General features: G+C 37.5%; 3 protein-coding genes across 4 annotated transcripts; 1 reads left to right on the forward strand and 2 right to left on the reverse strand.

Moving 5' to 3' along the window:
* Positions 1-11,931: 11,931 nt before the first annotated feature.
* LOC145765403 (exocyst complex component 4-like) lies at positions 11,932-14,865 on the forward strand. Its single transcript, XM_082577220.1, has one exon. The coding sequence runs from the start codon at positions 11,932-11,934 to the stop codon at positions 14,770-14,772; it is 2,841 nt and encodes a 946-aa protein (XP_082433346.1). The 3' UTR covers positions 14,773-14,865.
* An 8,807-nt stretch (positions 14,866-23,672) lies between these two features.
* LOC145764569 (ATP-dependent RNA helicase DDX19A-like) lies at positions 23,673-33,302 on the reverse strand. The gene is made up of 5 exons (XM_082576194.1): positions 32,621-33,302; positions 30,409-30,485; positions 25,775-25,975; positions 25,066-25,310; positions 23,673-24,786 (listed from the first exon to the last, which is right to left on the reverse strand). The coding sequence occupies exons 1-5, from the start codon at positions 33,240-33,242 to the stop codon at positions 24,474-24,476; spliced, it is 1,458 nt and encodes a 485-aa protein (XP_082432320.1). The 5' UTR covers positions 33,243-33,302; the 3' UTR covers positions 23,673-24,473.
* Positions 33,303-38,856: 5,554 nt separating this feature from the next.
* On the reverse strand, positions 38,857-46,462 carry LOC145764775 (testis-expressed protein 36-like). Of its 2 annotated transcripts, none has more exons than XM_082576447.1 (7): positions 46,357-46,462; positions 44,906-45,040; positions 42,920-43,003; positions 42,371-42,500; positions 41,911-42,068; positions 40,945-41,072; positions 38,857-39,286 (listed from the first exon to the last, which is right to left on the reverse strand). In XM_082576447.1, the coding sequence occupies exons 1-6, from the start codon at positions 46,405-46,407 to the stop codon at positions 40,977-40,979; spliced, it is 654 nt and encodes a 217-aa protein (XP_082432573.1). In that variant the 5' UTR covers positions 46,408-46,462; the 3' UTR covers positions 38,857-39,286; positions 40,945-40,976. The 2 variants fall into 2 exon arrangements, with proteins under 2 accessions (XP_082432573.1, XP_082432574.1); XM_082576448.1 differs by having other exon boundaries at positions 40,938-41,072.
* Between the last annotated feature and the right edge of the window lie 14,570 nt (positions 46,463-61,032).

Below are 61,032 nucleotides of genomic sequence, written 5' to 3' on the forward strand. Positions count from 1 at the left end.
TATGCAGCCGACTACTAGGCTTCTAGACCGCTATAGACTACACTCTACATTATACAGGCTTATGGGTAATTCGACGTTACTTCTATGTAATTCAATGCTACTTATGGTGCCTATGGGTAATTCCATCGCGACTTATGGGGCTTATGGGTAATTCGACGCGACTTACGGGGCTTATGGGTAATTCGACGCGACTTATGGGGCTTATGGGTAATTCGACGCGACTTATGGGGCTTATGGGTAATTCGACGCTACTTATGGGGCTTATGGGTAATTCGACGCGACTTATGGGCTTATGGGTAATTCGACGCGACTTATGGGTAATTCGACGCGACTTATGGTGCTTATGGGTACTTATGGGTACTTATGGGGCTTATGGGTAATTCGTGGGACCCACGCGCTAAGCTCTACATTACAACTAGACAACAATATACATTTATTGAAGCATTAATAATCAGTGTTGCCAGAGTCCAGTTTGCTCATGACCCCATTTCAACCTCCAAATTACAAGATTTCACCTAGAACTACACCAATAGTCTGAGTGTAAAATGCGAAAATATAAGGCCGCCTGGAATAAATTTCGACCTTAACAAATTTGGTATCGTTGGAAAGCTTAATTCTTCTAGATTAGGATTATCACTCTCCTCTAACCAGGGACCCTTGGTAAAAAAAGTTATGGCCGCTTTTTAAGCAGCACCTTGCGCCGCTAGTGGCGCAGCAATCTAGCTATGCTTTCAGCAGAAACATGGTTGAAATTGTACGTACTTTGTGGCAGAATGATTAGGCTAACGGCCAGCAAGCCGTGTAAAATTCTGGCAGTCGAAGTTGCTCCGGTGACCACTGACCAGCTTCTCTGCACTGGCTGCAGGTTACTAGCCTAAATATCACAGAACTGAGTAGCCTACCAGGCAAGCATATAGCCTAGTTTAATTTGTTTTGGGAACTGTTTGCAAGAACATCATTATCGGGAAGTTATGTCAGGTTATTCATTTAATTTGGTTTGCAACAGAAGTCAAAACGTTAGGTATGGTACCTGGCAGCAGGAGATACACAGGTGCACTAGGCCTATAACAGTGTAATTGTATGCTAGGCTATGATGAAAGTTAAAGGAAACAGGTCTAAATGTTCTTTACATGCAGCATGTCTAATTGTCTAGCTTATATTAAATTTTTGTGTTTTCTGTTGTTCTTTTCGAAGCTGAGTTCTCTTTCATTTAACATCTTTATTTTAAATAGCATTGCATGCATGTGTGAAGTATTTGTACCAATGAATGCAATATGGTACCGTAGTAGTAGTAGGCCACTGTTATAGGCTACCAGTGCACTCGTGCACAAACTGACAAATAAAGGGTGTCTATTGAGACGTGGTAGCTGGGTCATTCCATTATATTTCAGGTCAAAATTAGAGGAAATGCCACCCACACTCTCCGATTTGGTTGATTTTGTCATATGTGAAAGATGGCAACTCACTGAGCTCAACAAAAAAAATTTTTTCGAAATTGGTTGATCGCCTATTAAGGAAATTTTGAAGGATTTCCGACTGAGAAAAAAGGGATTTTTCAGGACAAAAAAAGGAAACTAAATAGGATTTATCAATTGTTAGAAGTGGAGGCACTGCCTAAATGTTCAATATCATTCGGACAGTTGCACTCGCAACAATAAGTCCCGTCGAATTTGTACCAAAAGCACCTTAAGTCTCGTCAAATTACACATAAGCACCATAAGTTATGTGCTACTGGCAGTTAAACATTTACGACACGTAGTTTTACATCTTCTTAGCGTTTTAGCCAACAGTATGTTGCATGTCACAGTGCTTTTGTATAGCCTATTGTGATTACACTCGCAAGTTGTGTTATACTCTTGCAGTTGATTTCAACTCGACATCAAGGTCTCGTATGGTTTATTGAACACAAAATCCAGTTTAAGTTCATAAGGAAGGTTTGAAGGTAAACGTAATGTAGTTTTGCAAACAGTAGATGTTCTTCAAAAATTTACTTTTTGGTGATCTTTTCTTTTATGACAGTTGACAGCCTTTGTCTGGCTTTACCAAAGACCAAATGTGATCTCCCTTTTTTACAGTATTGCATTGTACCAGTGGCCTTTATATCGTTTTTACATTGGTTCAATAATCTCTCACCATGCTCCTCACTGAAGTCACCAAGATTTTCCTTAAAAACATCCAGATGAGAACATAAAAATAGTTTTTTAGACATGAGACAACCCATGTTTTAGTAACATTTGATTAGTTTTTCTACCAACTCTTTGTTATTTCAGTCCTTTTTATTTATCAAAACTCAATGAACCACGCTTCAAGATACTTGCCACTCTTCCATTTCTGTTCAGGCTTGCCAGATTGGCCCTTTTTAGAGGTAGTTGGCCCCTTGGCCCTTAGTTTTCAATATTTGGCTCTTTTTGGAAGCAGTTGTCACATACTATCAAACTAGCTATTTAAATAAATATCTTTCGGAAATTGAGACTGAAAAGTGTTATTACGATTTTTTTAGACAGTGTTTAGCTGACAATATTTATGCCAATGCTAAAGATTCGAGTGGAAACACTGTAGAAGATGAAGATTTGGAATTGTTTTTGTACTAGAATGTAGACCAACGGTGGGCAAACTGCGGCTCGCGAGCCGCATGCGGCTCTTCAACCTATTTTTTGTGGTTCTTGTATTGAATCGTAATATTTCCAAAAAAATTAAGATTATACTTTATAAATATATTATCTCGGACTGTCAACCAAGCAGTGGCGTACCTAGGGTATAGCAGGTATGGCTCGAGCCATGGGCGCCACATTGATAGGGGTGCAAAAATCGGTTGGTATAAATTAAAATTTGTGACTTAGCCTACATTGTCTTCAAAATCTAATTTGCGGCCAATACAACACAAACATAAAAAAGAGCCTCTCTTTTACTGTAGCCATTGTTAAACAATAGAATTGTGACTTTGCAAAGCAACATTGTGCTTCTCCTGGCTCATTTTGCGTTCAGTCAGCAACAATTGGAAGTTTAGTAAAGTCGCTATAAGCAGCGATTAGTTGAAGCTTAGAAGTAGTACCAGAACTTACTTATTCATTTTTACAAGAATTTATAACTTTGTAAAATCAAAACATCGTGCAACCTTGACAAATGAACAGTTGGAAGAATTAATTCGCACAGCATTAACAACTTATCGTCCAAATTTTCAGAGATTAGTGAGTCAAGTACAAAACTCATACGGATAAACAATCATTGTGTTTTTATTGCTGTTATGTTATGTCAACTGATTTTGCGGCTCGCTGGTGTTTATGGTTTATCCGCGAGCGGCTCTTTCTTTGAACAACTTTGCCCACCCCTGATGTAGACTGTGTTGTTGCAATGTTGTAACGTTATTGACGTTGTTAACGTTATTATGTTTTATTAGCAACGTTATTAACATTATTGAACAATTTGGCTCTTTTTTACCCAGTTTGGCCCTTTTTTCGACATTGTTTGGCTTTTTTTCTCAAAAGCTGTTTGACAACCCTGTTTCTGTTTCATTCTTTCAAGCTTTAGCATTGTGCTTATTTGGGGACCCACAAATATTCCTCCTCTTGCTTTGCCAATTGATTATCTGGGAAACATTGAGCAATTTTTTTGAAAAACTTGTCTTTGGAAATCCAAAGCTTTTACAAACTGTTTTACCAGACCTCAGTTCATATGAAGTGATTGCAGTGAATGTTTTCCCCTGCTTAGATTTTCCCCTGTTAAGTTACTTTAAGGCAGTGGCTATTTGACCGGCGCCGGTCTTTGAATCTGAAACACTATTTGACCGGTCATGACGTCACTATATAGGCATTTTTTTCTTTTTCTCTTTCAAAGCAAAAGACGAGAAGAGTGCCTATATAAGTTCTAAATTCGGCAGTTATGTTCAATTGATTCGGTGGCGCGTACAGGCCCGTAGCCAGCCGGGGGCCAGGGGGGCCTCGCCCCCCCTGAAAAAAATTTCGCCCCCCCTGGCAAAATCCCAACATTCTTGAGCAACAGCTGCAATTATAATGATTTTGCCCATTTTCCCGTTGCACAGCTCCAACTGGCCCAATTAACTACAATTGTTTTGTTTAGTTAACAGCTATGATGATTAAACAATTTTGCCCCCCCCCCCCCCCTAACTCCTCCTTTGGCAACCTCAACAGGTTCAATTCAACCAAGGCCAACACGTGTTAGGTTGGTAAAAAAATTGTCAGAAACTGTGTAAAATAAAAATGTTTTGGGAAAGAATGATAACCTAACAAAGAGGGAATGGATTTCCAGCAGGCCTACAAACCGGTGCAAATTAGGCTATACTTAATTCTTACCATTCTTAAATACTTACCATACTTAATTCATACTTAATTCATACCCATTACTTACCATACTTAATTCTAAGGGTCAGTGATAACCAATCTGTGCAGTGATAAACCAAATTTGTGCAGTTAAGCTGTGTTTATTTTTTTTCTTCAATCCAATCAGTGTAAATAATTTTTTTTTCTAGTTTTCTGATCTGTGAAGTGTTCAACCTTGCAGCAGATATTGCTACATTTGAATCTAGCACTGCCGTTTGTGAGTGTGGATTCTCAGTGTTAACAAGGGCTGACGCTCCCACTAGACGGAGCATGTTACAACCAAGACAGGCAAACTTAGTGCTTATGGCCTTTGAACATTCTGTATCGAAATCTATCGATTTAGACTTGTTTGTGAGACGGCTTGCATCCAAACATCCGCGACTGCAATTGCAATAGACTAGCTCACGGTTGTATAGGCGGAATGTAATCATATATATCAAAATCCTCGGCAGTAGCTTCTTCGAGCCAGTTAAAGTTTTTGCTCGTAACAAGTACCGCTATTTATACAACAAGTCAACAATTGCTTTGTTATGTTGGTCATTGTAATATGGTTGCCGTGATAAGAGACCAGTGTTGGTCTTAACCAGTGGCGTAGCCAAAGGGGGGGGGGTTACAACCCCCCCCCTTTGGCTCGCGTGTGACGTCACGATATTGAGAATGATGCTTTCAGTCTATTTATGCTTGAGCATGATGTTTTCAGTCTAAAAAAATTTGCCTAATTTTAAACAAAACTGCATTAAAAGAGCGAGTTGTGCCAATACCTAACATTCAAACATCTCAGCCAGGAATTAGCAACAAGAAAACATAGATACTTAGCTTTATTTCCGAAAAATGCTGAAGAAAACATGATCTTATCCTTTTGCTATGCCACCTGTGACCTGACAGCACCATTTTACAGGAATATTCATACCCACATTTTTGTTGAAAATGCTCTCAGAATGCACCAAATTCAAAGTAATTTTTCAAAATTTTCTGGGAGAGGCCCCCCAGACCCCCCATAGCTGGGTGTCGTCTTAGGCGAACACGCCCTCGGGCTTCCACCGCCGGTCGTCAAAACCTCTCCTTTCAAAATTCCTGGCTACGCTACTGGTCTTAACACTAAACTGACATATTACAATTTTTGTGGATACCGGTGTTTAAGAGGTTAAAATGCCAAAATCATTCAAATTTATTCGGCCCCCCCTAACGAAAAGTTGGCCCCCCCCTTGCTCTGCGGTCTGGCTACGGCCCTGGGCGTGTAGGATAAGTCTCCGGCTGGTGCTCCAGAGGGAATTTCGATACTACGCGGAAGCGTTTTTTTATTTTTAATTTTTAAATAAATTTTGACCCGAAGTGACTCAATCGTTAGGCTGCTGCATTGTTGTGGTTAATTTTTAATTTGAGTAGCCTACAGCCCAATTTTTTATGTCTTTTCAAATAAGAGTAATAAAGTTAGAGTTTTTTAATTTTCTTGAATTTAAGAATTTCTCTGGATAATTTTCCGTTCGTCATAAGAGGATGTGACCGTGTTTGCCGAACGACGCAAAAATGTAATGACGAACGGAAAATTATCCAGAGAAATTCTTAAATTCAAGAAAATTAAATAAAGTTAGAGTTTTTAATTTTCTGGAATCCACAGAATCAGTTGAACATAGGTGTTGATTTTAGAACTTATATAGGCACTCTTCTCGTCTTTTGCTTTGAAAGAGAAAAAAAAATGCTTATATAGTGACGTCATGACCGGTCAAATAATGTTTCAGATTCAAAGACCGGCGCTGGTCAAATAGCCACTGCCTTACTTTAAACGATGAAGATTGTAGCCTATATTGCTATTAGTGGTGGGAGTATCGCTTTCGACTCTACCTTTTTCTAGACCTCTGATATGTTTGCCATATGATAGTCAGAAATAGAAACAAACTGGACTGAAGCATTTTTATATTATTTTCACTTTTTTTTTATTCTATCATTTTTGAAGTTGTGTAGTTGTCTGTATTTAATGAAGTCTATAACCGCTATTTTTGTTTGTTTGTTTATCTTTATCCTGCATTGCGGGAAAGCGGACTTGAGCGCTATGCATCGGTGTACGCCTTCCGACATACACCTGACCCACGCTGCAGCCGACGGCAATGTCTGTTTCCGGTTGTCTACTCTACTACTGACTTAAATTTGGTACTACCCATTACTCGAAATCGATCACTAGGTAGAGGCAATTATCGTAAAGTTTCTTGCTATCATTACATAGGTAACGTTACATCAGACATTGAATCGTAAAAACTTTGTGAATAGCACTAATTTTTGTGAACTGTGTAATGCTACAAATTTATGATTACGAGTTTAGCACTTAGAAGTGAACAGTGTCCAAGGTTGATCGGTTTAAACCGCCCGGTTAAAACCTGGTTTAAACCGGGCAGTTTTGACCACCTATTACTGGTCAAAACCCCTTTAGTGTATGAATCAAGTTGCTTTTCAATTGAATTAAAAATATTACCCTCCATGTTTAGTAATGATGTTCAACTATATTTCGTTTTAATCAACAATAACCTAAATGCTGGATTTGGAACAAAAAATATTCAATTTCTCTGTTTATTTTTGATATTTCAATCAGTTGGTTATTTTAATTATTGAGACAATTCAAATTCTAAAAATAAGTTTCTGATGAACCAAAAAATTCTTGGTACAACGATGAACCATTTGCACAGCCAACTGAAGTACAAGAATTTATTCCAACAACTTTTTTTTATGAAAAACATTTGCCATCAATTTTGCCATAAAATTTGCGCAACATTTGCCCTCCCGTTGCGTAGCACATGAGATGTAGCACGACATGTAATTAAGGTAGAAGTCTTAACGCTGTTTGATGTCTTGTTTTTGGCGGCGCTAAAACAAGAAAAAAATCCAAGATAAATATAATCTTCCGTACGAATTTTACAGGCAGCCATCTGTGGCTGCCTGACAGGTCGGTATTGGCGGCCATTAATGAAAGTTCAGGCGGCCATGGCCGCCAGCTATTTTGAGGCCTGCATATCAAAATGGTCACAACTCACAACTGCTTTTATATTTCCAGGCAGCCGACCATTCACTACATAAAAGTATTTTTCTGGGTTTTGACCGGTTTAAACCTAGTTTTCACCAGTTAAAACCAGGTTTAAACCGCTTAGTGGTGAAAACCAGTTTTGACCACTTAGAGATCAACCCTGACAGTGTTGCCAACCTTGCGGTTTTCCAGTAAACTTGGGCTTATATTTTTAGATTAATTGGGCTTAATTTTGAGATTGAAATTGAAAATGTTGTACTGATCAATATTTAGCCATTTTTCTTGCTTTCAAAATAATGGCTGCATAAAAACCGGAGCCATAGTGAGTTGAGTATGCTAGGTGAGAAAACCTTCTCTGACAGTGAAGCCCTACACCTCTTTTGTTTGTGTAGATTACCTTACAACAGTTCATACACGTAAAAATGACTTTAGTGAAATCTGGTTTTTAGAGATCACTTTTAACTATGTGAAAAACCACCAATTTCTGTTGACCTGCGTATTTTGAGCTTATTTTTACGCAATAACCTACTTTCGTTTCATTAGAAAAAGGTACTAGATTTTTTTCTAATAAGTTGATGCGGCTCGCATTATTATTTAAAGTTTCATATTTGGCCCGTGAATAAAAACGCTGCACATGGATGCCTTACATCACTATTTTTTTGTGGTGTTAAGGTTTGAGATCAACTGCAACAATCAAAGAATGTTATATTATAAGAATCATTTACAGAAAAAAAAATTGCCCACTTAAAACAGCTCTTTTTTGCTAACTGACTTGTAAGCTCACACTATGTTCCAAACTACAGGGCAATTCCAAATGTGACTAACGGGACATTTTGACTGCTTTTGGATGTAATTAAGAAATATAAGATGATGTAAAAACATGAAACCTATGAGATTAGTTATCAGTGACTTGGACCTAAACTTTGCACTATTTGAGAAATTCATGAACTTTTTACTTTTTTCAAAAATGTAAAAGTTTGTTGTCAGTAACGGGACAAGGGACAAATCTTAAAAATTGGTGCTGTGAATGCAAATTCAAAAGTCTGCTCATTGACAGCATGAATTCTATTGAAATGCCAGTATTGTGTAGTGTAAATATCAAGGCAATGTCAGCATGGTTTAGTTTGGAAATATCTTAAAGTGTATGTTAGTAGTTGCATCATAAATGAAGTGTGTCATTGTGACTAACGGGACATAGCCTTTGTGACTAACGGGACATCCATGTTATTTTCATTATTTTTTTGTTGTTTTCTTGTATTAATCAGTGAACTGAGTAACAATTTTGTAAAACTAAAATGAGTCTTGCACCCCAGGTGAATCACAGAAACATTTCAATGGGTGCCAGTACTTTGGGGCACCATTGCTAAGCTACTTCAATGAAATAATGTACAATATAAATGATTTCTCTTTTTTTCTCTTAAATACTATTTCTCCATTAATTACAACATTGATGCAGTCTTTCACTTCTGGTGACTGTCTTGAGATATCATCACGCTGATAGAAATTACTTATACATATCCATTTTGTCTATTTCTGTTAGTTTTCTCTTCTTTGGGTTGGTTATTTTGACTGCAAAGGTTTTTTTGGTCATTTCTTCCCAGGCAAGTTTTCGAACAACTGCACGCCTTTTGCTTGGGCTATATGGTAGATTTCTTTTCGCATGTGTTACAGCTTTACTGTAGCTTGATCTGCTCCTGAAGGCAGAGTCTGAGAGAGACACTGTAACAGTTTGGGAGGAAGAAGGAGCAACTGAGTCAGAAATCTTCTTCTGTGCTTCTCGGTATGGAGATTTTCTCCGTCGCTCATACATTCTTTTTGCTTCAACAACCTTATTTTTTTCAATGTTTGACCTTTTTTGTATAACTTCATGTTGTTTTGCCCTAAACTTTTTCATTTTTTCTTTCTGTTGCTTCAAGTAATTTTCATAGGTTCCCTTATCTTTCATTTTTTGAATCCGTTTCCTTTTTCTTTTAGCAGCAGATTTGGTCATCTTTATTACTGCTCCTGTCTTTTCCATGTTTTTAGATGCCTCTAAAGCTTTTGATAAAATTAATCATCACACTTTGTTTAAAAAAATGATTGAAAGAAGAGTGCCTATGCAATTTGTCCGTTTGTTACAGCATTGGGTACAGTCATCAAACTATGTGTGTAAAATGGGGTGGTCACCTCTCTCAGCCTTTTCATGTTTCAAATGGGGTGAGGCAGGGTGGGGTTTTGAGTCCATACCTCTTTGCCCTTTATGTTGATGATCTATCCAAAAAGCTTAACATGTCTAAAGTGGGTTGCTATGTAGGGAATGCATTGGTAAATCACATTATGTTTGCTGATGACCTTTGCTGCTTTTGTCCCAGCCTTGTTGGTTTACGTAAATTGATTGAAATCTGCCAAGACTTTGCTAAGCAACATGACATTACATTTAACTGTAGAAAATCCTTTGGGGTGTTATTTAAGCCCAAACATTTCGATCTGTTTGCTTCCCCAAAGATTATTGTTGATCAAGAACCGATCGAGTTTGTAGAAAATATTAAGTTTTTAGGTGTTTATATCATGTCCTCATTATCAGATGACAAGGACATACTGCGACAAGTTAAATCTCTTTATTGTACTGTAAACAAATTAAAAAATAAATATAGCAAATGTTCACAAAGAGTAAAAAATGTGTTGTTTCGCTCTTACTGTACATCTCTTTATGCTTGTCAACTTTGGCACAATTATCGCTGTTCTACGATCAATCGGATTAGAATTGCCTATCATGACTCATTTTGTATTCTACACAATATGCCTCGCTTTACTAGTGCACGTGAATGTCAAGTTAATGCAAATGTTATAACTTTTGATGCTCTATTGCGGAAAACAGTTTATGCCTTTGTGAAACGTTGTTACTAATCTCTCAATTCTCTCATCATAGCATTAATGTCCTCAGACGCTTTCTATAAAACGACATTTTTTAAGCACTACAATGATTTGTTGCACATGTCATCCAAGTGACTCCTCACGTTTTGTCTTTTTGTGTTTTGGTTTTAATATGGACAACCTTGTCTGATACAAATAAATAATAATCACAAATTATTTATCATTAACAACAGATCAGGCTTTTTGAATAGTTATTAGTGTCACTGAAAAGACAATATCTAAAAAACAATTTTTCACCACAACCAAACTTTTAGTTTATTGATAATAATCATACAAAAGATTGTTGTGGTTGTCTACTTTCAAGCTCTACCAGTGCATGATTAATTATCTAGCACACTCCCCAAGCCCTTAAAAGGTGTATTGTAGTATCTATTTAAAATGCTACCCACAATGCCTCTCTTTATGAGCATGTGGTAGACTTGAGGAAGTATTAGAGGATGAAATAGTGTGTCTGTTTGCCACTTGGACAGCCAGAGCAATTATAATTCAATATGTATATACAATACATTATACAAGTAATTTAGTATTATCTGTATAAACAAGCTATGTATACATTCGTTTTTGTGTTGTTAAAGAACTAGCATGAACCATAACTTGCATTTCATATTACATATCTTCCTTAAATCAAAAAAAAAAATTGGTAGTACCAATTACCAATTTGGTACCATTGGACCAGCACCCGCTAAATTCCATATACAGTAGGTAAGCAGCTCTATGCTTCATAACCATACAGAAAATGAGATAAAACATCAACATTGTCATGAAATAAAAGTGTCTTTCAACATCATATAAATATATACCTAAATTGTATTAAAATATATACTTTCTTATGGCATGAGATTTTGTGACTAACGGGACATATTGTGACTAACGGGACAGCGTGATTAACGGGACAAAACGTTTTTTACTAAAATATAGATACACAGTTAATTTTCTTTAAATTGTGAAAGATGTCTGTACAGTACTGTTGGAGTCTTTAATTAACCTGGAGTATGGCATTTGAGGGATTAGACAATTTGGTGAGAAAAAATGTTTTGTGAAAATATGTGACTAACGGGACATTGTCCTCCAGTCTGCTTTAAATTGTCAAAAACAAACCATAAAACTATTTTTACATAATTTCACATAATGTTAATCTTTAGAAGAACATTAATTTTGTTCAGAAAACTCATCAGATCACAAATATATGTTGTTCTATGCCAATTGGGGGTTATTTGAAAATTTACTTAAAGTATAAACTTTTTTTGTTTCTTCAAGGTACCTCAGTAGATGCACCAAAAACACATATTTTCCAAGGTTAAAACTTGTAAAAACTTTTTTTCATGAAAGTTCAAGGTGTCCACTACAAGTTAAAACCTTTCAGCGTTCTATTTTTTTATTTTTATTTTTTTACCACTGGAGTACATTTAACGTGGAATTGCCCTACAGTTATTTTATCTCGTGAGCTTTGCATATGCAATATGCATTGCATATTGCAAAGCTGAGCTTTGTCTAATAAGTGCATAAAGTTTAGAATTGACAAGAAGGTATTAAATTTGAATATGTCATTTCAATCACGGCAAATAAACGTGTTCGCAATTGTTAGTTTGGCAATTGCCGATGCCATTTCACAATTCGTAATTTTACAAATAGTTATATTCTTTTTCAGATTTGCTTGAAAATATAGGTATGTCGAATCCTTTTGTTACATCACCCAATAATGCTGCAACCTGGAATAATAGTGCAGGCTCTCATTCAATGGCAGGTGTTGGAAGAGCTGGCTTCATAAGAGATCCATCTGGGTTGTTGATGTCTATTATTAGGACACTTGCAGCTAGTGAAGATGACCATCAACGAGAATTGGAAAAAGAAAGACTGGAAGAAGCATTCTCTGAAAATGATTCCAAATTGGATGGCTTAGTTTCAGACAATTATGAAGAGGTTGCTGTGTCTATAAAACAGTTTGGAAAAATTGGAGATCGCATATCAGAGTCATGCACAAGGATAAAAAAAGTTAAAGAAAATTTACAGCAGTGCAAATCCCTTCTTCATTGTAGACAAGATGAACTGAGGAAGTTGTGGATAGAAGGAGTGGAACACAAGAAGGTACTATTTTTGTTGGATCAAATTGAACGAGTAAAAGATGCTCCTCAGTCTATTGAGAGTTACTTGACCAAAAAACATTATCTACATGCAACCGAATTATTGCAGCAAACCCTAAAGGCTTTAGGAGCAGAACTGATTCAAGTGGAAGCTCTTCATGACATCAGAAATGAACTGATTGCAAAAAAGATGTCTATGCATGAAGTGTTTATCACAGAACTTCATCGTCAAATTTATGTGAACTCACTCAGAATTTGCAAGAACAAGAATTTGAAAAGCAGTGATAAATCTAAAGGATTCTTAAACAATGAAAGAAGGAACTCCAGTGAAGATGGTCAAATTGGGAAATTTGATTCAAAGCTTGAAGAATTAGAAGATTTGAGTTTAGATCCAGAAGATGACCCTTATAATCTCATGTCAGTGCTCATAGAATCCCTTGCTCGCTTGAACAAGATTCATGAAGTTGTTGAAGCCACAAAGACAAGAATGGATCGACATATCAATATGCTTGTGACACATACCACTGTGGAAGTGGCGGACAGTGCTTTTGAAAGTGAAAGCAAGGGTGAAGATAATCCGAAGCGGTTACTACAACTTTTGAACTCTCTTTTTGAAAAATTTCACTGCATTGTCTCTGCACATATGCATGTATTATCAAGATTTAAATTGGTCATTTTTGATCAGGGCTTGGATGTTCCACTGTATGATATTGAAGATGTGTGGGCAAAAGTGCAGTCTGTTTTGCAAATACTGCTGAATGATTACTTGGATGCTGATAATGCATCAGCTGCATCACAGCAAATATCAGCCTTAGGATTTGCAGAAGGAGGGAGTCTTTCATCACATTTTTTGCGCAAAAAGGTCAATACTCCAAGGGTTGCAAAGTTGTTTCGGTTTGATGGCTCATCTCATGCAATTTCCATGAACAACTACCTTCGTGAACAACGAGCTCAGAAGAGAACTCACTCCATTGAAAGTGGAACTTCTCCCATGATGGATGTTGCTCTTTCTACACAGAAAGTTTGCAAACCAAATCCAAGGAACATCATCGTATTGTTTGGACCTCTTACCAAATTCATCAAACAGATAGAAGATTCCCAAAATTACACTGGAACAAAGAAATGCTCTTTGAATGATTACATCACTGATTATGTCCAGGATGTTTTTCTACGACAAATACATTATGAGTTGAAAAAAGATTTCGATGCTGCTATGAAGGTAACAGACCCTTTAAAAGTTTTAGCAGATCCCATTACTCAAAAAAAGCTTGGCGACTACAGCAGCTTGTTGCAGAATACTGTTGTCACTGACCAGTGCATGTGGTTTTTGTATGATTTAACATGCAGTTTAGAACCGTACCAAGATCACTTTCTTACAATGGCATGTTCGCTATTGCAAGAGTACAAAGAGATGGCAATACAGTCCTATAGAGGAGTTACACAGCCAGATTCTGAAGATCAGCGAATCTTGAGTGCTACATGGGTTCGTGAGACAGATGTGAATGAAGTTTTGAGAAGTATGGACAATTGGAAGACAGCTTATGGAAAACTGTCCAAAAACGCACCAAATGATGAAAGCTATAAAGAGGCACAATTCTTTATTGATAAACTTGAAGGTGAAGCATTGCCAAAGAGTGCTCTACTGGCAGATGCAACAGATTTGAAAGCGATTGCAAGCTTGCATGAGAGCTTAGAGTGGATGACTTCAAGACTGCAAAAATTCATCACCAAAATCACTGACCAGGCTCCAAAAGATACATTGAAGCGACTTAATGACCTTGCCCAAGATTATGGACGTATGTCTGAAATCTGTTTACTCTGTATACATATTGAGCTTCGGCTGACATGTTTCTACCATCTCGTTCCGATGTTTCAAAACACGTCATATGACATCAGAGGCATAGATAGCATGGAACAGGATGAAAGCATCACTGCTTTAACAAAAGACATTATTGCTGCCGAAGAAAACTTAAGTTGTTCAATGCAAAACATCAAGTATCGATACCTTTTTGAAGGCCTTGGTAATCAAGCTGCTGCTATTCTGATCAATGGTGCTAAACATATTAAAAGAATTTCAACATCAGGCATCAAGAAGATGTGTCGTAACGTCTTTGCACTTCAACAGTCATTTACAAATATAACTCAGTCGAGGGAGTCAAATCTTGATATGGCCCGACAGTATTATGAAATGCTGTACCTCATGCCAGATGACCTACAGGCTCAAGTTGTGGAAAAGGGTGTCCGTTATAATGAGGAGGAATATGTTGAGGCACTTAGTTTGCTCCATCGAAGTAAGCCTGGTTCAGGAAATGAAGGTCAACAGCAAGCGAGAGTGCAACGGCTCAGAGCAATTTTTCGAGAACAGACTTACAAGAAAGAACATGCTGACCAAATGCAACAACTGAAATTAAATGGGAGTGAACATTGATAACGTTTTTTGACATTATACTTTAAGTGGAGCTCTTCATGACATGTGTTAAAAGTGTGGTCACAATAATATGGTAATGATGAGTCCCACCAGGCCACCAATCACCAGGAAGAAAAAGTTGCTGTCACTTGATTCTTTTCACGGTCATCTGCTGGTATTTATGTTACCCCAGTAACTTTCTACAGTGTGCGCAATTTTTCATTACATTTTATCAAAAGTCATATTTTCTTCAAAGATGCTATTTTTTGCAAAACGTTGGTTGGTAATGCATGCCATCTTACTTCAGACCAACGTAAAGTTTATCGTATGTAGCCGGTAGTTGTGATCGTTCTATTCTGCATATGTGCATATGCTACGCTCGTGCAGTTACACTAAGAAATTCTTGATGTTTTTCAAAACATTGATCTGGTATATACTCTATCACTTTGTTTGATCCTGGTCATCATTAACATTGAAGGTCATCCTTTAATGATTGTGTTAAAAGTATGTTGAAACGGCTTCACGACATCCTGTTGTGGCCAACCTGTCGCTGTACAACTGACGACGGCCGACCTGTCGCCAGGACATCTCACCACAGGGTTACACCTCACCAGCAAACGACTTGACGCGAATTCCTTAGGGGAAGGTATGGACTGATGAGCCACTTTTTCACATTAAAAGCTATATATAATTTTTTAACTAATTATTCTATGATGACGAAATTTCAGCACAGCATAGTGTGATCACTTCAGTATATTGTGTAAAAAATTCAACCACATATAAGTATAGGATCAACAAAAATATTTGGAAACATTGACGGTGATCAGAGTGGTTCAAGGGTACAAATGCGTTTGGACCCTTGAACCACTCTGATAAGTTAGACCTTAAAGATGTTTAGAGCAAACTTTTAAGATACAATAAATATACTGTCAAATGCACACACTACTAACAGTTTGCAGAAATAGATTAAGCAATGTTAAACTGCGAAAAGTCGGTTCAAAAATCTTTAATGTTGACTGTTTGTTTTGTGGTTACTGCAAGTGGTGGGGGGAGGACAAAAACAATTGCTGAGGCATCACCAGCTTCGCTAGTCATTTTATAATATTTTACACTCCACTTACAGTACACAATAATTTCTAAAATAAATGAAACATGTTTATTGTCCCTCAATTAGGCATATGCTACCCCATGAACTATGGTTCAAAGGACAACATTTTTGGTGGATCATGGGTCAGAACTGTTGATGACAGAGTTCCATCTTAGCTTTACTTAATTAGAATGAAGTAAAGTCTAAAAGAACTGTACTAAATCCTGCACTATATAGCCCATTACAATTTCTGAATTTTGTATCTCGATGCTAGCTGTATTTAAGTTTCTGTAAAGCTCCAAACGCAAATGAGCAATTTTACTAAAACACCTCAAAATCACACCCCACCCTCTAACTTGCAAAATTTTAAAAGATTTAATCCAAAACTTTCCAAGACATACTATTGAACTAAATGCAACTTATTTAGTCATAATAAAAAATCTACTATAAGGATTTATTCGAATTTGGAAGGGGGTGGTTCATGGGTCAGGTATGGTCATGGGTCCATACCTTCCCCTACTAATCCGATTAACGCTTCCCTGTCATGCCCCTTTGGTTGTTTGATTTGAACCTTGGATATCAGTTGAACTGTTTTAGAGACAGCAACAGAGTAATCTATAATGATGCGCTATAATGATTGATTTCTACTTCAACCATTTATTTTATCGTGATGACAATTCTGTTTTTTTTTTCGCTGAGACTTTTCGGTCATTTGTCCGAAATGACTTGAAAAAATTCGGTCATTTTTTTTGATGAAAATATTTCCTTTCAAGTAGCTGATACAAACCAAAATTTGCACTTTCTGACTAGCTACAACATTAAGTTTCGCTGAGAAACGTTGTTTTTTTTTTGTACATTTTGACCGAATTGACTATCTATGTTTTCGGACATTTTGACCGAATTGGCTATATTTTTTTGGACATTTTGCTAAAAAATCGGTCAATGACTGAAAAAAAACAAAAACAGGATGACATACACTGCAATACTCCAGTCTTTCATACGCCCCACATCAAATGGAATGTAAAATTTACGTTCTTTGCGATATAGGCTACTCAAGCTTGTCATATCACCTTGTCGGCTGCATAGCCGAGTGGTGAGAGCCTGGAACGACAATCGAAAGGGCGCCGGTTCGACACCGCTCAAGAGCATGCGGCTGTGTCTTTGGCAGGAAACTTAAAGGCATGCCTGAAGGTGGACATGAAGATTGGCTTCCTTGCCTTCCCGTCCACTTAATGTAAATCTTCAACCACCAGATGTAAGCCTGGATACGACAAACAAACAAAACAAACCTTACACCGGATATAACCAGTTATCAATTATTATAGGTCATGATTTCACTATGGCGAAAACCAAAAGCATTATCCAGGGTTGTAAAAATTACTATTTTGCGGTTGTCCGCCAGTAAAAAGGTTTTTGTATGGCTGGTTTAGACTTGCGATTTCAAGTTTCGTTTGTTTTCCACATTTTTTGTTTTAGCAGAATAGCTTATTAAGAAAGCCGAAGCAGATTGTAGATTGTACCTTATAGTCAGGGTTGCCATCGACATAGACCTCAGAATAAGGACAACTGAAAAATTAAATTTTCATATAAAACAAACGTTTTTGAACAAATCTTTGCACTTATACGAGCTATGATAAATGAAAGGCGAGAAACGACCTGTTTCATCAACTCCTTGTTCGTATAAAATACTTCCTGCATCTCATGACAGCTCAAGCCTAAGCTTACGTTTACATGTCGCAGAGATTTAACTGTCATTTCACTAAATCTGTTTCTTTTCTTGGTTCACTGAGCCGAAACAAGAGAGAACACCTGCTCCACAAACGCATTACTGACCGGAAGAGAGACGATGACACTAACCAGCTTGTAGAGCAACAGAAAAAAACTTTACTAGATCTTCATCCACTTGTCCTCAGGTTCATCTTTGCGGAACACAACATGTGGAATCTTCTTGAGCAGAGCAATGACAGCCGAGACCTCATCGAATAACTCATGCTTCATTGTCATTGAAGGACCAGTTTGTTTCGCTAATCCCTTAACTTTCTAATACTCAATTGTTTGATCTCTTAGCAGGGTCCAGTTAATGTGTGTTATAATGTTGGATGCTTCTCAAATGGATACCACTCATTGATATATTCTCAAAAAAAGATAGAAGATTTGTAATTGTTAAAAATAAGACAAAATAAGGACTCAAGTCAAAAACAAGGACGTTTCTCAGAAAGAAGGACAATTAATTTTTCTAAGATATTGCCCTTTAAAATAAGGACAAATCTTAGAAATAAGGACGGTATGGCTACTCTGCTTATAGTTATAACGTTTTTATTTCTCATCATTAGTACAATATTAAAAACATCAGCAATCAAACGGTACCGGTATTGGAATTACAAGTTTTAAGATTACTCTGTTGTTGTTAAAATAGAGCAACAGATGTTCAAGGTTCGAGTCAAGCAAGCCATAGCATGCTATGATAAAGAAGCGTTAATCGGATTGGTAAAGAATTCGCGTCAAGATCTAGTGGTGAGATGTCATGGCGACACCATTTCATGTTTTTTATTACCCATACTCACAATGTGGCAGTTCTGACACTCTCCAAGACATCAATGATATTTGAACAGCCCCTAAATTAATAAGCAGTTCATTTGAAAGCAGACACATATTGTAGTTATAGTATTTTCTGTAAATAACACTTAGGGAACGATCAAATATTACGTAATGCCTTCGAGGGGGAGGGGGGTTTATGCAAAGCGTTACGTTAGCGTCACATTGGGGGGGAGGGGGTTCAAGCAAAACGTTACGTAACGCTTTCGAGTACGGAATGGTAGTTTTTTGTGCTGAATTCGTAGTGAAAAAGCGTTACATGGGGGAGGGGGGGATTGAAAAAAGCGTTACGTTGGCGTTACATGGGGGAGGGGGGGGTCAAAAATTCGGAAAAAAAGCGTTACGTAATATTTGAACGTTCCCATAACGTTTTAGATCCATATATCGCTTTTTATCAATTTATGTGGCAATAACTTGTCATTTTTGGTTGTACTGTGTTTTTGAAGTTGTGATATAGATATTCACCGTGCTATAAAGGAATACTGTGAAGAGAGGGGCGTTCTTCCCGGCTATCAGCACAAGGCTGAGCACTCGCTAGTACAGCGAGCAGCTGCGATTCGCTAACCATAACGGTGTAGCTTCCACGCAAGCCATTCAGACTTTCCAATCAACGATATGTTTCTCGGCAGCCGATTTGTAGCAAGAATTGACAGCGATAGACACCGTGTTTCGCCCATGAGGCTGGGCTCGTCAGTATCGCACCACTAGTGTTAAACTGTTTTATTTGCATCAACAGCGCACGGGTACGAATAATTGACACGGCGAGAGAGCACAAACAAACATAGCCAGGTCGAAGACTTTCAGAAACCGGCCTGCCACACCCCGCGGCGGCGGGGAGCGGCGTGATTTAGGGGTGACGATGCACCCGGAGGGGTAAGTCCACCAGCTTAGGTCGCGGGGGCCAGCAAAACCAGCAGGCGCCAGGGCAGAGGACATGTGAAGAGAGGGGCGTTCTTCAAGAACGCCCCTCTCTTCACATGTCCTCTGCCCTGGCGCCTGCTGGTTTTGTTGGCTCTTTCTTTGTTTCCACAAAGATAAGAGTTAAACTGACTGGTAAAGCGGTGGTCGAATATCATTGTGGCAGAACGGGTCGCCCGGCCCGTCGCAGGCCATCTTTCTGGGCAATGCAGAAAGAGCCTGTCTCCCTGGCCCGCTCCGCCATTCTAAATTTGCGGACGGGTCATGTAACGTTTTCGATCCACACTCTCCCTCCACAGGTACCTCGACTCCCCAGCCTGGCCCCCGCGACCTAAGCTGGTGGACTTACCCCTCCGGGTGCATCGTCACCCCTAAATCACGCCGCTCCCCGCCGCCGCGGGGTGTGGCAGGCCGGTTTTCTAAAGTCTTCGACCTGGCTATGTTTGTTTGTGCTCTCTCGCCGTGTCAATTATTTGTACCCGTGCGCTGTTGATGCAAATAAAACAGTTTAACACTAGTGGTGCGATACTGACGAGCCCAGCCTCATGGGCGAAACACGGTGTCTATCGCTGTCAATTCTTGCTACAAATCGGCTGCCGAGAAACAAAGGAATACTGTATTACAATTATAAATTACTGTATTCTGCAAACAATCGAGCAATAGGGTTTACGGTTTGGAAAAGCTTGATTTTTTCTGCTGATGATCACTAGGCTACTTTATACAAAAATCGATATTTAAATGAGCATCTGTTTATCTGGTATTATGGTTTGTATCGGGAGCCCTTTTGTTTTGAAAGGAAGTAATATTGTCTTGTATTAATAAAAAAATGTGTTTATTTAGAACTGCATCTATTGCAAACATGCGTTGCTTTCAACACCATTTTCGTTTCAATCTTTCTTCTGTGCTACTCGAAGGAGCTCTGCTTTTTACTACTTTTGAGCAGTGGTGGTGACTCGGGCTAGATATTTGGGCAGGTGTCGAGCATCCAATGAATTAATTCGGCAATCAGGTTCACGCACACCATTTGGCCCATGATAGATGGCCCAGTTTTAGATGGTGCCATTTGCAGTATGTTTCTCCTTTCCACACTCATAGATCGTGCACCATGATACAGCGAACAATTTGAAGTCTACTTTAATACTAAAATTAGGAATGAGCCCACATTATTCTTATTGAAACGTTCCAACTCAACTGCTCTTGAAGGTATATCTCTCTTAAATTTATTAACAGCGATGTTGTAAATTGTGCAGTATGATAATCTGCTGATATTGTTTATTTCCTGCATGCAAATATATACTTGTATTCGTAGTATTGATCTATAGCCTCGTATTGTGGATGTCATAATAATTTTACAAGTTTTACAACTTATCAAAAATTGTCTTGTCTCTTGTAAAATCAGTGCTCACTTTTGGTGCCTGTGTTGGATGTGAAACAGCTGAATTGATTTGCACAAATCAATTTTTTGAAATTACACCTGATGGTTGCATTTGAGACATGAGTATTGTTACGCTACTCATTATTACGTCTGTTTTAAAACTGGAATTTAGCCACATTAAAAGATTGCCTTTTGTAAATAACAGTTGTACAGATACCATATTATATGTGTGCAGTCTGTACCTAATTTAAGTCTCATCATCAGTACCTACTATGGTTTCAAAGCTTGTAGACCGACATTATTTACACTTACTCTTCCCCGCACCTTCTTCAACTCAGCCGTGCCCATCCCGGTGCCTTCCATCTACCTATTGAGCCATCTGGTTTTGGATTTCCTTGGTTTGAGACATGAGTATTGTTACGCTACTCATCATTACGTCTGTTTTAAAACTGGAAGTCTCATCATCAGTAGCTACTATAGTTTCAAACCGGGTTTCAAAGCTTGTAGACCGACATTATTTGCACTTACTCTTCCCCGCACCTCCTTCAGCCGTGCCCATCCCGGTGCCTTCCATCTACCTATTGAACCATCACGTTTTCGGGTGTCCTTGGTAGAGCAGCTTTCGAAAAACAAACACTTGAACTGTTTTCGTGATCGAAACTCATTAATTCTTGAAAAATTCAATAGATTCCCGAAGCTATTTTTGATGGACACAGGATTTAGCTCACTCACCTTGAAACTAATACAATCAAATATTGGATTACGCTTGTATTTTTTCACTCATTTTCTCCTACTTTTCTATAAGCCACCCATGTCATGACTACTTCAATGAATGAAATCAAGCTTTGATTGGTTCATCTTTATACTGATGTTTATGTGTGAACCTATGTGCAATGTAATCTAATGATACTATTGATTATCGTAAATACATAATACAGTATTACATGAAAACTGCTGGTAGGCTACAATTTGTAGGTATCTTCAATGTGAAGTACGCAGTGGTGGGTATACGCTACTTTAAAAGTAGCGCGCTACTCAGGCTAAAGTAGAGCGCTACCCGCTTCCAATCGATAAAAGTAGCATTATCGTATCTTTCAAAGACACGAGCATTTCGAAATGCAAGTCGCTGAGTCTTGCTCGCTTTGGCTTCAGCACGTACTCTTTTCCAACGGAGAAAAATCTCTCCACCGTAGAACTAGAAGGAATGACCGTGTTGTATTTAAAAAAGAGATGTTATGAATCTACACTGGGAAAGCTCAAGAACTTGCTTCTGTTTGAAAACAAGTTCACCACAATTGGCTTTTTTCGTACCGTTTCATGCGATGCCCCTAACACACTAAAAAATCCATACTCGGAGTCGTATCTGGTGTTGGTGTCACTCTTATTGATGTTTCCCGCAATAGTCGAATGATTTCTGCTTTGATGTTTTCACGCACCGTGGCCATGAAAAATCTCCAAAAACGAGTCATGTATTCACTTATTGGAAAGTAGCGAGAGTGCGACTAAAACTAATGTGTCTTTCCGCTACATTGAAAAAAAGTAGCGCCGTTACTCTAGCATAAATGTAGCGGTGCCACAAACGCAGCGTAGGCTATAGGGAACGTTCAAATATTACGTAACGCTTTTTTTCCGAATTTTTGACCCCCCCTTCCCCCATGTAACGCCAACGTAACGCTTTTTTCAATTCCCCCCTCCCCCATGTAACGCTTTTTCACTACGAATTCAGCACAAAAAACTACTATTCCGTACTGTAAAGCGTTACGTCACGTTTTGCTTGAACCCCCTCCCCCCCGATGTGACGCTAACGTAACGCTTTGCATAACCCCCCCCCTCCCCCTCGAAGGCGTTACGTAATATTTGAACGTTCCCTAACTGCGGTAGCTGCAATTGACTAGGTAGACGCTGTTCCGGTTTCTCGATGTTATTGAGAATAAATGAACATTGGCTTAGCGGAATGTTCATCTTCTAAGCCAGTGCTTCTCAACCTTTTTGTCTTGGCCGACCCCTTTTGGTGTCCTCGAAGCGGTCGCGGACCCCTAATTTTTTTTTATCTGAAATGTTAGTAGCCTATATCACGTCTCCGAACAGAAACAAAATATTAGTTTCGAAGCGACACACTTAAAAGAATTTGCTGAACTCGTGACACATAGACGAAGTTATACATGAGCTATAGCCTATTGGCATTCAGGATTAAAAATCAGCAATCCATAGGCTATGCTGATTTAGTGTTTTTCTATGTTAGCCTACCAAAAATTAAAACAATTTTTGCGACCTTTACAAAACATTTCTCCCTTACTTCATTTGTAACTAATCGGCCTATTTTGTTGTAATCACAGTCATGGCAAAACTATGAGTGCTAATTTGCAAACTAAGCATTGTTGAACAACCCGCTATCTCAAATACATTATGCTGAACATACACAGGCTTAAAAAAGCTTTAACTCTTTAATATGAAAGTTGTATGCCGTAGTTTATCAATCCTTCTGCATATTCGGAAACATTTACGGACTCCCGGAAAACGCTTCTCGGATCCCCGGTTGAGAACCACTGTTCTAAGCAGTGCAGATCTTTGGGGTAGTTCAAATATGCGACACCATTTTCATGTTTTTCTTCATCCCGTCTAATTTCTATGACATGAAGTATCGCGCTTTTCGATATCTCACATCATAGTTCTGATACACCAACCCCACGAGGCGTCGTATGATAACTAAGCAGCACCAAATAAAACTTTTAATAGACTTTTCTAGCAGACGTTCGAATGCGGTATCGCAGACCTTGTCTACTGGAATTGTAAGGTAGCGTTTTCAGAATTGGGGTTCAATCAAATTCAACAAACTGCAGCTGGCCAACTCCAACGATCGAAGTTCACGGCAGTGGCCTGGTGGTTGTTCCTGCGCTGTGGGATTATACTCCTTGAGCTATCAGGCATATAACACTAGAATTTGAGGTGTAGCGATTGTTGTATTGAGTCAAACGATGGCGAGCTTTCAGTGAAAAGTCGGTTGTGCAGTTCAAATACAAAAAGTGCACAATAACAGGCAGTTTAAAGAAAAGACCAAAGTCGGCCTATCACAAAACAACGAGTGAATCAATAAGGACTTCACATTACTTGTATGTGTAAAGTGTTAGATTGAAAATATTCTACAATTATCTCTGCCCGTGTCTTATGAAGTTCATTTAAAGGAAGTTTTTTCACCCGAGTAGTTGCTGACCTTGGAACTGAACTTATATTCGTGGAGAGATAAAACCAAATGACAAAATATTGTTCGTTTAGAAATTTATATCAACAACTTTTAAAAATATTTCAAAGTCATGGTGACTGTATAAAAGCTAAAAGTGGTGACGTTCACTAACCAAGATTGGAATTCATCTATGCTCGGCTGCTGTGACGCGAAGATCTTCAAACCTTTCGGTTACTTTAATTTGGTTTACTCACAGTCACATTAAGTACCACAACTATGCAGGGATGCAACAATAGTAATTGTACGGTTTCCAGCTATTGTTGAACGAGATATTTTTCCCAGCTTTGTTGAGCCAACGTTCAGAGTATAGAAAGTTTCGTTCAATCTGTCACTTTTTGCATGGAAAGGTAGGCCGTATTTGTACATTTAAGACTTCTAATTGGAAGAGTTGCAAACATAACTTTAACTTCATTTCATCATCAATCGCATGTACAAAAAGTCATACATGTAAAGCTACGGCGACAATTTGAACGGGTTTACGCAAAAAGCAGCATTCGTAGCGATGATCAATCGTCGCCTAGCTTCTTCTCCATGTCCCCATAATCATCAGTATCGAGAGGACTGATCTTGATTCCAAAATGCTTCTCAATGTCCCTCAAGACATACATATCATTTTCATTTGAAACGAAATTGATTGCGACACCTGATTTCCCAAACCGCCCTGTCCTCCCAATTCGATGCAGATAGGTTTCACAATCAGCTCTTCTTGACATGTCGACCGGAAGATCAAAATTAACTACGAGAGTAACTTGTTCAACGTCGATTCCTCGTGAACAGACGTTGGTTGTCACAAGCACTCTTTCCTTTGCTTCTTTAAACCTGAAAGAAAGGGGTCTTAAGCTTGATCAGACATGAAACAATCCCAACAAACAGTAGGCTATATATATGAGCATTGAGCATAGTTATTATTGCAAATCTTGTAATATTGTTTGTAACAATGCGTTCCAGACGAAGAAATATCAGCTGCAATATGAGATATTTTAGCAAGCTAATGAAAAGGTGAAAATATTGTAAGATTTAAAACATGCGGGCATGAGCAGTTATTTGTGCAGCAACTAAAAAACAATGCAGGATTGCATTTGAAGCACGATGCTTTACCTTCGCAAAATCGATGCTCTCTGTGAGACATCCAACTCTCCACTGAGCAACGCCACTACAAATTTTTCTTCACACATTTTCTTTGCAAGCCAGGATGCAGTCTTCCTGGTATGGCAGAAAATAATGGCTTGGCCGACGGATAAGACACCGTAGAGATTGGTTAGAGATTCGTATTTTTTCTCCATGTTGTGGCATTTCACGTAGTATTGTTTGATATTGTTCAACGTCTCTTCATCTCTTCTCAACTAAAAGCAGAAGTCAGTTTGGGACTTTTGTTTCTACATTTTGTAACGTGACGTCATTTAAGTGAAGCAATAAAAGTAAAATAATATAGAAAAAATTAAGGATTTTCTTTTCATAGAGGACTTTTTTATTTCAGTTTGGTGGTTGATTACAGCAGCCTACAGAATTACACATTATATAATACAGTGTAAAAAAAGTAAAACGGGAGTTTTGCATGCTGCACTTTTTACACAAGAATACAATTAGTAGTGCAACATCGACATTACTTTAGTCACATACACACAGCAACCAAGTAGCCTAATCACAATTTGTAAAAGAAGTTTGTGCATGACTGTATCATGGTATCGCTCACTGAACTAGTAGGCTACGAGGCCGTTAATAGGCATAAAAATTCCATAATCAAACAAGGTATAGGAAATTTAAAAAAATTATATTTCATAATCTTCATATTAAACAAAATTCTTACTCTGATGGTGTTGGGTTCTCTAACAATTTCTTGAGCAAATCTCATCACTGCTTCATCATAAGTTGCGCTAAACAACAAAAGTTGACAGGTCCGGGACAACTGTCGTTGTAATCGAATAGACTGGTCTTTAAAACCTTGCGTGTCAATCATGACATCAGCTTCATCCAAAACAAAGACTTGAATTTTAGGCAAGTCGAATGCCTGTAAAAATACACAATAAGTTTCCAAACAATTGGAGTATCGCATGTAAATATACCTATAGTTTTGCGGCAGTCAGCGGTATCAAATCAAGTTCATATACCCTTGACCTCATAATGTGAAGATTACATGACTTTTATTCTCATGCACATATACAAACACGACAATTTAATTTCCACTATGCATTCAGTACAAAGTTCTAAAGTCATTAGTTCATTCACTTTGCATGAGGCCTGGCCTGTTCACTTTGCATGCGGGAAAAAGAAGGCCGGCGCTGTCTTTCTAGATCTTACAGCTGCCTATGACACCGTATGGCATCGCGGCCTTACTTGCAAGCTGCTTTGCCTGCTTCCTGACTGACATATGATTCATATGATTATGGAACTTGTCAGGAATCGAAGCTTCACCCTCACCACCGGTAGCTCACGGCGAAGCAGACCGAGACACCTGAAAAAGGCGTCCCACAGGGATCGGTCCTGGCTCCACTTCTTTTCAACATCTACACCCACGTCCTGCCAACTACGGTCTCCGCAAAATATGCTTATGCGGACGACCTGGCAATTCTCCACTCCACAAAGTCGTGGGAAAATCTAGAAGACACCTTGAGCCAGGACATGAAAACTCTCTCAGCCTATCTCCGGAACTGGCGACTGAAACTCAGCAAAACCAAAACTGTGGCAGCAGCTTTCCACCTCCATAATCGGGAAGCTGATCGTGAGCTACACGTCCAGAACAACGGAAAATGTCTGTCCTTCTGCCCCGAACCAAGATATCTTGGGGTGACACTGGACAGATCGCTCACATACCACCACCATTTGGTGTCACTGCGCAAGAAACTCACATCCCGCGCTGCGCTACTCAAGCGCCTGGCAGGCTCTAGCTGGGGGGCGAGGGCTGACACTTTGCATATAGCAGCCTTAGCCCTTGTCTACTCTTCAGCAGAGTACTGTGCACCTGTTTGGTGCCGCAGTGCTCACTGCCACAACATCGACACTGCCATAAATAGCGCCCTGCGCACAGTGACCGGATGCCTGCGTCCCACACCATTGGACAATCTCCCCATTCTCGCTGGCATCCAACCCGCTGAGCTTCGTCGCGAAGAAGCCACTCTGTCCCTCGGTCGACAGGCACTGGAGCCTAACCACCTTCTCCACCACAAGATCTCTGCTCTCCCAAACGAGCACCCCCGTCGACTGAAATCAAGACACCCATTCGTGCCAGCCGCTTAACTTCTTATCAACAAAGCTGATGTACAAGACATCTCTGCGGCTGCTTGGGCGGACCATAAATGGAGTTCTGAATGGAAGTCAACCGCCACTAGACTCTATTCGTTCATCCCTGACGCCGACACACGCCCCATCGGTCTAACACTACCAAGACAGGCATGGGTGCGCCTCAACCGTCTCCGTACGGGCGTCAGGCTTTTCCGCTCAACCATGCACCAATGGGGAATGGCCTCTTCCTCCTCCTGTGAATGTGGTGCCGAGGAACAGACCGCAGACCACATCATCAATGACTGCTCCATCTTCATTTTAGGGTGTTCCATTTTGACAAAAAATTTTGAAATTGCACTTGTAATAGTGATTATGAGATGGGATTTTTGGTCAAACGAAGTATCCTTTTGAAATTTTTCACCAACTCCAACTTTTTGAGGTCCCACGACCCCCTTGAAAATTAGAGAAATACCCCCTCGGTAGACATAAAATTCAAATGTTTGAATGATCATAACTTCTGGTTAGAATGTAGTAGAACCATCATCTTTACATTAATTCTGCATGGTTTTTCATGCTGAACAAGATTACATGGTTTTTAAGGTCTTACAGGAATTAAAAAAAAATTTTTTTTTTTGCAAATTTTCAAAAAAAATTGCAATACCGTATTTCGCGACGTATTGACTTTACAAGCAAAAATCTGTCATTTAAGGTATGTTCTTATAGAGCCACGGTAATCAGTAGTGTTAATAAGCTTCAAACTAAAAAGATTCAGAAGCGAGCATTGAAACTTCCACTTCCTGTTGATCAACATGATCACGATGGAACAGCAGAACAACTCCAATTAAGTTCAGAATCTGATGGTTTTAGTAGTGCTGATGACAATTTTTGTGCCAATAATGATCAGCAACAAGAGCAGGAGAAGAAAAATGTGCAACGTTCCACTCATACCAAGCGTAAAACGTTTTTTACTGAGAAATCAGTAATAGCTGCTAAAAAGCTGGTATCAATTTAGAGCAGCTGGTTCGTTGCTTATCTGTGCTGCTGATACTTTGGGCTCACCGTCAGCAATGACAAGTCATTCAACATGGTATCGCAATGCCATTGCATATTATAGTAAGAAGATCACTGATGATGGTTTGTTGAAATTAAGGAATGCTGTTTTCCATTAGCTTTGTTTCGATGAAAAAAAGCTATTCAATCGGGAAAGACTGGCTGTTATTCCAATTTTATATATGGTTGCTTTTTCATTGCCCTCAAAACGTTCAAAGAAAAGGTAAGCGCTAGCGGGGAGGCATGTTTTACAGCTATAAAAAGCTTGTTGCAGACGATGACATGCAAAATATCTTGTGTGTAATTTCTGACAGTAATGCAGTTAACACAGGCTCAAAAAAGGAATAGTGGCAAAAATCGTGAAATATTGCAATCCTGAAATAGGGCCATGATGTAATATTGCTTGAATGTTTATATCATTGCATTGAGCTGCTGTTAGGAGATGTCATAACAGCTATTGATGGCTATACAAAATCACCGGATCTTTTACGTGATGGAGCTGTGTTTAATTTCATTAGCCAACTAACAAAAAATCATTTAATGGTTGATAAACTACAAAATTACAGATATAATATACTTTAACTAAGCTATTAGAGAAAAGCAAAAAAACTCTTATCCAATCTTTGGGAAAGATAGCAACATCAACTCCAGGAAACAAATCCATAAGAGCTGACCAAGCTTCACTCTTAGTCCTAAGTTGTGCAACATCCCAGGACATTCCTGGTGAGTTGAAACAATACTTGTTCGTTGCACAGGAGGCATTCCATCATGCTCGCTGGTTGACCAAGGCCAATGACTATCTTCATATTCTACTTTTTAAGCCATTTGCAGTTTGCACTTAATGCCACTCAACTTGCTGGATTAAGGTCTATCAGCCAATTTATAGTTGATGTGTAATTTGTATGCTCCAATGTTTATTTCATTTTTTTGCACCCCAGTGCTGTAAACGGACCAGCCATCACACTTTTCAATAGAGATTTGATGGCAGCGTCTGATCATGTTATTCAGTATGCGATGCCAAGTTTTATCAGGCATGGAAGCTTGTGAGCTTCCCCAAAAAATGTCAACATGGCATCTTATTGATAAACCACCGATTTTGCCAGAAAACGTCAGCAAGATTGCAAGAAAATCAATAAAGGCCAAAAAAACTGAGTCAATGCTTGCGCTATCAAGTAAAAAGATACTCATTTCATTTTATGATGTCACCAGTCAGTGTTCTCCATGTCTTTCATTGGGCACACCAGATGCATGGAGATCGTTCAAAAACAATCAGATGAACAATCAAAGAGTCATTGGACTGCTGAAACGATGTGTCATCGAAAAACGAGTCACAATTAGCACAGATGCCAATGATGATGATAAATTAGAAAAGACTGACAATGATATTCGCCAATATGTGATTGCAATGATGCAATAAGAATGCATGTTTAGTTATGGTTTAGCATGTTACAAGTTTAATATGAAAATTTAGTACGTTATCGTGAATGTTTTACATTAACTTTGGTTAGTCTTTTGTGTTTTCTTATCGTGTATTTTCTAAGTTGCCTGTGGAGTGTATTGAAATTCTTTGTATTGCTTTCTAAGTAGTGAATGCCATTACCAAGTTTCGTTTCGAAAAAAATATCAAAATCTACTTTTTTGCAATTTTTAAAAAATTACTTTTTTTTTCTTTTTATTTTAGGACTTTAAAAACCATGTAATCTTGTTTATGACCATTCAAACATTTGACTTTTATGTCTACCGAGGGGGTATTTCTCAATATTCCAAGGGGGGTGTGGGACCTCAAAAAATTGGAGTTGGTCAAAAATTTCAAAAGGATACTTCGTTTGACCAAAAATCCCATCTCATAATCACTATTACAAAAAAACTTTTTCGAAATGGAACACCCTAATCTTCAAGCCACCTAACGGAGTGGAAGGTCTGCGTGTCATGGATGATGAAACTAAAGACTGGCTGCTCTCTAGTAGCTTTCCAGTGTAGTCCGGGAACATCGTGAATCTGGGGTGGTAAAAGGATAGACCCTCGGCCCCAGAGGCTCACACGACGACGACGAGGCCTGGCCTGATAGAAGACGAAGCACATTCATTTTGAAAAGCGCAAAAATACTTTAAAAACATTCTTAACCTAATGAGAAAAGATATTGTCCTAAAAAATATTGTTGTGAGAACTTACGTGCTTGCGAGTCCAATCGAGAGTTGTTCCAGGTGTACCAATAACAATCTGAGCTGATATTCGCGCATTTCTTTCAACTGTAATTAGGAAGATGTTATGCTGTTGATAGAGCTGGGCGATATTGGTAAAATAATTTCGATACGATATTACCAAAAATAAAACGATATTATCTAAGTTTCGATATTTTACAGCAAATCGCAAGGCACGGCTTTCTACAACTGCATGAAAAACATACTGAGCACTGGTACTGAAATGAACAACATTTATTGCAAACAATGCTGCGATTTAACTGTCGCAAACTAAAGATTTTTGGACAAAAATGTCAGCATGTTGACATTGCAGGGTTTTAGGCACGATCTCTTCTTGGAAACAATTGAGCCACTAAGTGAAAACACCCTTTCACTACTAATAAAATCATCCAGCAAAAACAATATAAATTATCTACCTAGCTGTAGCTACCCTAGGCTACGGCCGCTACACTATGCTACGGCCGCTACGCTATGCTACGTAAATTCAGTCAGCTTGCAAGTTTCCTATCGCGTTTACCGGACTTCATCCTTCGCAAATCGCAACAACGCAACACATGGGAATCAATAAGCAGGATTGCGTAATCACAAAGACTGCTTGCAATGCGTAAATAATGCACACACGCTTGAGGGTTGTCTGCGCATGCGATGTCAGATTGCTCGCAATGCGTAAACAATGCACACATACTTGTGGGTTGTCTGCGCATGCGATGTCTGTGTCACTGCGCATGCGAAAATGTTGCTATAATTTCAGTACATTTATAAACGATAAAATCGGAGCTTTGTGAATAAATTAAATATCGCTGCCGAAAAAATATCGTATTGTATTGCAATATCGCCCAGCTCTAGCTGTTGATCAACATGCGACTATCAAAGAATATCTGTTGTTTTACAAATTAAGAAATTGTTTTTGCTTTTAACTGGTTCAAAGCAAATTAGGGTGGTCCCGTAATGTATGAGAAATTTTTTTACAGATTATCTGGCCTAGTCACATGATTCACCCTTTGTTTTGCAATTTTACTTATAGAATCAATTACCCTTGACCTAACAGTCACAGACGGGTAAGAAGCATAAATCAATACAATGCACTGTGTGATTTTGATCCCCTCGATTTAGCATAAAAAGCGTTTTTTTTACTTAGTTTGTATTGCAACTAAGAGAAAAACAGCTCATTAGGACAGATAGAAACTTTGTGTTTCTGCTTCTTTTGAGCTTTTTAACCCTTCCAGCTTAAGTAGTTTTTGATATGGTAATTTAACCCTTTCGGCTAGGTGGAAAGACCATTTGAGGGTCCAACCCCCAAAACTTTTGAGAAATAATTTATAAAGCACAATGTCAACAATGTAGCTTATTAACTGTTAGGGTGGACTGAAAAACACTTATTTGAATTTGAAAAAATGTGTTTTTCAGTCCACCCTAACAGTCAATAAGCTACATTGTGGGTGCAAGTATAGAATCCGCCACCCTGATCAACATGACGTCACAAAACGGACGCAACTACTACATAAAGGGTGAAAAAAAGGATGCTGAAAAGCGGCGGAATGAAGGTGATAAAGCGGAATGGATATGGATTTTTTGACAATTTTACTGTGTTTTTACAATAAAAACATTAAACCAACGTCGAGTGTTGAATACAACTACATAAAATGACAAAAAAATTACCAAATTGCATCAATTCAACTATAGTAGTTGCGTCCGTTTTGTGACGTCATGTTGACCAGGGTGGCGGATTCTATACTTGCACCACATTGTGTTTGTTAGAGAGTACTTCAACGATTATGTGGCACCTCTAAACATTTTTCAATCTTTGCAAAAATTTATGCAGTATATATATAATATATTTTAGACAATGTAAAGAAGGTAAAGTAATTGTAAAAACATTCTAAAAAAAATTTTGGGACTACCCTAAATTGCATATTATACGGTATATTCTCACAAAAAAATGCTACTAATATATAAGCAAAGAAATAAAATAGTTTCTCCATGCATTTTCATACAAACTATTTATTTGCTAGCAACATAACTGCAATGAATGCAGCTCTAACAAAGGGCAAAAAATAAAGCTTGTTAGAATAAAACTATGACTGTCATATGTTAGAGAGTTGTATCATACTTGTTTCACTACTGGATCATCACTAATATATAAAACAGCCACATGTGGTTTACACTTAGTGTTTAAAACCTACCCCTGTTTCCCCTCACAGCATACCCAACCTGTAAGTTTGGCAAAAACTTTCCCATGGACTCCACAACTTTTCCAGTTTGCAAAGCTAATTCATATGTAGGAGAAAGACAAAGACATTGTGGATAGTGTTTATCTGTGTCAATTCGACTTAACATTGTGAGTACAAATGCAGCTGTTTTTCCTGTCCCGGATTGAGACTGCGCAATCATGTTTTCTGGAGGATTTGCAAGCAGAATTGGAAGAGCAGTTTCTTGAATTCTGGAAGGTCGATTGAAACCCATACCATAAATTCCATCCAGAAGTTCTTTCCTCAAGCGGAGCTCCTCAAATGACTTAACCGAGTAAAGGGGTGATTTTGGATCTCTTTGTTGTACTTGCAGTTCCTGATTGTTTTGAACAAGTTTATCTCGCAGCATTTTTTTAAGAAGAGAGCTCTCTTCATGTGTCAACGGTTTTTCATAATTTGCATCATTCTCAGCCAACTTTGGAGCAACACTTTCTGATGAAACTGGTACTTTTTGCGCAACTTTGTTGCCCACTTCCTTTTCTATGTTTAGGGATTCAATCTTTTTAGCAAGACCTTCTTGTTTGTTGGCTTCTTCAGCCCAATTTTCATCGTCCATTGTTACCGTATATTAAGATAAAATGGATAGGCCTAATGACTAAGCAAAATTCGTTTTCAAAATACTACCTACAAAAAAGAAAACATCACAAAATGTATATATATATACGGTGTTATATATATTGAATTGTAAATGGTGCACTGCACTATGTCAGCAAAACGGAAGTTTCTTGATAGGGTAACTAATCTTACACTTAAAGAAAAGAAGGTGCTCCCAAAGAATCGGCCACGGTCACCCTACGCTCAAAGTCAAAAGTCAGGATGCATTTCAGACTGAGAAACAGCCGAACATGCTAGTCGCATGCTTTTATAAGTAGTTTTTTGCATATCTGTTCGATTTCGGAAGACAACTGGTTAAAATGACCACCATCATTCTGGCAGAATAATTTTGCACGATCCGCCCAAAAAAATGATATTTACCAACAGCATTTAAACAAAGCAAACGTAGCAAACCTCGCAAACCTAGCAAACGTAGCAAACTTTGTTACTCAATTGCTAAATGCAACTCTGTTGTGTATTTTTCAGTGAAATTGATCTGACATGTCTGACAACTTTTGGGATCTAATTTGTGTTTTGTTTGCTTTCTCTGTTTTTGTTTTGTTTTTTTATGTTATGTTCATATACAATCTTCTCATGTTTTGGCTTGCATTTACTAACCCCCACATTGCGATTGTAACCTTATTCAACGTTTCATTATTTTCTCTAAGTGTTTTCAGTATAATTTTCATTGGTAGTATTTTTTTGTAAAATACGGTACTGCCGCCGGGGTGGAAGCTGACTTGGTGATCTCATAAGGTCTTTCGCTTCCTTCCTCTCTCACTTCTATGTAATGTACCAATCAGAGTTGCCAGATTTTGAAAAAAAAAGTAGCCAAAAAAGTAGCAAATTTGCTCCCAAAGTAGCCCAATTTATAGCAGGAGCGCGAGAACTATGTTTTCCAACTTCTGGGGAGCTTCGCCCCCCAGACCCCCCGTGAGGCGTTCTCACACTGGCTGCAGCTTAACAAACCCAGTGAAATTGCACAAATTACTCTGCTAAATAGCAACAGAGTTACCGGTACATTAAGGCACGTTCACATCAGGCTCTATCGGGTACAGATTAGATTCTCACTACTTTTTCAGCACACTACTTTTCAAGCACTTCTGCGTTCTGACTTCTACAGTAAGAGTAAACTGTAAAGACATAGAACGGAGATATCGTAACGCTAGAATAGTCTAGAAACTCACTCAACCATGTCCCTTGCTACGTCTTGGAAACATGAGAATGTGCTGTAAAATTTGTAAACTACAAATAAACTGTCAGTAGACTGCAAGCGAAACTTACTTTAGTAAGAAATTTCCGATGTAAAAAAGTCGCAATCTTGTTATGTTGTCGCCAATCTAAATTTAAAAGTAGCCCAAAAAGTCGCAAGTCGCCAAGCTCAATTTTTTGTCGCAAATCACATATGGAAAGTAGCCCAATTTGCGATAAGTAGCCCAATCTGGCAACACAGGTACCAATGTATTTGTCGTGATAATTTGAGAAAAAAATAAACCAGTGATTGATTGATTGATTGAAACCTCGCAAACCACAGAGTTGCCAGATGGTATTTTTTATTGTATTCTTTTAAATTTCTTGGCGCTTTATTTATCGGGTGCATGTTTTTTAAAACCCTTTTGAACATGTTAATTGTTTAGTGCTGATGTTGCAGATGTTCTATTCTCATCTATAAAAAGATATCATTATCTCTGCTTTGTTGGTTATGGTTAGTTTTGATATAAATACATTTAAAGCAATGCCTTTGCGATCAACATTTGTGAGATAGCCTATTGCAAGTTAATATTAACGCAATATTTGGTAGTCAGACATTCGGGAATCAGTACTCCATTCCTTAGTTAGACCATGGCTGAGTGCGAGTTCACTAATCACTGGTTTTCTAAAAACCGGGCTGCAGACGAAAAATAAAACTTAACTTTTGCAGACGACCATAGTTCCAGCCCTGGGTTACGCCGTGTGACACAAAACGAAGAAGTTCTTAATGACAAGTTTTGTGTGTGTTTAGAAAGTAAGGGATATTTTGTGAACGAAACCGGTTTTTCCAAGGTTTGGTCATTTGAAGTGTGTTTAAAATACCTAGGCCTATATGCTTTGGCTCTTTTTTGGGCAACTTGCAAAAAAATGGTTTGTTTTTGGGATTGGTTTGAAACGTATTTTTGGCTGGGTAATTTTGTGGAATCTGGCAACACTACAAGGTTTGCTTCTTTAAATGTAGCAAACCTCACAAGGTTTGTACCAGTGATGCCACTCTTGATGTAATTACATCAAATTTGATGTTTTTGGGTAACCTTTTGATGTTTGATGTTTTTGCCCAAAAATCTGATGTTAAGCGATTTGGTGTTAACTAGCGCAGACTAAATAAAATATAATCAATTTGGTGAATTCAATAACTTTAAAAGGACAGCTTCTAGCTCGCCAACTTGTATCCCAAAGTAGTTGAAGCTGCACCAGCTGGCAACCATCAAATAGGCTAGTGGAAGTTATGAGCAATGGTGGTCCACGTAAAAGATACATGAGCATGATGAGCCGTTGTGAAGAAAACTGGATAGGCTGGTTGTAGTATCTAAAATGAAGACATTAAGGGCCATATTTTAAAACCTTACTTGAGCTCAAGACGGCCTTGACTAAAAATTCGACCCCACGAAGTAGGCTAAAGTGTAATACCAAAATGATACTTTAACTTGATGTTTCGTAACTAGCCAATTGCTGGACTTCATTCATCATAAATGATGCATTTTGTAAAATCAGTTTTGCATTACATCTGAAGTGAGTCAAACTTGAAGTCGAGTAGGGTTTTAAAATACAGGCCTAAGTTGTCTATACTGTAGGTAAGCTTATTGCAAATATCAGCCGCCAAAATTAAAAAGGTACCGCATTGAAAGCGTACTCACTGGTCTACACGATTTTTGCTCTAGGCCTATGAACTTTGAAAACTGATTTAGAGCAATTTTGGGGTGCTGAATCCGACTCTTACCTCAAATTTATTCTATCATGTCAGGTTTGTGAGATAGCCTAACAGCAAATTGTTACTTTTGTCAAAAGTGGAAGATTTGATGTTGCGTTTGTTGCACGTATACACATTGTGCTATATCCAGAAATCCAGGCCATGTGGTGCATAAGTAGCAGAAATACACCCACCGACTATAATTATGATACCAATTTGTTGTCTAAGCAACATTATTAACAAGGCAGTAATAACAAACTAAAAGGGAAGCTAAAAGTATAACTGAACCCCTCCTCCGTCAATGTTTTGCATGAAACCACAAAGATTTAAGCAGGCCTATGTCAATGCTTGTCCAGTAACCTTATTTAGGCTGTTTTGGCCTGTCTAACACTAACCTTTCGTTATAGCACTGCATATGTTGGTAGTAAACGCAACGCCAAATCTTCCACTTTCGATAAAAGTAACAATTTGTTGTTATTATATCTTACAAACCTGACATGATAGGATAAATCTGAGGTCAGATTCGGATTCAGCACCCCAAAATTACTCTAAATCAGTCTTCAAAGTTTTGGAGCAAAAAAAAATCTTTTTTCGTAGACCAGTGTTATTTTAGTTGCATATAAAATTCAGTTAGCCAAGTAGTGATTCTTGAAAACATGTTTTTTAAATAAACCTTTAATTAAATTTTACGAAGAAAGTCTAGATTTAATGTAATTGTTATCTTTTGTTATCATTTTATTGGCAAAACGCACCCGAGCTTTCAATTTGATGTTTTAATCTTGAATTTGATGTTTTTTATGAAAAAATTTGATGTTTTATTACTTGATGTGAGTGGCAACACTGGTTTGTACATTTACCTAGTGATGGTAACTACTATCTAGGCTATGACTTTTAATAAGGTCTGTGCGTTTGTCAATTGATAGTTATGAGGTTTTCTCAGTGGGCGTCTTTCAATGTCGCGAACTCCGATTTTCTCGCAAAGCTTGAGAAGGTTTCTGCATTTGAAAGCCTACCGCAATAGGTTTTCATAGTCTCCCTAAAGAAGATAGATTTAGACTAGCAGCAAGTAATGGTAAGGTTGTCTGTAGTCTAGGCCTATCTATTTTATGCAAACTATAAACAGTTGAAAACCTCATCGGCCATCAATTGTAGAAACCTTTCTCAAGATTTGCAAACCTTGTAGAGTTGCCAGATACCACAAAATTACCCAGCCAAAAACACGTTTCAAACTATTTTTTTGCAAGTAGCCCAAAAAGGAGCCAAAGCATATAGGTATTTTGAACACACTTCAAATGACCAAAACTTTTGGAAAAACCGGTTTCATTTACAAAATATTCCTTACATTCTAAACACACACAAAAACTTGTCATTAGGAACTTCTTCCTTTTGTGTCACACGGCGTAGCCCAGGAACTACGGTCATCTGCAAAAGTTAAGTTTTATTTATCGTTTGTAGCCCGGTTTTTAGAGAACCACTGATTAGTGAACTCACTCTACCATGGTCTAAGGGATTAAGTACTGATTCACGAATGTCTGACTACCAAATATTGCGTTAATATTACTTTTCAACATCTCACAAATGTTGATCGCAAAGGCATTGCTTTAAACGTATTTATATCAAAACTAACCATAACCAACAAAGCAGAAATTTTGATATCTTCTTACTGATAAAAATAAGACATCAACACTAAACAAGTAACATATTCAAAAAGATTTTAAAAAACATGCACCCGATAAATAAAGCGCCAAGAAATCAAAAAAATACAATTAAAAAAAATACCATCTGGCAGCCTTGTGGTTTGCGAGGTTTGCTACATTTAAAGACAGCCCATTTTTACCACAGGCATGATGAAATTTCCACATTTGCGGTAATCACCAAAGTGGAAGTACACCGTCATTCTGGCAGAATAATTTTTCAGCTTTCCGCCTAAAAAAGTTATCCGTGAATAAGTGCGAGGCATACAATGCGACCTGACAACAACAACATTTTTGCATAATTGACACCTCTTCAAACATCTTCGAATAAAACTATAATCCGCAACACGTGCCACTTAAATTTTACATGCATTAGATTCAGTATTAAATTACCTTTCCAGGGATGTGCACCAATAGGTGGGCATTTGGAAGGAACTCCCAGCAGAACGCTTCAAAGATGGAGGATATATTTACGATAAACATTAAAATAATAAGATTTTTGCATAATTGATAGCCTACCTCTTTTAAATATACGTCGTAACATCTCAAATTTTGAAGCCCTCAGCTTCAGAGTCTAATGGTAAATCCGGCACTGCTGATGGTAATAGCGCAATGCAAGTTATCATAACAAGGTTTATTAAATTACTATCGGTGCGAATTGTTATTTTACGATAAACATGCGTCCTTCTACTGTCAAACGTAATAAAAGCCTTCGTATCCCCTTTATTAGATATCCCTGGATTAAATGTAATCCCTTGTCATTCCTGAACGTTGGTGACAATGAGTTGACTCACATTATAACTTAATAAAAGACCGACCCTGAAGGTTAGCTAACAAAGTCTTCTCCTCTGATCTGAGGCCACCTACAACACTAAACGGAATCTAGAGTCGTGTCTGTTTCTTTGGCGTTTAGTTTCACTCACACTATAATGTGCTTACTGTACTGCAAAATAGAAATTTATTGTAATTTAAGTGCAAAGCAGTAAAAAACAACACCTCACATCAAAAGTTAAGAATATAGCCTAGTGCTTAAACAATGGCAATGTCAGCAACAAAATAAAAAGGCTGGGTATGCAAACCAAAACAGCGCATGCTTCTTTTAAACAGATGGATTGGGTTATAAATTGTACAGTACATAGGTTAGTTAAACAATATACAATTACTGTTTGAGTAGTTTGCGAATATTATGTTCAATTGTATTTGAAAAAGTATGTTTCTTAAAGATATTCCTATAACTTTCTCCACATTAACATCAGTTGAGCAAGGAAAGCAATGGCATGGAATGGAGATTGCTACGTCACATTAGAGTCTCGCCACGGAAAACGGTAATGAGGCTATACACTTGAAATATATTTGTATCGGAGGCGAAGCCTGAAAAAAGTGAGGTCCAGTAAATTCCTACTTCGTTGACGAAAATAAAAATGAAAATAACGTATGCCGCAGTTGCGTGGAAACATGCTACAGCATTTAGAATAGTCACTTTAATTTTAAAAATTAAAATCGCTTCCAGTGAAAAGAAGTTAACAATGCCCCGGATTAACTTCATGCAAACAAAATAACAGCGTTCAACGTTTTTATGAAACACTTCCAACACCAACAAAAACTCGTTTAACAAAACTTAAACGTCATGATTTAGCTCAAATTGTCCAAAGAAACATAAAAATAAAGCTATTTTAACTACTACTGGCATAGGCTACTGACAACTTTTAAATATTAAAGTTTGTGTAAGTTAAACTAGAGGCAGTTCAAATATCATAAGACGCAATTTCATTTGAACGCAATTTGGCATCATTTGACAAATTTTTACTATTGATTTAGGATGGGGAGGCTCCCACGGGGTCCTTCTCTTTTGGCGACTGACTCGTTGCCTGGCTGATTGACATGTGCAAAAATGTTAATTTCCCCCCTCGAAATTTTGTGCTGGCTACGCCTCTGGTTCTGATGATCTCTTTTCGCGACGACGTCATGTATGATATTTGAAAAGCTTTCAGTCTCAGCCAAGTGTTTCGAAAACAAAAAAGTAGTGTAGGTTATAAAATCTAAGTGTCCAAAAAACTGTTTTTCGGTAACATGTAAAGACCCACGTGACTAAATAACGAAGTGTTATACTTATGTAGACAAGCTAAAAATATACAATGTTTTTGTTATGATAGGCTAGTGATATGTAAGCTATATAAGTTAACAGAAAAAAACTCATGCTAAGCAAGCAAGGGCAAGTAAATGACCAGAAAAGTGTCAGAATATGAAAGTCGCAATATAAAGACCAATTAAAACGTGATCAAAATATCGAGAAAGTAGTTTCAGATATTTTGCTTTTAGGTTAAACTTAGCAGATATGAAATAGCAATCAATTTAAAGCAACAGCCTTGAAGCAACCGGTCATGTTCTTTTTTTCAGCAAGTAGTTGCTTAATTTAATGTTTACTTGTTTAAAGTTTTAATGCATGAATAAGTCAACCATTTCAATACAATAAGTTCGGTTCTACAAATTGCTCTTTTTCAGTGGGGTGTGGGTTACTTAAATGCAAATCAGGAGTGGGTCTATCAACTGGTCTTAAGGAGTTGATTTTAACAAAACACAGTGATGTGTAGGTATAAATTAATCCGACCTCGCACACACACCGGGAATACAGTTATTTTCTGTGTTTTAAGGGAGACGATCGCCCCCCCCCCCCCCCCCCACTGAATCGACAACTGATTAACATCAGCAGGATACTTACATTCTGCAATTTGTTTGAACTAATAGGCCTAATCGATTCGTTCTTCAGTTTTCATGACGATTATTTGATCAAGGACTTACTCAGCTTCAAAAAAACGTAGTTTTCACGTTACACAACGTTTGCAGACCATGAAGCAATAGAAACAAGGAAAAAGTATCGTAGCTGAGTAGGCAAAAGTTGTGAAAATAACCTGAGGTGAACACTGAAGCTGCTAAACAACTTTAACACATTTTCCATTTGGGTTTGTTGTTTGACTCGCGTTGACAAACGCACAGTCAATGCAAAAATAAGCGAGTTGCCTACAGCTCACAAGTCAGGTTTTCCACACGATCCGGTGCACAATTAGCAAACTTTTCTTCGAGTTCTTTTCTGCGGATCTACGGAATGGGAGTGCGAATGAAAAGCGTATCTCCAAGAGTTTGGTTTCAGATAGGGGACCTGGTGAACAATGGATGGGTTAATCATTACAACTTATGGGAGGTTGTCCTTTCAAACAGGTTAAATTTACAAGCGCACCATTGTGCGAGGTCACAATAGAAACATTTGTAAAAGTTTGAAACACGTATGGCAAGACAGCTACGCCCGTCTTACCACCCTTCATACAAAAGGTTTGTATTGTTTGAAAGGCCAAGGAAACTCTTTAGAAATAAGCTGTACGAGATGACAATGACAAAAGTCATTTAAAGCACGCCCTTAAGAGGTAATAGTTTATTGCTTATTGTTGTCGGAAGCTTAAAACTTTTAACTTTTTGAATATAGCCCATATCATTGATTATACACAAGAAATTGATTATAAAAACGTTTCCAAACCTAAGGCAAAACTTATACTTTTGAAGGTCATTCTCTGAGCCCAAATTTTATTGTTTCTTATACAGTCACTTTAGTCATTATTTTGTTGTTAAAGAACTTTAACCACAAAGCTGTGGAGTTATATAAGCCCAAGTTTATTGTTTCCTTTGGAGTCACTTTTATTGTTATATTTGTATGTTAAAAAACGTTAACCGCAAAGCTGTCGTGTTACATGAGTAGTTTACGCCGCAACCTAGCTATCAAAATATCTTTCTTTCAGCCTACCATACAAATAAGGCTATTAAGTACGCTAATAAATTAGTAACTGGTAATAAAGTGGAGTGCGTTTTACCACAAATTAATAGACTATAACAAGAATATTAAAATTAATGCGTATTAACTGATAAACTAATTGCAAATACAAAGAAACCTTGGACGACAAAGTGATAAATAAGAATTTAGGATACGATTTCTCTGATTATTGTACCTGAGAGTTCGCCATAGTTCGCAAGTAAGGCTTCACAACCACCTCGTCTTGTGAAACCCACGCAGTAGTATTGGATGGAAGTTCTATTAAGCCTTCACTTGGTAGCGGATGATGTTTCAAATATCTTCGATATTTTATTGTCTCTCCTTTATTAAGTCCTTAGAAAGTAAATAAGAAGATTTTTACAGACTTAAAAATCAAGGAATGGTTAAGTAGGCTACAGCTTCACGTGGGCTACCTTTTGTTATTACGGTTTATCAATCGTAAAAGTTTCTTTTAAAAAAAAGACAAAACTGAGAAAACATTTTGCGATTTCTAAAAATCATATAAAGGATGAAATCTCTTGTCGTTAACTGCAAATGCGGTTCTTTAATTCACTGGTTTTCATATTTGAATCCGAGTAATCCGAGCCTCCCAAGTGAATTAGCCAGTCTAAGTATCGCCAATATCTTAATCTTACCTAAATAGTGTTCTCTGTACATGCTGTGAATGTCATCTTTGCATTTGGGCAGTTTGTTTTGTCCCCATGTTATAATATCTTTAGACGCATGCTGGTTTACCGTTGGTGGCGCCTTATGTTTCCCAAGACCCTGTTTAAAACACTTTTTAAATCTGACATAAAAGTAAGATTTAGAGTGACGTTGCAATGTTTATTAAAATCAACGTGTTGTTGAAATGACGCACATGTGATTTTTGCAACAACTTTATGAAGTTTTCTAATCCAGATGAATACCGACAAAAACATTGAGATATAAATCTGGTTTGAACAGACGGAAATAAGTAGTTGTTCAACTCCAAGTTTTCAAAATTGTGAGTGCTTGGATAGTAATTCTGCAGTGCATTATATCCCATAGTTGTACGCAGAAAATGATTTTTGGCAGGTAATGTGATTAGTCTACTAACACTCAGACATAATCAGTATAATGTATTCAAAAGGTTGCTGACAGCTGGTTTACAGTTGACAATACAACAAGCTGTCGATTTTGACAAACAAACCTAAATTACTCACTTTACCAAAGTATACTCCATAATTTTGAAGAGCATTCCGGTTATCGTGATCGGAAAATGGATTTTCTTTTTTGCGGAAGGAACTCTGTTTTTGACAATAATTTTATATACAGTCAAAAACAACAATAAATGAAAATAATCTAGCCATTAATACTGATTAATTTACAAAACAACTGAATTTACATTTACACAACAAATGAGATAAAAAATTAAGTAGCTTATGATGAAGCACACTTTTCATAAACGGACCTCTTATCATCACATTTTCTCTACGAAAAAAGAAACTAAATGTACTAGCTTATTATGGAACTTAGCCTATTATCTACCTCATAATAGTATTAGAATTCGTAGGACTAATAAGAGAAGATGAGAGCAGCTCAGCTTGTAAAGAGGGAAACGTCTGATAAACGAGTTCATTTTTCTTAAAACACGTCATGAAACACGACAATAATTTTTGGTTTGAATGTGAAGTCACATTATTATGTTCACAGGAATATAATGTCTACAAAAACTTAACAGCACAAAAAACAAGATGAAGGATATAAAGCACATCTTAAAAAAGCCTTCTTCTTTTATTATCGCACTTGATCCCAAGCATTGACTGCCTCTTGCATGAAAAGTTTCCAAGATTCTCTGTTGTTTGCTGTGTGTATTACTGTATTAGGTGTATGTTGGTGTTGGTTTTTTCGGTTTGTTGGTTTAAGTAGGTTAATCTTCACAAGCATTCAGAACTTTCTGTCAGTCAGTTTGAATAACCCCAATGATATCTTGAAATGACCTGTTTTAAGTTTTGCACAGAGACCTTAACTTCAACTTTCCATATTCATAAACACAACATAACAGATTAGGCAGAAACTGGTTTAGTTAAATTTTGTAAGTTCTGATACAGCATTTTTGGAGCGTTCTACTGCATTTAAAACCGTTTGTTTCTTATATTACCAACTCATTAAGTATGCTGATGACCTGCTAAAGTAATTGACAAGATACTCATGCAATCACCATTAAACAGAGCAGGTTAAAAAATTTATACTTGTTTGTTGCGTATAACATGAATGTATGAGCACTTGCATGGGCACAAGCAAAGTTTTGTTAACTGAGGTAAGATAACTGTGCTCTAAACATACAAAAATTATTACTGTATTTGTTTTGTTTGTCTCTCAACTTACTCTATGTCTCCCTATCATAAGATATCAGACACATAACATGGGTACTTAAATCAAATATAGTTATTACTATCTGAATCCTTAACAGCTTCTTTTACCTAAAGGAGGATCATCAGAAGGTCCTTATTCAAATAAAATGCTTATTATAAATGAATAAGGACCTTCTGATGATCCTCCTTTAGGTGAGACAGGGTGTTAAGGATTCAGATAGTAATAAGTATATTTGATTTAATTCGCTCTGCTTTGCTTTTTTGCTTAGCATTGAGCACTTTTTGTAGTATTAATGGTTTTCATTGTTTTTTGACATAGGTACCGTACTTACATATTTTTGTTTATAAAATTAGTTGGTATTTGGAGGGCATTCACTTTGTTCCTCTTTCTTGTAAGAATTTTGGAATTCAATTATAATATTTTTATGGTTTTTGATGAGTTTTCTATCATGATAAAACTTAACCATTTATTGGTTGTGTCCCAACTTTTCTGAGCAAGCGTAATATTTACCTAAGCATATGAGAACTGACTATAATTACCACAAAATTCCCACATAAGTGGATGGCTTTTGTGAAGGGGTTGTCGTAGGTGCAATGTTTGTGTCGTGTGTTTAGATTGGTGTGTTTTTGATAGCAACCATAGCCATTGCCAAAGTTATGTATAAGATACATAAGCATAAGTGTGCAAGTAGATCTCTGATTACAAAAAATCAATAAAAAATATAAACTGACTCAACTATGTAGCCTATTAAGCAAATTGATAGAAATAGCATAGTAATACAACTATACAATACAGCAACATGACCAATAAAACTACATTCAATATCATAATACCGTTAATCTCTCTTGAAAGATGGGAGGACATCTAACATGTGAGTTATTGTCAGGATGAGAATGTTGAAGCATTACCCCGGTGGTTGATGCGACCATGCGACTTTCTACCTTTTCCGACTTTCCATTATGATGAAACTAAACTCAAAACAACATTCAAACATGAAGACTTGTTTCAATCGTGTACAAATATAATGCTAACCATCTTGTTTAGGTGTTTGATTCCATTACACTGCTGCCCCAAACAACACAGTATTGGGGAGGGAATCAAATGTTATGGAATCAAACACCTACCCAAATTAAGTCAGAGGATTCTTACAAACAACTCACTAAAAACACGAAGAGTTTTTATTGTCTGACATTTAGTCTGTTAAGTGCCTAATTAATATTTTGCGACTCATGTTAATGTGCGCACTTAATTTGGCAACACCCAGTTATTTTTTGTCGCATTAGTACTTTGTAGAGTGTGGGCCTGTGGGGGTGTCTGCAGCGCAATAATCCTAGTCAGAAAATTGGTCCTTTTTTACATTGATTGGTGTAGAAAAGAACTAATATGCTGACTGGGATGCTTTGGTTTTGACTATTGCGAAGAAATCAGTATTGGACTATTGTTTTCTGATGTACAGTAATTGCCTAATTACTGCATTTTTTTCTGTCAGACTGCAATTATCATTGGAAACAATGTTTCTCAGTTTCTTCTCATATTGTAATAGCGTTAAGTAAGTAAAGAGAAAAAAAGTTCCATGTCCAACGTGAGTGGACAAGAAATGTTTGAAATACAAACACAAGTGGAGAAAAAAAGTTTGAAATACCAACAATGTAAAGAAATTTTAGCTTGTGGAAGCCGGCGACCAAACATGGCTTACCGGTTCGGTAGTTTTAGAGGCCATTTAACGACTTCTCAGCGACCATGACCACTGGAAGCCTACATTGCTGCGTACTCAACAGATTAATTATAATGCAGTAGCTTATTAGACTTTGCTTTCTCCATGACAACTACGATTACCCTGAACCTACCATCTGTGTATGATTTTTTATATGTATGTTTCATATACCGGTAGGCTACTGTTGTATATTTATATCAAATATAGTTACCACTTTCTAAAACTTTTACAACTTGTTTCACTCTACAAGGGGGATCATCAGAAGGTCCTTATTTAAATAAAATCATTATATGTGCCAGTTTTAGTATATGATGCTGTACGGTACTCTTAAAAAATGCCAAAGGGGCCTCAGCTCAATAACCTTGCATATTTTGAGGCCTTTAGGTAGCCTACGGTGTTTCATTTGTGTACAATTGCTTGTGGTGCAACTTATGTTTTACATGTCTGTTGTAGCATACATTTGTCTACAATTTAACCAACAGAGTTATTGATGGTTTTGTTTTTGTATTAAGTTTCATCAGATAGTATTGGTTGATCTATTTACATTTACAAAACTTAATATTTTCTTACCCAAATTCCATGTTCTTTAGTTGATGGAACAAATTTTCTTCCTCTTGTCATCGTAGGTAACTTTTAACAATAGTAAACAACTAGACAAATTAATGCAATAAAGCTTTAAAAGAAACACTTTGTGTGAACAACAGCCTACCCCAGTCAGGGTATGTACAATTTCATTTACTAATTCGTTTTCACCAAGCAATTATTTCCTCTTATTTCCTTATTTTGGAAAAATAAATTTCTCCCAAATTTCCTCTCATACAATATACACGCCATTGACCAAAAAAGTGAGTTATCATTCAACAAAACCAGGACAAAACTTTGAAAGTACAAACATACCAATGACAGGTGAAGTATCGCTTTCAAGTTCAATAACTAAACTGTGAGAATGCTGATGGAACACCTTTTAAGCAATTACATTTAAAAAAATTCTTTGGCATAGCTTTGGTAGAGAGATAATTCTTGAATAGCCTACCTAATTTATACTAAACAGGCAAATACCCAATTATTTCAAAAAAGTTTAAAATGCTTGGGAATCAAGGTATGAGACAGTTTACCTCAAAATATGAAAAAAAACATGAAAAAAGGCTTCAAATTTTTCAGTAAAATGTGCAAAAAACATTTCTAAACGACATCCACTACCTGACTATGTTAATTGTTATTATTTTTTGTGGTATCTGTATTTGTTTTTGCTTTTTTTCTGTTCTTCTTCCTTCTTCTTTTTTGTGTCAATTTGCTACAATATTTAAAAATGCAATACTTTTTTTCGTATAACTATTTGAATGAGAGAGTGCAGACTCGACGACCTCCTACGCCTTCAGGGCTACGGTCTTTCGCACTCTCTCATTGGATGCACACTGTCAGTTTTTGTTTTATGTATGTTTCGGCGTTTCGCATCCAAACAAAAATAAAATGACCATCCATCCATACCATAGACAGATAATTGATAGCGACTTCATAGGATTGATTTGCATAATTCAAAAACAATACATAAAATAAAAAAGATAACTACATCAATTTAAATGCTTGACAAAATTTTATGCCCTCATCTGGAAAGAAACTAAATTCATCTGAACAAAACAACAGATATTCGTAAAATGTAAAGAATAAATGACTGAAATTAACTATAATCTGCACTGAGATACGTACAACACAACTGAAGAATAAACACAAAAAGTGTTAACATTCTGTTATAAACTATGCGGGAGTGTGATCACAAGACAAGATAGCGAGCAGTAACAAAATTACAGTAGAATTCGCCTATAACGGCTTCGTTTATAACGTCAATTCGCCGATTACGTCACATTTTGCTCGGTCCCGGCAGAATTCCTATCTTTTACGTACATTGTAGTTCGGCTACAACAGCATCGCCTATAACGTTAATTCTCATGTAACAGCACCCTTTATTGGTCCCCAGACATCTTTTGTTCATTTATAAGGTCACTTTAAGCCGTCACCTTCACCACGAACGGTCAGTCTTTTAATCCAGTTAGCGCTGCTGCTTGCAAAATGTCTTCCATTTATTTTGCTACGTCGTTTGCAGCAGGGACTTTAATTAACTGAATTAACTTTTTTCTTGCGTGAAAAACTATCATGTGTAAAAAGCAGCTCTACAGCTGACCTTTAAACAACTCAAAGCAACAGTTGTACGTGCAGTACTGTGTAAACTAGAAGCCGCAGTGTTACACAGTACAGTTGTCGAAAGAGATCTCTGAAGCAAAATGCCAAACAAACGAACACATTTCCCTCTTTGGAAAAAATATGAAATTGTTAGCCGATTCAACAGCAGTAAGGCTACAAGCGTATCAGAGCTATGTGGAAGAGAAATCCATGTCAAAACTGAAACAGCTGAAGATCAATGCCTTTTTTGCTAATAAACAATGAACTTCTCTACTACTGTAGCCTATGTAACGAGCTGTATTGCGCAAATTTCCTGTACCTTTCGCTGTAGGTTATTTTTTTTTAAACAATTTCTTTGTTTTCTGTATTTTCTGCATGACTTTTGTCAATTTGGTGGTACACAGTAAACCTGACTGGATTATACACCTCTTTCTTTAATCAAAAGACAGTTTTGGAATAGTTTGCGGTAGTTCGCCTATAACGTCAATTCGGCTATAACGTCAGTTTTTGCAATCCCCTAGAGGTGCTGTTATAGGCGAATTCTACTATACTTTGTAGCTAACATAAATGACCTTACTGGTCTTTTTCGTTGCCATCCTGTTGTGCTGATAGACACTCAGTTTATATGCACTTTTTGTATGTTTATCGCCAGCAAAACAATAAACTGAACTTATATTTCAACTTAATGCTATCACTTATTTCATGGAGTAGACTATTCTTATACAGCCACTTAGCAGTGAGACAAGTAGAAAAATATGTTTTGAAACATATTGTTTCAATGCAAGTTTGATCAATTAATCATTTAATTTTCGCCATTAACGCGTCCGGGACAAAAAAGATACTATGGGTACTAACTACAATAGACAATATAGACCTACCACACGTTAACAAACGAGAAAAGGTGGCAAAACATTGAAAGGTTAAAAACGTGCCTGAATAGAAAATCATGTAGTAGGCTATAAAGCCTATCTGTAGTTAACACGGCCAAAAATCCAATATTGATCATTTTTGTTCCATTTCAAAATTGGAAAAACAAGTTTTTGGTAAATTTGAAACAATTGGCTAAGTATAATATAGGTTGTTTAGCACAAATATGCTTGCTTCAACACAAAACTTGTTTCGCTTCAAATTCAATTTGTTATGAAACATTTGTTTCGACCAACCTATGAATAGCCCTATTTAGTACCCTAGATCTAAAACTCAGGCAAGATAATTATATTAGGCGCAACAGTTCAAGTGTCTCAACTTTAAGAGTCAGCATTCAATATTTCAACATAATGAACTCATAGTTAACATGAAGTTTTTCTACTTGCATAGTTAAACCAATTGCGTTTTGCTTGGTTTCCACTTATCTCTGCATACAATACTATTATACTGTACCAGCCAAAATCTTAAGCCATCTAAGCAACAAACTAGTTTAAAAACTGACTTGACAGGCAGTTTTGCTTGTAGTGGCAAATTCATTAAATTGTTTTCTAATATGTTTTTTGTTTAGAACTAGGCCTAGTATGAAAGTAGGCCTACTACGGTATAGGCTATACCTGTAGGTACTTCTAGCTACATATGAAGAGCAAGAACCTTATTTTATGCCAAATTTTCTTCAAATTTTCTCATTTTTTAATAATTTCTTTCTGGTATTCTCATTTTTTTGTGTTTTTCATTATTTTTCTCCATTGGGTACCAGTAGTGGCTGACTTGACATATGGTAGGCTAAGCCCACTTACTTATCATCCTGATTGTGCAATAATTACTGTTGTAGCCTACAATGTGTGTTTTCACAATTTTATTCACAATTCACAATGTTTGTACAGTATGTTGTACAGGTATTATTAAAACAAATCGATTAACTTTCCGCCAACTGGCTAATTCTCAAGATTTTTTTTAAATTTTATAGGCTAACAACTTAGTATGAACTAAGGTAAATTGTCACAAGATGTGAAAGGTGATAATCTGCGTTTATGAACTGATAAACAACCTCATTCAGATAACTACTAGACTTTGCCATAGTTTGTTTTGCTTATCCAACTTAGAATAACTTCAAGTAAGCGGATAGCTTACGGACAGCGACACGCCACTGACCTTATTTTCGAAATTCGATGTCTGTTCAGAAAACCTGCACAGTGCACATCTCGGCTTCAAGAGTTCGCGCATCATGAAAAGTAGTTATGGTAACACAGCGTCACCTGTCGGTGTAGAAAAAACATCAAACCCTTTGCACTGCCAAGAAAATGAAATATCTTCTACTGCTCTTCTGCTTCTACATGTTTCTTGATCTCTGTTATGTTTGGTATATATTGTTTTTCATTGTTATGGTCAGAAATAGAAACTAAATGATCTGACCTGATCTTCTGACAGTTATTGTTGCGTATGATGCGTTGCGACCGTGCCATATTTTAAACTGATTGTCCTGCTTTGGTATCATTCACGTTGTAACGTCTGCGTTTTGTCGCTTCTACCTTTTTCTAGACCTCTGAATATATTGTTTTTCGTTGTGATGGTCAGAAATAAAAACAAACTGAACTAAACTTATCAAACCTACAACAATTGCTTGATATGAACGACTCGGTTGCATGTCTTGTAACAGTAGCCTACAAACGAATTTATTTTCACACAAGTCAGTTCAATCAGAAACAGCTAAAAATCGATTTCGATCTACTAGCAGTTAGATCAAGGGTCTCATAAATGAGGGCAACATACGGCATTCATTTGCTTCTCAGAGCCATTAGAGCTTGAAACATCTGAGCAAAATCATCTTCAGTTAAGCGTATTCAAATAGAATCATTAAGCAATTGTTTGTTTCGTCACTGTCACCTTTTGCCAGTGTTGTACGTTGACGCCGTCAAATTGACGGCGTCATTTGACGGCGTCAACTTTTTGTTGACGCTGAGGCTAGCGCCGTCAATTTATTTTTCAGTTGACGGAAGTGATAGCGCCGTCAACTATTTTGCCGATTTTAAGCGTCAAGCGCTAAGCGTCATTTTTTGTTTCCATGGAAAATCTCGTTTCACAATAAGAGTTTCACAATGTATTCTGGCCAGCGCGACTTATCCGAATTACCAGTTTTTGCGTTGGTTGGAATGGCTCCTTGGAATACATGCGGAAGAAGTTCGCCAAATGGTGATCACCCATGTATTGAGAACGAGGGATCAAAGACAGAAAGCGAAAAATCCATGAATGGCATCGCGGACGTTGAATATACTTTATTTCAAGAGCTCTATGCCCCTGAAAAGAGCGATGTTGGTGCAGTGGACCTCGTTAAAAGATTTATACATGCTAAACTATCACAGCACGCTTGGAACAGTGATATCTTTCCGACTAAACGTTTTCAACTTGTTTTTGAAATACAACACACCAATACCAACCAGCGCTGGTGTGGAACGCATGTTTTCACTTGGAAAGGACAATATGCGCAGGGGCGCCGGAACCGGGGGTGGAGCAGGGGGAGCGGATGCCCCCCTGCCCTCAAATTTTTGTGGATGGGGAGGGAAGAGGGGGCAATGGTGCCCTTTTATGGTCATGTAAGCTACTGCACACTTTGCAATATAACAATTTATGCTATACGCTTTTAGCCTAATTATAATGTTTTATTTTTGCCTCAAAATAATATTCACGACACAAAATTCTCCATCACAGTAAGTTATATTACATGATTATAAAATAGCATGATGCCTTTCCGTGCCATTGTTCTTTGTGTAGCGGATACTTGTATCATTACTCGATAATGAGCTGATAGATGAGCATTATCGCTATATCTTATCTTAAAACTTAAAAAAAAATTGGCCTTTCAGCAACAAAAGTGCCCTTATTTCATATTCCTGCCCCTCCAGTCAAAAATCGCTTCGGCGCCCCTGAATATGCGTCCCATACGCAGCAGATTGTCAGACAAACGTTTTGAAATGCTTGTTTTTCTGAAAGGAAATAACTAATAGGCTGAGCAGCTAGTTACAATACAGTCTCAAAACATAATACCTGCTCTTTATTTATAGCTATTGTTAGCCTTAACTTGGTTGAAATATTTGCGTTTTATGAGACGCTGGCAAAAAATAGCGCTAGAAATTAGCGCTGACGCCGTCAATTTCTTTAAGAGCTTACGCAGTCCTTTACGCCGTAAAGTTTTTAAGCAATTCGCGCTGACGCTGACGCCGTCAAATTATTTCAATGACGCGTCCAACACTGCCTTTTGCACTGCAATAGACCTTTTGCATAACAAACCAACAGAGCGTGACGTTGGAGTCGTGAACGACCAGCCGCTGTTCACAATGCTGTGCGATAGGGTTAGTGGCGTAGTTTGCAGGCGAATAAATTGTTTAACGTTTGCTTTAGCTGTTGTTTTGTGGTCTTTACAGGCGTGTATCAGTGTTTCAGTATAATTTGCCAGAAAATAAAACTCTTTTAAGTTGTAAACTTAAGCTACAGAAGTGTAAACCTTCGACCAGTTCTTTGCTGTATTGGAAGCGATCTTGCCAGGCAAAGATAGGAAGAATTTCTTGTATTATACAGCTTCAAAAGCTAAGCATGCAAATCAAAATGTTGATGCAGAACTTAGACGAGGCTATTTTCGAAATACCTCAAAATGCTACAGGAGCACTGCATCTACATAGATTAGCGGTGGAAGATTGAATTTTTGCTGGTGTTGAAGCTTCGCCTGGGTTTGTTTTATACAGACTTAAAGCACAAGGTTTGGTATTAGTTCTGCATTCGTACTGTACTGTATATCGTATTTTTCATTCATGAATGCACCTCATGTATTTAAGGTTGATTGGTTTGAACATATTCCCTCATCGTGACGTTATCATAGCAACCATGAAGCCAGACTTCTAAAAGGACTACCCAAGCACCATGATCATCATCGACTGCACTGAAGTAGACCTACGTCTCGAAACACTGTCCTCACTTCACCGTCAGTCGCAAACGTACTCGAACTATAAAAGTACGAACACTGCAAAGGCATTAGTCATTAGTGGGAGTTGATCCAAATGGGGGTAATATGTTTGTATTTCAGTTGTACACTGGTAATGTGAGTGACAAAGAAATATATCAGAGGAGTGGATTTTTTCACCTTTTGAAGCAGAAAATAGCTGCTAATGAACTGCACGTCATGATGCTGTTATGGCCGATAAAGGGTTTATTATAGAAAAAGACTTAGCCTACATGGTATTGGTCTACATTTGAATATCTCACCGTTCCTAGGCAGAAGGCCTCAAATGAGTGAGGACAAAGTGTTGAATAAACGAAGTATTGCACGCCATCGCATTCATGTAGAGAGGACCATAAAAAAATTTGTCAATTTCACATCTTCGACAGGAAAATACCAGTGACTATGCTTGGTATCATCAATAAAATGTGGTTGGTTCGTTGCATATTATGTTATGCAGAATGAAAATAAAATGTTGCAAGACAAGGTGCCACTATCGTGGTCCATAATTCCCGGTCAAAATGCACACGCTTCACAATGGCGTCCTAAATTGCCTTTCCTAGTCTGTTAGCCAACACTATGATTAAAACGAACAAGAATTGAAGTGTGCCGATAATCTACAACAATTCATAAACACAAAAAATTTACTTTCACCTGCCACCGACCTCACGCTTGCTTGCAATAACAAGAAACGCCTTCATAAACCGTAGTAAACAAGCGATTCTCAACCCTCAGACTCCGCGTAACTCAAACGTCACGCTCTGGTGATTTTGAATGTGCAAAAGGTCTATTAATGTAAGATTATGCAGTGGCGTAGCAACGCAATATGTCGCCCTTGGATTTTTGCACCAAATTCAGAAAATTCGAAAATTCTTCATGGATTAAGTTTTTAAAAACACTTAAGGCACATATAAGTGCACGCAAGCTCACTCCGGTAGACGTGTTTGTGGTCCGATGGAGTGTTTTGACCAGAGTTTTGACCACAGATGCTTTGAACAATAGGTGTTTTTTTCCTGTACCCCAGTTGACTGCAGTCGTTGTGACTAGAGATGTAAAAAAACGGTTTTTTTTGTTTTTAAAAAAAACGAGCTCGTTTTTTTTGTTTTTTATCGTTTTTTTTGTTTTTTATTCGTTTTTTTTGTTTTTTTTGTTTTTTTTACCTATTTTTTTATTAAATGTCACAATATGCAGCAATTAGGGTAAACTCATTGCAATAGCGTCTCTTTCAACAAAAAAATAGTCTCATAACTCGTATAACATCTTTCAAATGAGACAATATGTCTCTCAAGTCTCAACACACGAGCCATAAAGGTTTCTCATCGTCTCAAATAGTAACACAGTGTCCTATGGTTGGCACATCTCAAGTATTGTCTGTAATTTGGTTCAGCCAGTTGTTAAATGCAGTACCACACTCGTGTACAGTTTCGAAGCCACCTGGGATTTTGGTTAATGGGCATGTTACGTTAGGACCAGGTGGTCAGGGTCCTGTTTCTCTACTTCACAAAGGCACTTTTCACCAGCACACCACACCATTACCAGTACCAGTACAACGTCAAGAGATTGTTCCAGTTGATGTGCATTTGGTGCAAACGTGATGAAAATCACACAAGCGGTTCTCGAGTTATAAGTGAAATAACCTTAGCCACTAAGTGGCTTTATAGATAAGGAGCAATAGAAAAACGGCCATATCTCAAGAACCGCTCAACATATTTACATAAGTTTTAGCTCTACCCCCATGTTTTATGGGGTGGGCTATCTGTTTATGAATATTAAAACAAGTTTTGGCTACTACTTTTTGAGCTAAAAAGAAATTAACCTCTTGTCGTTACGCACCAATAAAACCATGGTGCGTAAATTAAAAAAAAAATAATTGGGTAGAAGAAAGATTGATGACAAGTTTGGCAAAAGCAGTGTAGTGCTAAAGTCCCAACTTTTAGCCCAAATCACATTTAAATGTAGTGAAAGATGGAAACGTTTTGATGTTTTTTTATTTTCCGTGAAGAGATTCAATAATCCTTTGTGACGTCATAGTCATGTTTGTTTTCCCTTAATCACACCGTTGTGCTGTCATAGACATGTTTAAAAGAAGTATGGTTATTGGTTGCACTTAATCCATCCAATTTGAACTAGTTTGCAGAACTTTGAGACTTTAGCACTTTTTTTTGTTTTTGCCTAACTTTTCGTCAATCTTTCCTCTGCCCAATAAAAAAAATTAAAGTTTGCATCATGGTTTTATTGGTGCGTAACGACAAGAGGTCAATTTCTTTTTATCTCAAAAAACAGTAGGCCTAGTTCTCAAATAAAATAAGTTTTCATCTTTGATGTTTGTTTTGTATCTTTATCCTGCATTGTGGGAATATGGGTAAAACTTTATTCTTGTCAGGAAAAGCATTATAAAGCATTTATTCACTATGTGAACACTGAGCAGTGCTGAAAAACTCCACTTTAAAGGAAAAATTTCTTCATTCAAGGTTGGTAGAATGGTAGTTAGCCTACTAGCAATAGTCAACATGGGTGGTGGGCATTTGAAAGGAACATTAACCTAAACCTTTCCTGACAAATGCACTAACTTTTGACAGCTAAAAATATCAGTGATAAGGTCTCTTGCATTATATGTCCCAAATAATCTGCAAGAAGCATCAATGACGAAGTGTCCAATCCAAGATCTTACAACACACGAAAAGAATACTTCTGTTTCAACATTTATAAAGCATATACATCGTTGGCAAGCTATCAGTTACAAAACATGTTTAAACAAGCTATTGGCAATAGCTTGCATTAGTAAATTACCACGTCCACAAACAAGGTAAATGTGTGTACTGAATACTGCCACCTTGTTTTGTCAAAATTTCGTCAACCCATTGAGTGTGTACAAGAATAACCAGTACCACAGTATACTAACATCATAGGCTAACTTCCATAAAAGGAAAAAGAAATTAACTCATCTACATTATGTCATGTATCAAATTTCATTAATTCAATGTTTGTCAGGTCTACTGCCACAAACATGCCAGAGAATGAAGAAGAAAGCGAAACAACATAGGTCCTCATAGGACTATGCAAGAACATATGCTGCCAAACACAAACACTTAGGAATTTCAGCACACCAATAAAACTATTTTTAGTAATTTAATGTTTTTCAAGAGCACTATAATGAAACTAAGCTGTAAATTGCAAAAAAATTGCAACTTTTTCAGAAAAATATGAAAAAAAACAAAAAAAACAAAAAAACGAGTGTTTTTTTTGGCTCAAGTTTTTTTTGAAAAAAAACACGTTTTTTTTAAAAAAAACGGTTCGTTTTTTTTGCATTTACATCTCTAGTTGTGACCCTTCTAGCGCTCGGCCAGATAGTCGATTCTTGCTTTGAACTTTGATAATTAAAGAAAAGAAAAAGTGGTGACATTGGTAAATCGAGCCCACGTCGCCGAGTTTGCTGCTTCCCTAAGCTGAGCTACACTGACGACGGCATTGCGGCATTGCTGCACGAGATATTGCGACAATCATGCTGCATTGAGTGTCGGCCTACGACATAATTCTGTACTTTTCGACTGGGATTTTCTCGGAAAAATAAAATTCGAATTTCTGAATTATCACACGTTTTCTTTACAGAGTATGTAAATTTTTTTTGCTGATATTGCTATACTTCTTCGTTTTATTTTTGAAAATTTTGTTTCATAGTTTCGAAATATTTTATGTCCTTTCGCTTTGATGCAAAATGACAGTGTTTATCTTCACTTTGTTTCGATTTGTTGGTAAATAAACTGCCTGAGTTTCTGTTCTCTGAGACTCTCATAAGAAAACGAATATCGATACCGAAGTCCTTGGGAACTGGGAAGTTGAAATTAGTGGCAGGAAATCATTGCGAACAAGACTAACTGACATGATGTTGATTTTATAGCATAGTTTTTTTGGTCGCATAATCGCGTGGATCATATCAAAAATGTTTTAACTGCAAAGGAAAAGGCTATACTTAACTCTGAGAAAAGATTCTGAAAAGTCTAAAAGATAGAGTAGGTTACCTTTTAGCAGGGTGCAATTGTCCATCTAGTCTAGTATCATTTGTATGGTAACAGCAGGGATATCTAAAGAAGGGGATACAAAAGCTTTTATTACGTCTGACAATAGAAGGGCTATTGTTTATCGTAAATAATCTCTGTTTTTCATAAAATGACAATTGGCACCAATAGTAGTTTAATAAATCTTGCTATGATAACCTGCATTGCGCTATCAAGCTTCAGGCCTGGATACCATACTCATTGTATGCTTATAGCCTATAGGTTAGGCTACTTGTTAATTCAACTACCCATATACTTACATTACATCTAGCCTACTGCAAAGGCTTTGTTTAGAAAAACAGCTTACTGGTAACTTTTCAACTATCTTTCCAAACAAGTATTCTCTGAGGACTATATAGTGTAAATATAGCCACAGCCATTCATTAAATGTTCACCACGTAACATTTGCTAACTGTCTTCTGTAGCTGACTGTACCAGCTGCATGACAAAACTTTCTGCAGTTTTAAAAAGAATCGCATGTTTAATATGCTACAAACTACCGCCCTGGTAGTGTCATGAGAATAAGAGAATCGCTGCGAGCCTTTGTATCCCCTTCTTTAGATATCCCTGGGCAACAGTAGCACAGAAGTAATTCAAAATCACAAAAATATAGCCTACTCAAAGACTATGTTTATTAACTAATAGTCAAACTATCAACTTACACTAACAATTTTAGCTATTAACAGATCGGCTTTCAGTCAAATTTTAAGCTGCACATTGTCATTGACCTGTGTATAAAGGTCGCCATGGTTGCATATCTATGATCTGTTTCACTTGCAAGTAAAACATGTACGGTACTGGTAGTACAACACTTTTTAACTGGTTCTTTGTTACTTAAAGGCTTTTGTATGAGCTATGCCATTTAAGCTAGTATATCTTTGTTACTTACTGCTAAAATTCATTTTATTTGCAGCGTATCGAAATTAGGTTAAGATAACTGAGTAGGCTATATATAATATAATGGAAGGTTTGTGATGGCTTGGCAATGACCATAATCTTTCTTACAAAACTGATATTGCTGAACCGAGTATTAAATCTCCAGACGAAGTAAAAGTTAAAGTGTCTTATTCTGGTAAATGGGTGTAAACTAGGCTAGTAACTTGTGAATAAAATTTTTGTAAAAAAAAAAAAAGAGTTATTTTGGCCACTCTAAAACAAAATTTATGTATTTGGTTTTGAATGTTTATCCTTGGACTGACAAAGCCTTGATGGGTTATTCCTGGTAGTTTCGCATACTTGTTGACGCAAGGCCGGTTACTGAGATTGGCAGAGTGAAGCTTTTCGGTTGTTGAAGTGTTGTTTCTGGGGAATTATTCCATTCACTATGTGCCGCTGAATGGAGAGCAATCCTGAAATGTGTTGCTCAAGCGCACACCCCGAGAGGCAAACCAGCGCCGCTTGATTGTGAGCCAGGCGCATAACGACTGAGCTAACGGGGCGGACAACTATTTCTTACATAGCATGTTTGTCTAAGGATCAATAACAGATTAATGTGTTTGTGCAACATTATTCAAAAAACAATAAAATCAAAGGAAAAAAATATGGTAGAAATTTTCTTAAAGCATCTTTAGATTTTTACGATTTTTAAAAATTTAAAAAAGATTTTTTAAAATTAGATTTTCACGCTTCCTTTATTCTTTTCCCCAGATGACACAATAGGTTTTGACATCCTCACATGTTGAAAAACAAAGAAAATTTGATTTCGAAGACTTTAGTCAGACTGTAAATTTTCAATAACAGTCTGATTTACCGTTTTTCAACTTAATTTTTCTCATTTGCTACTGCTTTCCCAAGGCAACAAAAAAGTTTTATGTCATTGGGAAACCGCAAAAAGTAAAAACATCTCAAAAAATGTCAGTCAAGCACTAGCAGTAGCTGTAATCAAAATCTGCAAAATGTGACAACTCAGGCCGCATCTCCAGGTGGCCATGAAGTAGCCTATCATCAAGTATCCAAAGTAAGTAAATCGCGGAAAGGCGAACCAGATGGTGCGGATAAACCCAAGCTGTAGCCGTGATCCCACACACAGACGGCTCAGGCCATATGGTCATTTTTCACTGAATCCGAGCAGTAGTGGAATCTGGCAGCTCCCTGAGCGACCAGCAGCCCTTCCCAATGCCCCTATCTAGGCAATCGTGCCACTACTAGTGTTTTTCCATAGATCTAGTGTTTTTGGATTGTATCTAGTAGGGCAAAGTGGGGCGTGTTGTCACAACTTTTGCAAATCAGCATATATCTCGTTCTGTACCAATGGTATCGAGATGCTAGATAGTGCAATTGAAAGAGGTATCATTCGACTTCTTTTTGCTACAACTAAAGTTTTTCTGGATTATTTCGTCTTTACATAAATGCATGTTTAATGCAAGTAAATGGGCTGTGACAATACGCCCCACCCCGGGGCGTGTTGTCACAGAACATGGGGCGTGTTGTCACAAAATTTCTGCACATGCTTTATGACTAAAATATGACAGAAACCAACAAAAAATGGTTTTAATACAGGCTGAACGAATAAAAAAATATGCGAAATGCAAAAAAATTTAATTTCAACATATTGGTAAAAATTTTATGCCCATTGTCAAAAGCAATAGAAATGTCATCTTGAGAATTATGTGTCACTATCGAATATATGTATGTATCATTATCTAATATTAACTTTTATTACCTAAAAAAGCGTTGTATTTTAACAAATACGCATATTACCTCGTTGTATAAGCATAAATAATTTTTTATGTTTCTTAATATTAAAAATGCACACCACGGGGCGTGTAGTCACAGCTGTGACAACACGCCCCATGGTATGAAATCACGTGGTTTCAACAACCATGTGTACATCTCTACTTGCATGCAGGCCCGGATTTAGGGGGGGGCAGAGGGGGCAGGTGCCCCGGGCCCCCCGACTTTTGAAGGGCCCCCCTACGTGGAAAAAATGTGATTTTGTGTTATTTTTTCTTCCTTTCAGCCTTTGAAGTTTCTGCAAAATGCTGTGCAGTGTTGGATTGATGCTACTATGGACGCAGAGGTGGTTTTTCGCGCCGTAGGCGCGAAAATTTTTTTTGCAGGGGGGCCCCCCGATCTAAAAGCGCCCCGGGCCCCCATCAGCTAAATCCGGCCCTGCTTGCATGTCTTATCTGTTTGGTATGATGAAAAGAACAGGCTTAAAGCTAACGAATGGTACCTTTCCTGATCAGTTATGATCATACCTTAGTTTGCCAGACCATTTTTTAGTTTAGTTATAAAACCTGATTTTGCCCAAAATTCAATGGCACTCTTCATAATTTCTGCTGTGGTGACAAATTTATTAACCTTCACTGCTTGTACAAAAGAGAACTGAAAACTATGCGTCCCATTGAAAACTCGTGGTTATACGCTTGGGTTATCACATGGAAATCGTGCTGTGACAACACGCCCCTGTGACAACACGCCCCACTTTGCCCTATTCTAGTGTTTTTTTTGCTATCTAGTGTTTTTTTATCGATTTATCGCTATGTTGGTGTGTATACCTTTGGACAGTGTTCAAAGTAGCCCTACTTATTGTTTTGTTTGGCTACATCAATGTGTTTGTAGTGCTTTTCAAAGTGGACAACGAGTTTTTTGTCCGGTTACACCCAATGATGACCAAATTTGAGATGTTTTGAATAAATGATTTAAAAAATACATGTAAATAACTGTGAAAAGTGTTCAAAGTAGTCACACCTTATGGTAGTGTACGGCTGTACGCTTAGTCGCTTACATTTTGGCTGTGGATTATATTGGTAAACTACGAGACCATTTTATTTTGCTCCTGCAACCTTTCCACTCGGGCTTTGAGAAGGTAAAACACAAGGGCCTTATCGAAACAGGTTATTTATGCAGATTAAATTGCCATGAATTTGACTTGCTCCACTTGTTTATACAGTATAGCCTAACTACAAAGAGCTTAATCAAAGTTGTTTTAGACAAAGCTTTGCACAAAAGATGAGGTACCTCAACAATGTACAACAAAAGATTCACATGGCATTCCTTATCATGACTCTGTTGCAGACACAACACACATCTGAAACTTGTCTTAACATCAGGATGGATGGTCATTTTATTTTTGTTTGGATGCGAAACGCTCAT

The sequence above is a fragment of the Aplidium turbinatum genome, chromosome 2, assembly GCF_918807975.1.
Source record: "Aplidium turbinatum chromosome 2, kaAplTurb1.1, whole genome shotgun sequence".
NCBI lineage: Eukaryota > Metazoa > Chordata > Ascidiacea > Aplousobranchia > Polyclinidae > Aplidium > Aplidium turbinatum.

Coding starts and splice junctions, on each gene's coding strand:
- LOC145765403 (XM_082577220.1), top strand. CDS start 11,932: ATGTCGAATCCTTTTGTTACATCACCCAATAATGCTGCAACCTGGAAT.
- LOC145764569 (XM_082576194.1), bottom strand. CDS start 33,242: ATGGACGATGAAAATTGGGCTGAAGAAGCCAACAAACAAGAAGGTCTT. Junction 30,486..32,620: donor TGCTGTGAGGGGAAACAGGG/GTAGGTTTTAAA, acceptor TCCTAATTACAG/TTGAAAGAAATGCGCGAATA. Junction 25,311..25,774: donor GAGAACCCAACACCATCAGA/GTAAGAATTTTG, acceptor TTCTGCTTTTAG/TTGAGAAGAGATGAAGAGAC.
- LOC145764775 (XM_082576447.1), bottom strand. CDS start 46,407: ATGACAAGAGGAAGAAAATTTGTTCCATCAACTAAAGAACATGGAATT. Junction 42,069..42,370: donor GTACAGAGAACACTATTTAG/GTAAGATTAAGA, acceptor TTACTTTCTAAG/GACTTAATAAAGGAGAGACA. Junction 41,073..41,910: donor GAACTATGGCGAACTCTCAG/GTACAATAATCA, acceptor ATTGTTCACCAG/GTCCCCTATCTGAAACCAAA.